The 72,089-nt window shown below is 40.6% G+C and overlaps 3 protein-coding genes across 3 annotated transcripts in view; all 3 read left to right on the plus strand.

The window, feature by feature from the left end:
* The window catches only part of LOC124595924, a 5,513-nt gene extending 3,580 nt beyond the window's left edge, over nucleotides 1-1,933 (plus strand). The window contains exon 3 of the mRNA XM_047134838.1: nucleotides 1,651-1,933. Within this exon, the coding sequence (XP_046990794.1) occupies nucleotides 1,651-1,712 (62 nt within the window). The 3' untranslated portion in view covers nucleotides 1,713-1,933. The remainder of the gene's footprint in view (nucleotides 1-1,650) is intronic.
* Nucleotides 1,934-29,173: 27,240 nt separating this feature from the next.
* On the plus strand, nucleotides 29,174-36,273 carry LOC124595923. Its single transcript, XM_047134837.1, has 3 exons — nucleotides 29,174-29,208; nucleotides 31,512-31,736; nucleotides 35,794-36,273. The coding sequence occupies exons 1-3, from the start codon at nucleotides 29,181-29,183 to the stop codon at nucleotides 35,853-35,855; spliced, it is 315 nt and encodes a 104-aa protein (XP_046990793.1). The 5' UTR covers nucleotides 29,174-29,180; the 3' UTR covers nucleotides 35,856-36,273.
* Nucleotides 36,274-57,175: 20,902 nt separating this feature from the next.
* On the plus strand, nucleotides 57,176-60,961 carry LOC124595710. The gene is made up of 3 exons (XM_047134575.1): nucleotides 57,176-57,220; nucleotides 59,813-60,037; nucleotides 60,697-60,961. The coding sequence occupies exons 1-3, from the start codon at nucleotides 57,193-57,195 to the stop codon at nucleotides 60,756-60,758; spliced, it is 315 nt and encodes a 104-aa protein (XP_046990531.1). The 5' UTR covers nucleotides 57,176-57,192; the 3' UTR covers nucleotides 60,759-60,961.
* Nucleotides 60,962-72,089: the final 11,128 nt, after the last annotated feature.

Here is a 72,089-nt window from a genome sequence, read left to right on the forward strand (position 1 = left end):
GCAAAAGAAAAAGGAGGTCTGAGTGTGTAAGTAGAACCATACAACGAGTTTATAGTCGTTAATGAAGTGAGGAACTTAGAAATGCCCAATTGGATCTACTAGAATGGCAGCAGTTATGTGAGAATCCAGCATTCACTGGAAGCAAGCTCAGCATAGAATGTCACCCACAGCTCCCGTGCACAACAGGTCGGAAGTACTGCCAGTATCTTGACAATTTCCGCTTCTTTAACATTTGGCCCTGCTGTTGCCAGACTTCTGTTAACATGGTGTTCAGTATGCGCTTCCAGCAAAGTCAGTGTAGATATATGTTGCCTGAAGAGACTGTCTTCAAATTGTGTGAAAGTTTTGTTGTTAATATGAGACTCATGGTCAAAGGTAATGCCAGTTATTACGTTCACCTTCGACAGCCTCATGGGGAATGGAATGCTAAAATGGTTTAGTCTAATTGCTCTAACGATCATGCCTGAAATCTCTTGACTATCTTAATACGCTTGTACTAGATGGGGAAGATCTACAGAGATCCAGAAGCGTCCAGTTAAACACTTTATGGCGAGGTTTGAGACTATGGAACTGAGACTGCTGGCCTGTAATAGAATCCACGTGAAAATAAATTCACCCCTTGAATAGCAGGGGCTGACGCATCAATAGTTCATAGAAAGAAGGATTGCTCTAGGCATAAATTTTTCCAGGTATATATTATTGGTTACAAATCTTTTTCGTCGGCCATGTTCCTTCTGTACGCATTTTGAATATAAAATATTTTTCGTCAATCCACAATGACTGATCTGTACTGGGTGGGCATGTGTGTGGCCGGGGGAATTCCGTGGTTGTGCTAAATGTGTAGAAGAGAATAACCGCTTTGTACCGCTTCACGTTGCTCATTCCAAGGTACAGCCGCAGGCCTCACCGGTCTCGTATCAGGTCGTTCACATAGGGAAAGTTGATACGGTTACAAGGGACCGGGGTGGTCATCACTCCCCAGCTCCCAAATTCGGGATTCTCCAAGGGTTGCGAAATTGAGGCCCAGGTTTGGTGATGATTTGGCACGTTGCAGAATAGACTTGTGGCTTATTGAATGCCGTGCACTTGGGGACCAAAACCCTCCTTGAAGAAGTTGGTTCTATGACATCCAAACTCTCTCGAAATGCACCAAACTTCAGGTTTACACGGAGGGCCCACCTACCAAATATCTGTCACTAAGGATAGGATGGCGGCTGCATAGGGCGTTTGTCAGCAGTTAGGACGCCTGCTCCAGCATTGCAGTACTCATTACAGCAGTCACAGCCTGTTAAAACATGTCTTCCTAAATATTTGGGTCCAGATCAGACAAGCTACTTCCCAGTCCACTGAAGGAAAACCTACTAAAAACGCATGAACGAAAAAAGATACTTTCCGTAATGGTGACGTCTAAACGAATACGAGACCCCAAGGAGCTGTCATTGGTACATGTGGAAACGACATTCTCTGTAGTGCATCTGTTACCAGAGGCCTTCCAAAATCTCACTGTTTTGCGACCATAACAGATGAACTTCATGCCATGTAAAAAGTTGATGACTTATCACTGTGTTGTCAATAGTAAATGTGAAATAGTAAATAATTCTATTAATAGTTTCTAACTCTGTTAAAATATATTTCTCCTGCTTATTGTAGTTTACGTGGTGAAACCAAAGAGTCTATGTAAACCAGTCCTGTCAGACTGTCCCAAGAACTAGTGTGTCGGCTCATCCTGGAGGAACTGACTCTTCTGGGACTGAGTGAAGACGAGATGGCTGTGCTTCTGACTGAAGACATCAACAATTTTCACGGAAAGCAGTAAATTCCTAGAGTGTAGAACTTACCTCTTTCACTAGCAACAAAAACCGGTGGAATCAACTTATATTTTTTTATGACAGTGTCTGATTGGTTCACGATATGCAATAAATCAGCTTCACAATCCGGCTAGAAACTGAGTGCAAAAATTATTATTTAAAACATGGTTTTACGTGTTTTTTTAATCTTTCTTTTGGCCTTGTAATAGTTTTATTCTGATACAATAAAACTGTACTTTCATGTCGTCAACTGTTATATTTCAATTGTAGAATGCATTTCCTAATCAGTTGCCTTTACATAAATACTGGCAAATTATAACTGCGAATTAATTGTACAAAATACACAACATCCACTCATGCTAACCTTGGACCACCCCAATGCCCGGTTCCTACCTTCACACGTTGACTGGACACGATGACACCGATGGACACAGCAGGGACTTATGACTGCCACAGTGGCTTGTCCATTCCTTGCCTTTATAACACATGAAATAGTTGAAAGCAAGAATAAATAGCGTCTTCTCTGGCTGGCCATTCGACTGCTCCTGCTCCTCACCGATGGCCAGACCTGCACTCTGGGCAACGCCATCGCCGTGCCACTGGAACGACGCCATCTTCAGCGTTACAGAACCCCTGGTTGCCACCCGTGGTAACAACACGGCCACACCCTGCCATCTGCAGTCGCCTCCCCAACCGCAGACGCCAGCGAAGTGCTCTGTGACCCGAACAACGCGTGCATGCCACCTGCCACACGTACACACCTGCAGTTGCGATGCCGCAGTATTTCTAGGGAACGCCGGACCGTGCCAGAAAATGGAGCGTATACAGAAGGATGTCTGCGCTGTGTGAATTAGTAAAAATCTAACAAAGAGTCGTTGTATCTTCACCAGGACCCGCCCCTGCTGTTGTCAACATCCCCCATCCTTGCTAGGGAACACGGTCCAGTTTGCATTTCTCTCTTTCACACTTCACATATGTTTAAATGCTACACTTATATGACAGTTTATGAAATTAACGAAAACTTAAATACTGTTGTATTTATAACGGATGTCTGTGAACTCTTTAGCTGGTATATAAATAAATGCCATTGGACAAATACGTAACCAATCGCAGCTGCATCACAATCTTCAATTGGCTGTCTAATGCATTTTATGACAACTGTATATGAAGAAATTGTAAGTACTTTTAGTGACACATCACTGAAAGCTGACAAAACTTAAGTAGACCTTAATTACAGGCTTAGAAAATAGAAATACATATCCAACAATTAGTGCCACAATCCATGAAGATAAGAAGATACTGATTGGCTAAACACGTTCTCAGGAAGTTATGAATCATGTGGGCAGTAATGTCATTAGAGATAAAATTTGAAAAGCTATAACACAGGCTATTAATGGTTTTGATATATTTAATGTGTAAAACAGAGACGAAACCCATACAAAGAAGACAGAATTCAATGACTGTATTAAAAGTGGCGATATAAATGGAAAAATGTATTTACGAAATTAAACCCACTAGTGCGGAGCATCTCAGACTGGTAAGTACTCCTTGGATGGAGAATAAATCTCAGCTACGAGGTCTTGTGGAAAAGTAATTCCTCAAAATTTTTTATTCTGTTGTGTACATTGGCTGAAGAAATACATGTCACAGATATTATTTAGTCGATTTTTCCACTTCGCTTACTCAAACTGCATCCTTCTGCCGGTAGAGAACATCGAATTTTGATGTGCGTCAGGGCGTTGTCTGACTTAACCTCTACGATTCCTGAGAGACGAAATCACAAATTCGAAGTATTGATCCACACACAGAGCATCCTCTCCTTCATCATGACAGTGCCAGACCAGACACGAGCGTAGCGACGTCTGCAACAAGCCGACGCCTCGGGTTCTGAGACATCAATCATCGTACATTCAGCTTCGGCTTTGTTCCATCCTGTCTTCATCTGCTTCGAAAGCCGAAGGAACACCTCTGTGGACTTCACTTTATTAGCAATGAAGTGGTGCAGGCAAGCTTGCAGTAACGTCGACAATGTCAGACATTCTACAGTGACAGCATCATCATACCGGTTTCTCGTTACGTGTAATGCGCTCGTCATCAGGGCGACCATGTTGAGGAGTAAACATTTAGATGTGAAGAACAAAGATGTAGAATGTTACTATAGTTTGTTTTAATGATAAAGTTTAACAGATTTCACATGAAAAATTCGGAGCCATTATTTTGCAACAAGCCCTCATACTAACACTTGAACTGATTACTGTAATGAAAAGACATGTAAGTAAAGTTATTGTGTTGTCTTTCTGCCTAACTAACGATATTCATCAACTTTTTATTATCGAACTGATAATAATGTCATTTTGTGAAAAAAGAAAAACGAGCTCCATATCACTACTGTTACTCCTGCTGGGTAATTAACTATAGTGATGGCAAGGTTTAGACGATACAGACTGTGCCATAAAGGATGCTCAGACATGAAAAATTAACAAGAATTACGATGCTTATTTCTCCTTGTGATTAACGTTCGTCAGAAGCAACAAGGGCTGAACGTAAACTCCAGTGGTCAGTAGCATAGACGAGCTGTGGAAAATGGTTTAATGAACCTGAAAGGCAACGCTCTTCAATAACATATTTTAAATGCAAATAATTTATTCAAACAACCTCTCTTACATCGAAAACGTCTATACTGTAGAGGATTTCAGTAGAGATAAATGGAAATATTGGTACGTCTGTCTAGCAGGAAAAGAACAGGTACTTAATGATCAAAATCATTAATACGATACAGGATGAACAATCCGCATAACAATTTTTGTATTTGACAGCTAGTGGAAGACATGCAAACTGGTTCAGTAACTAAGGCAGGGACGATGCTGAAATGCTCGTCCAGCCACGCGAATCCACGTTTTTCGTAGTTTCTCTACAGTGGTTATTTTGACTACGCTACGTTTAGTTCCTTTTCTTTATAACATAGATTGAAGTGATGCTCAGTTTCTAATGAGCAAACCATTGATGTGACGTTCCCTCCTTGTATGTCCACAACGAAGGCCCTAGTTGGTTATAACTGCGTTTGAAATATCTGTGGGGTCACTGAAAGCTCTTTTTATCCGTTCCATAGTAATTTCCTGTGTGAAAGCTGTAAGGTGGCGTGGTCTCCTGACCTTCATTTCGTATATATTCCGTCCTCACAATCGTATTCTGCACATCAAGACGCTTCATTCGAACCCAAACGCAATAAGGTAGAGTCAACTTTGTATGAATTCATGTAAGCGATATGCAAATCTAATAAGTAAATCGCAAGTGCGCACTGAAGTTGAATAAGTCGAGGGTTGCATACACAACATGACAGCCACAGGAATTTTCGTTCTAGGGAGGCAACCGACTCACTGGGAGGCCTGCCCCTTCATAAGGGTGGGTCAGCGCACTCCTACTTCGGCTGGAACGACCACCCACAGGAAGGACAGCTTTTGCCAGAGCGAAGGGATAACGACCCCCGCGTTTGACTTAAAAACAAGTTACGCTACATTGTGTGGGAGTGCCCAGAGGATGCATTTTTTTATGGACCGACTGCGTAATTATGGAGTTCTCACAGTAGGACAGTCTATGCCTAACGGAGGTGCTACATATTTCTGCATTGGTATACTTAAACGAAACATCATCCTCCCGCTTAAAAGAGCAATGCTGATTGGCGGAATATGTCTGACGCAAAGAGCCAGAGGAGTGAGGGAAGACAGCGAATGATATACCCTTGCAACTTTTCCAGAAAAAGGGGAGCCATTCCATTGTCGCTCTTGGAGCGGGAACACGTAATGAGAGCGTACATGTACGCAAAGAGCGGGAAACAAAGTCTTTCCTCAATACTTCACTGGGAGAGCACCTCTGTCGTTAGCAAATCGGAGTGATACTCTATATTGAGTCGCTCGCTATTAAGCATTGTTCACTGTGTTTGGCCACCACATTGTGCGGTGTGAACATGGACAGAGCACTAGTTAAACGCCTGTGAGCGAATACTGAGTGGCATTGCGGTGAATTGGTTATCTGACTGGTGTACCATGCCAACGGTTAGACTAGGGGTGGATAGGAGTCCTTGACTTCATCAAGGCATAGGGACAGTTTGATTGGCGAAGGTCAATCTAGATAGAAAGAGATAGTTGTGTTATTTGTCAGCAGCGAGTGACCCAGGCAGCAGTCATCGCAGCTCACGGTATTGTGCGCTAGAGCGTATGTGAGCTCCATATGTTCTCCATAACAGTGCACTTCATTACATTTCTCACGCAACAGCCTTGACTATACCTAGAAAAGTTATTGAAGTTGTGTAGGCGCAGCTCTCACCCATTCTGCCACGTAAATAACATTCTTAAAGAAAAGGGAGAAAGAACCATTCCATACTTTGTAAAATAATAGCATTCCTACCCATAAGAGGCAATCTACAGTTCCAAAAAGAACCCGGAAATTTATTGTTTTATAAGAAAAAGTTTCATTTGATTTCTCAGAACTTTTTTGGAATAAATAATATTTTTCTTTCATTTAATGTTTTTCTTACACTAACTAGCAATACTCCAGTGCCAAAGTATTCCACTAGTTACATAAGAATATAGAATATATTTGTGTCTTTTCCTTGCAGTGGACAACTCCAGAAGATACTTGTTGGTGAATGTTTTTCAAGCAGTTCTTGTTCGTAGATTAGGAGCGTGTGTCTGACTTCTGTAGTAGTGTGAGGTGGAAATTGTTTCTTGCAGGAGCCAAGGGTACTTTTTGGATCAATCCATTGTGTAACTTGACAAAATAAAACGCACACACTCACAGAAAACGGCGACCCTGCCAGGATAGGTAAAACTGCCAGGATGGGTAAAACTGCCAGGATAGGTAAAACTGCCAGGATAGGCAAAATTGTCAGGATAGGTAAAACTACCAGTATAGGAAAAATAGGTACGTTATCAAGATAGAAAAGTGTCATAACACATGATATATGGTAGTTAGGTACATCAGGTAGCAGCATTATCACTTTGAAAAAATTTTCTTTAATGTATTAAAGAGTTCCCAGAATGAGATTTTCACTCTGCAGCGGAGTGTGCGCTGATATGAAACTTCCTGGCAGAAGTGAAGCTGTGAGTACCGGGCGTGAGTCGTGCTTCGGTAGCTCAGATGGTAGAGCACTTGCCCGCGAAAGGCAAAGGTCCCGAGAGCGAGTCTCGGTCGGGCACACAGTTTTAATCTGCCAGGAAGTTTCTTATTAAAGAGTTGTTTGCAAAGATTATGGATTAGAACAGATACAAGTAGAATTGTAGGGATAAGATCTTGTGCTATTGTGTTGGAAAATTTTGGATTTTTACGATTTTTGAGTAGCTGTTAGGGCATAGGAATTTCAGGTGATAGACACAGATGCAGGGAGATGCAGAAACATAGAGAGACGCAGTATCAAATGAGTTACAATTAAGAAATAACATTTTTCTCCTTTTGCAAGCTCACAGGTGGAGATTGGAGACTGTAGCAGAGGAGACAGAACAACCGATAAGTCATGACGTTGTTGTTGTTGTTTCAACCAACTGGTAAGTGCTCGTACAGTTTTGTAGATAAGGTTGTGGTGTGTTGAAAGAACTTCCATGTTAACAAGAGCACAAGGGAAAAGGTTACGGGATAGACAGCAAGTAGACAGGATGGAGAAGAATCAGTCAGATAAACAGCAAATAAACGAGCTTGTTGAGAATAGGACAGGCGGTGAATCTGAGAATAGGACAGACGGTGAATCAGAGAATAGAACAGCCGGTGAGTATCAGAATCAGCAGGCTCAGTTAGATTGGGATATAATTGAGACAGATAAGACAGATGGGAATCTAAGGGATGAGAACATCGTATTTACAGAATACGAAATTCCGTGTAGGGCACATTCTGAGCCAGAAATACACTCCTGGAAATTGAAATAAGAACACCGTGAATTCATTGCCCCAGGAAGGGGAAACTTTATTGACACATTCATGGGGTCAGATACATCACATGATCACACTGACAGAACCACAGGCACATAGACACAGGCAACAGAGCATGCACAATGTCGGCACTAGTACAGTGTATATCCACCTTTCGCAGCAATGTAGGCTGCTATTTTCCCATGGAGACGATCGTAGAGATGCTGGATGTAGTCCTGTGGAACGGCTTGCCATGCCATTTCCACCTGGCGCCTCAGTTGGACCAGCGTTCGTGCTGGACGTGCAGACCGCGTGAGACGACACTTCATCCAGTCCCAAACATGCTCAATGGGGGACAGATCCGGAGATCTTGCTGGCCAGGGTAGTTGACTTACACCTTCTAGAGCACGTTGGGTGGCACGGGATACATGCGGACGTGCATTGTCCTGTTGGAACAGCAAGTTCCCTTGCCGGTCTAGGAATGGTAGAACGATGGGTTCGATGACGGTTTGGATGTACCGTGCACTATTCAGTGTCCCCTCGACGATCACCAGTGGTGTACGGCCAGTGTAGGAGATCGCTCCCCACACCATGATGCCGGGTGTTGGCTCTGTGTGCCTCGGTCGTATGCAGTCCTGATTGTGGCGCTCACCTGCACGGCGCCAAACACGCATACGACCATCATTGGCACCAAGGCAGAAGCGACTCTCATCGCTGAAGACGACACGTCTCCATTCGTCCCTCCATTCACGCCTGTCGCGACACCACTGGAGGCGGGCTGCACGATGTTGGGGCGTGAGCGGAAGACGGCCTAACGGTGTGCGGGACCGTAGCCCAGCTTCATGGAGACGGTTGCGAATGGTCGTCGCCGATACCCCAGGAGCAACAGTGTCCCTAATTTGCTGGGAAGTGGCGGTGCGGTCCCCTACGGCACTGCGTAGGATCCTACGGTCTTGGCGTGCATCCGTGCGTCGCTGCGGTCCGGTCCCAGGTCGACGGGCACGTGCACCTTCCGCCGACCACTGGCGACAACATCGATGTACTGTGGAGACCTCACGCCCCACGTGTTGAGCAATTCGGCGGTACGTCCACCCGGCCTCCCGCATGCCCACTATACGCCCTCGCTCAAAGTCCGTCAACTGCACATACGGTTCACGTCCACGCTGTCGCGGCATGCTACCAGTGTTAAAGACTGCGATGGAGCTCCGTATGCCACGGCAAACTGGCTGACACTGACGGCGGCGGTGCACAAATGCTGCGCAGCTAGCGCCATTCGACGGCCAACACCGCGGTTCCTGGTGTGTCCGCTGTGCCGTGCGTGTGATCATTGCTTGTACAGCCCTCTCGCAGTGTCCGGAGCAAGTATGGTGGGTCTGACACACCGGTGTCAATGTGTTCTTTTTTCCATTTCCAGGAGTGTAGATAGCCCACGCAAGAAATGGCAAAGATTAGCAGCGAAACGAACTAAAGAAACGCGTTTGTTCGGCGCATATTCAGAGACAGAACACGCGTCAATACAGCCAATAAATCGGCAGTTAGCTGACGTCCAAAGAGAAGTAGACAGTGAGGAAGAGGGGGAACATTTAGAATACGTCGAACCTCTTGTACACATTCTAAATATGCCTCAGCAACAGGCACAGAATTTTGTGGAATTGCGAGCGCCGCGAAAGGGCACCGTAACAGACACAACTGTTTCTGCAAGCACAAGACATACACAATAGAGAGGGCAGTGGGCGGAGTTGTTTGCGCCACCTAATGGTTCAGTGAAATACGCAACTAGTCCTCAACACGAAGAACAACACAGGGAGAAGCGAGGACAGCACGGATTGTTGCAGTTATCAAACTTAGAAACGCCACAGCATAGCTCAGTAAACGACGTAAATGACCGAGTAGAAAACAACAGACGAGAACGCACAGTGCAGCAGTTCAGCTGAAGGCAGTGTTACAGGACAGGACGCGATCATTTAGATGTTACAAAAAATGAACGATAGTATAACGAAACAGAATATACAGATGACGAAACAGAATCAGGGTATTAATACACAGATGACGAAACAGAATCAGCAATTGAAACAGGATAATCAGAACTTGAGACAAGAGATAAACATACAGATTCAACATGTTAAAATCCAGATGGAAGAAGGGATCGCTAGAATTGATAGTCAGATCGCACAGATAAACAAACTCGCGAAAGCTCTAGAGAAAGAATTCAGGTACTAACACAAAGTCAGCAGCAATTACGCACTGACGTGGACAAGGTCCAATTGGACATCGTAAATGTTGACAAAAAGGTGGAACGTTTTACGAAAAAAAAAACGACTCAAACAACAATAAAAATTTCGGAAGAACAAGCAATTCAAAGCAAGGTCGCAAAAGTTGCACTGAAAAAATATGATCAGCGGATCAATAAGGCAGATCTTAAAAACAAAGATTAGTTTGAAAAGCTGCGAACAGAGTTGTTACAAACTTTCGAAGAAACGATCGAGACCGATTACACGTGTAGCGAAACAACTGATACGTCAAGCATTAATTCAGTACACGAACACGCGCCGTCTAAGAAAGTTCAAGTAGAACCGAGGCCAGACGTAATACTCACACAGAAATCGAAACAGAAAACCCTAATTAAAGTAATACATGACATACCACAGAACCAGGCACAGTATCTAAAAAAACAGGACACATACAGTCACCTGATACCAATAGAAAGACAGGCGACTGAACCAGTAACACCATTGACACAATTTAACAGTATCATAGGTACAGTACCGCGAATAGCGAGAGTAGAGACAAACGAACAACACTTTTGTTCACCAAAGTTACGATATGATGCAATTATGAGGCAGGAAACTGAGGATATGCAGACAGGTAGTAGATTACCAGAGAATAGGCAAGATGACACAAGAAGTGGCAGATTATTTGAGTCCTGGAATTAGCCAAAAACCGGATTTATGAGTAGATATGATACAGACCACTTCCTAACAGTTAGAAAATTTCAACATTTCAAGGAAGAAGGTTGTAGCTTGCATGCACGCACATTCATCGATCAGTTCCAAGTACGCTTGACAAACCATTGGAGCGTGGCTCACAAACTTGACTTAATTTGTGCGCACATGTCAGGAACAATAGCGGAGGTGATGCAAAAGACCGCTGCTACCTGTACGCCTTACCTACAGTTCAGAACGGCAGATATTGGTCTAAGTTGGCGCAAAACAAAATTAAATACGAGTTACTTCAGATGACACCATATGAAAACTCATGGGAGAAAAGTATGGTAAAATTCTTTGAGACAATGGACAAAAAGAATCAATGCTTAGACAAACGATACAGTATCGGAGAGTTGATACGTCTATGTAGAATGAAGTTACCGGTAAAATATCAACAGGCGACAGTAGGAAAAAATGAAAATGGCTTGGAATGACGATAAAGAACAGGGAAAAGTAACGCAATTGCATTTAAGTCAAGATGGGGATGAAATAGAGGAGGAGAAACACCCTAGATATAAGTTTGAGGAAAACCCTGACCCACTCCCACCAGAAATAATAGAAGAAATTCATCAAGAGATTAGTAATAAGATAGAGGAAATAGATGATATTTCGCTCCAGGATAGGAAAAATTTGTAATGCATATTGAGCTCACATGCAGAGGTATTTGCACCAAAGACGGGTAGCATTAAAGATTTTCAATACAAATTTGAGGTCAAAGATCATGATTCCTTTTGTGTTCCACCTTATTCCATACCATATAGTTATCGAGAGCAAGTATTTCTTGAGATCAGAAACATGTTGGATGATGACATAATCGAACCAGCCAAGTCACCATATAATTCACCCTTACACATAGTAAGAAGGACGGGAGCATACGTTTGGTACTCGATTCGAGAAAAACAAATACAATCATAATTTCGGAAAAAGATAGACCGGAGAAATTGGAGGAGTTGATTCAGAAGTTTTATGGAGTACAGATCTTTTCAGCCATCGATTTGCGTTCAAGTTTTTGGCAAATAGAATTGGAAACTTTATGTCGAAAATACACGGCCTTTATTGTCTTTGGTCGTTGTTACCAATTCAAACGTTTACCATTTGATCTGAAAATTTCGTCAGCTGCCTTTATTCGCGGTATGAACTCTACACTGAATCTCGACATACTTCAGGAAATTACTTGCTATGTGGACGACGTTCTTGTGGAGGAGGCATCTTGGGCAGAACATAATTATATACTGGATAATTTCCTACAAATTGTGAAAAAACATGGGGTCACCGTTAACATTACCAAATCGCATTTTGGAAAGTCAAAAATTAAATTTTTAGGACATAACATATCTGCAGAAGGTATAACGCCAGACGAGTAGAAGATGAACGCTATTCGTAATACTCCTACTACCTACAACAAGAAAAGTTTAAGGGAATTCTTGGGGTTGATAAATTTTTGCAAAACATTTATATGGATAGACACTCTTGCAGCACCTAGACAATATACGCTGACGGGAAAAAATATACCCTGGATATGAGATAAACAGGCAGAAGAAGAAATTCGTAAGCTGAAGGAGGCACTGACTAATGCTCCGATTTTATCACACCCAGATTAAAGTCAGGAGTTCTGTCTAGTTACTGATAGTGCAAAGATCGGGCTGGCGACGGTATTATTTCAACAAATTGAAGAAAACGGTAAGAAAATACCTAAAACAATAGCCTTTGCAAGTAGAGTACTATCGGAAGCTGAAAAAAATTATTCTATAACGGAGTTAGAAGCTCTAGCCACAGTATGGGCATTTCAAAAATTTCGACATTTTCTGTTTGGCTGAAAGCATGAGAGTCTTTAATCTCTTCCAAATTAACCCACGGACATTTGGCAAGATGGACGCAAGTATTGCAGGAGTATGACTTTTCAATCACATACATACCAGGATATGAAAATATTCTGGCCAATGCATTGTCTCATTCACCGCAGAGAGTGGTAGAGGACCAGAAAATCAACATTGAAGATGAAGAACGAATAATCCATTATCTAAAAAACGTACTATTCGAAAATTATCACAAATGCTTTAAAATAAAAGGACGAAGAAGTGGTAGGACGTAATTAGAGTAATATGATATGTATCAATTAATAATTTTTGCCACTATCAGAAATTTTTTGCATTATATAAAATTGCATTATATAAAATAAAATTATATAAAATATATTATATAAAATATATTATTTAAAATAATTATAAATATAGATAAATTATTTAAAATATATTATATAAAATAAAATTGCATTATATAAAATCAGTTTTTTTGTAAATTACAATAACAAATACATGAAAACAAAAATTGTAAATACCTCTACGCATCAGAGGGACATCGCCACCAACATCAGTTGCCAGCTCCCTCAACACCAGATGCTTCGAGATAGCGACGGAGAGGGTACAGACATGTTGAGAAAGCACATTTTTTCAGTGCCTTCCTCAGAGTCAATCTTAACTCCTTCCAAATTAACAATGTAAGTGGAGACCAGATGTGGCTTGAATTTAAAGAAATAGTTTCGAGAGCAATTGAAAATTTCGTACCAAATAAATTTACAAACGACGGTGCTGATCCCACTTGGTATATAAAACGAATTAGAACCCTGTTGCAGAAACAACGAAAACAGCATGCCAAATTTAAACGAACACAAGATTCCAAGATTGGCTATCTTTCACAGAAGCTCCTAACTATCGGGCTCTGCAGCCAACAACTCGTGCATGTTCCAGAGTTAACACCCCTACATCATCGTCTTCGACTGAAATGGGCATGTGACCATCGGCACTGGTGCAGTGGCAGAGGTTTTGCATGATCTGATGAACTGCTATACCCTTCATCATGATGGAAGTACACGGATCTGTATTCTTCGAGAGGACCAGCTTCTTGACATTTGTACTGTGGGCTGGAGAGCAGCTGTGGCGACTACATTATGCTGGGGAATATTCACATGGCATCCATGAGTTCAGTAGAGCTCGTGCAAGGCACCATGATGGTCAAGAAGAAACGACACTGGTTGCAGACCATGTACAGTCCTTCATGACAATAATGTTTTACAACAGCGGTGGCACATTTCAACAAGATAACACGCCAAGTCACAGGGCTAGCAAGATTGATGGAGTGGTTTCAGGAACGCTGTCGCGAGTTCAAGCTGAAGTGCTGGCCTACCTACTCGTATGGTCTGAACCCAATCGAACACGTCTAGGATGCGATTGAACATTGCGTCATAGCTCACTGCCCCTATCGACAGAATTTACAAGAATTAGGTAACTTGTATGCGCAGATGTAGTTCCAACCCCGTCCAGTTACCTACAAACGCCTTACTGCTTCCATACCATGAAACATAACAATTGTTATCCATGGCAAAGTTGGACTTACCGGCTATTAGGTAGGTGGTCATAATATTCCGGCTGATCAGTGTATGGTGTGCGATACTATAGTTTTCATGAAAAAGTTTAATGGAAGCAGTGTGATACTGTTAGATACGTATTATGGAGTTACGCACCATTTGGGAAAAAGGTGACATTTCTCTCACGGAATACTACGCAGTCATCAAAGACTATGACACCCTTACACTTTCGTATCTCTAGCGTAGCAATCATAGAAATGTGAAAAAGGAGTGTAGGTCATGTGCAGGGAATATTTATAGACAATCATTCATTACCAAAGAAATTTTGATGCTATGTTCCTGAAATTTTTTGTGCACTGTTGTGAATATTATAACCCGAAGGTTTTTACAGAGAGGCAATCAGCAGCAGAAGTTCTTTTGCTTCCTTGACAAATAAGGGGTAACATTTTTCCATGAGGTTTATCTGCCTATAAGTGGTTAGACTGACATCTTAATAGGTAGGCTAAATTTACATCTATAACGGTATAGTTTGCAGTCCTTGGCAGAGGATATCCCTGTACCACTACTAGATATTTCCTTTCCTATTCCACTTGCAAATACAGCGAGAGAGAAAAAGACCGCTTTAACCTCTATAGGATCGTTAATATCTCGTAGCATGTTCTATGGTCGTTACGTGAGATAGGGACCTATATGTTGGTAGAAGTAGAATCCTTTTGTAGTCAGCTTCGAATATCAGTTGTCCATCGTGTTACCTGAAAAGAGCACCTCCTGGAGAGTCTGTTCCAGGGTGTAATTGCAAGACACACCTGCTTGTCACGCAGTGTGCCATGGGCAGAGGACAAGAGTTGTCATGACGCATTATGCGATCTGAAGTCGTGCTTAATCTCGTGCAACAGACAGGTGCAAGGAAAGAATCCAGCTAGTCGGCTCTTGGGCGCAATTTTGGGGTCAAATTCTGGTAGCGGGGCTCACAGCGCCCTCTGGATAGCTGAATAGCGATCTAGCAATTACTCTGATTGTGCAGCGACGGAAGCCGTTATGTGTGGTGTGTGTACTATCCGATTTTTACATGAAATGTTGAGAAGATTCAGTTTATTTATTTATTTATTTATTTATTTATTGTTCCGTGGGACCACATTTAGGAGAAGTCTCCATGGTCATGGAACGAGTCAATACATGAAATTATAACACGATTGTAGAAACAGATAAAATGAAATATAAGAAACATATTCAGGTGACAAGTCGTTAGTTTAAATAAAGAAAATCAAGAATGTAACACTGGAATTTGCTTAATTTTTTAGCTCTTCCAGGAGCGCCTCGACAGAATAGAAGGAGTGAGCCATGAGGAAACTCTTCAGTTTGGACTTAAAAGCGTTTGGGCTACTTCTAAGATTTTTGAGTTCTTGTGGTAGCATATTGAAAATTGATGCAGCAGAATACTGCACTCCTTTCTGCACAAGAGTCAAGGAAGTGCATTCCACATGCAGATTTGATTTCTGCCTAGTATTAACTGAGTGAAAGCTGCTAACTCTTGGGAATAAGCTAATATTGCTAACAACAAACGACATTAAAGAAAATACATACTGTGAGGGCAATGTCAAAATTCCCAGACTATTGAATAGGGGTCGACAAGAGGTTTTCGAACTTACACCATACATAGCTCGAATAGCCCGTTTTTGAGCCAAAAATACCCTTTTTGAATCAGAAGAATTACCCCAAAAAATAATACCATACGACATAAGCGTATGAAAATATGAGAAGTATACTACTTTTCGTGTTGAAATGTCACTTATTTCAGATACTGTTCTAATGGTAAATAAAGCGGCATTTAGTTTCTGAACAAGATCCTGAACATGGGCTTTCCACAACAGCTTACTATCTATCCGTACGCCTAGGAACTTGAACTGTTCCGTCTCGCTTATAACATGCCCATTCTGTCTGATTATAATGTCAGTTCTTGTTGAATTGTGGGTTAGAAACTGTAAAAACTGAGTCTTACTGTGATTTAGCATCAAATTATTTTCCACAAGCCACGAACTTATATCATGAACTACATTATTTGATAATGTTTCAATATTACACACAAGATCCTTCACTACCAAGGTGGTGTCATCAGCAAACAGAAATATTTTTGAATCACCTGTAATACTAGAAGGCATATCATTTACATAAATAAGAAACAGCAGTGGCCCCAGCACCGACCCTTGGGGAACGCCCCATTTAACAGTGCCCCATTGGGACTGAACATCATTACCACTCTCAATATTGCGGAGGATTACCTTCTGCTTTCTGTTCTTAAAGTAGGAGGCGAACCAATTGTAAGCTACTCCCCTTACTCCATAATGTTCCAACTTCTGCAGTAATATTTTGTGGTCAACACAGTCAAAAGCCTTCGTTAAATCAAAGAAAACACCTAACGTTCGCAACCTTTTATTTAATCCGTCCAAAACCTCACAGAGAAAAGAGACTATAGCATTTTCAGTTGTTAAGCCATTTCTAAAACCAAACTGTACATTTGACAGCAAATTATGTGAATTTAAATGCTGCAGTAACCTTGTATATACAACCCTCTCGATAACTTTAGCAAACACCGATGGCATAGAAATAGGTCTATAATTGTCAACATTATCCCTGTCTCCCTTTTTATAAAGTGGCTTCACTACCGAGTACTTTAATCGGTCAGGAAACCGACCACTCCTAAAGGAAAAGTTACAGATATGGCTAAGTACTGAGCTAACATATGTGGAACAATACTTCAGTATTCTGCTAGATACCCCATCATATCCATGAGAGTTCTTGGTCTTTAGTGATTTAATTATTAACTCAATCTCAATGATAAGTTTTTGCGTTAGACGATTGTTCCCCAGTGTACAGTGATGGCTTGCCTTCTGGGACTTCACAGTGACGGCCTCTCTGTCCTCATTGCACCCGCTGCAGCTGATGTGTGAATACCTTGGAGAGGCGGCTGCAACGTCTGGCACGGCTCGTGTGGCCGTGGCTCCTGACACTCCACCAGTCTGGTGACACTGCATTCGTCATTATCAGGAGTGTGCGTAAACACTTTTTTTTTTTTTTTTTTTTTTTTTTTTTGCAGGATACGTTAACTGGAAACGTTGTGGTAGGGGTGCACTTGGGTTTTCAAATGTCAATCCTTACAACACAATGAAAATATTTTGCATTTGTTCCTTTGTGGCCGATTGGCGTGCGAACCAGCAGTATTCGAGGGTGCTTGTGTATTCACACGTTACATATTTATAAAGAGTCACACCGCAACTTCTTCGTGTACCTTCAGCAACAGGGAAATTCTAGCACAGTCCTGGAACACCGTTACGTCTAGCTATCGGAGGAGGAGTTATTGGAAAAGGGGAAGTAAGGAAGGAGATAAAATTGTTTCTAACATGGTTGGATTGTATGCACACTTTTGGGTGATCACATGTGCAGCTAAATCGTCTCTGTCCTGGAGATATATTTTACTCTTAGTTATCGTAGTAGTTGTGTTATTACAATGATTTTTCATAAATATTAGCCCATATGTGGCATTATGACATTTTGTTCAAAAGTGATGGTTTTTTATTACAATTATATAAGTAATTGGAGTAGTGACGTATTTTCCAAGAGTTGTGGTAGTGTGTATTGGCCTTCTTACACTTCAATGACAATTTACTTTCTTACCACGTATTTTTGTACACTTTTCTGAGTAGCCCTACATTTGTAGATCGGTAGGAGGCTACTCTTCAGCACTTCAGTGGTTTTTTGATGTCCTGTCGATCTTACCACGTATGTATGGGCCTGTATACATCTTCCCCAGGCGATATACATTTGTAGATCGTTTGGAGGCAATTATTCTATGACTTCCCCGCTAATTTCGAGTAGTATTGTGGACTAGAGCTCACAGCAAAGTGACCATATACGTGCACTCAATTTGAAATGAGAGAAAATTCGTTTCAAGCTTCCTCAGTTGAGACCATACTCCAAGGTGAATATCTCAGCTTCATTCAGTTTGTGGTAGTTGAAAAGGACAAATCTGTCTTAAACACCCTAGACTGACTGGCCATTTAAAAAAAAAGAAAAAAATAGAAAAACATTAGCAGTTCTATTACAGGCAGTATTCTTTATGAGTAAAGTAATACATGCTCAGTCTATCGTCCTATATCCTCTTGAAAGGTATTCCCCCTATAATTATTCATTATCAGTTCCTTCCATCTGTTCTATAGAAGGCTGTAGAATGCAGTCCCCAGTTGTATGCTTACAGGTAATACACTTATTAAAATCTTCTGTATCCATCACCAACACCTTGTTAACCGAACACATTTTCCACCAAAAGTAAAGACAGTACCTTCCACTCCACCCAGTTTAGCGCCCATTCACAAGTGAAGGTGGAAGGGGGTTTTGTGTTCATATTTGAGGCAACGGCTACACACATGATGTAAAATGTGAGGGTGGGGTTGAGGGGCTGGGGATTGTGGAGGACACCCCCCCCCCAAAATAAAGTAAACAAATAAACAATCTATCTTACATACCTCTCTCAGCGAAAAGTGAGTTTTTCCAGCCAATATACTGATTGGAGACACGAGGCGCGTGTGAAAGTGTGTACAGTAAGCCTGGGGGATTTCCCAAGTGGAGGAAACGTGGAAGAGTGACTGTAAACTGGACTTTGGAGGAATGACAAGAGAAATGTGTCTCCTCCAGAGGTTGGGAGAGGAGGAGTGCGAGAGGCATGGGTGGGGCTTTCTCAGTAGGGTGGATAATCCCTCGAGATCACAATTCAACTCCAGGGGTCCATAAATAAATTAGACAAAGAATTGGTTAACAGGAAGAGGAGGCTGATAATTTAGCAATGTTTGTATACTTGATCCTAACTGTATGCATCATGCACATACAAAATCGGCCAGGTTTGCCTTATCAAATTGCCAGCACCAATCCCATCTTGCAGCGATGTACCGTAGGTCTCTAGAAGAACTTATCGTTCCAAAGGATTGGAAAGGGGACAGGTCATCCCTGTTTTCAAGAAGGGACGTCGAACAGATGTGCAGAACCTATATCTCAAACGTCGATCAGTTGTAGAATTTTGGAACACGTATTATGTTCGAGAAGTCTTCCGAAGTGAGAGTGATTTCAGGTGTGCCACAGGGGAGTGTCGTAGGACCGTTGCTATTCACAATATACATAAATGATCTTGTGGAGGACATCGGAAGTTCACTGAGGCTTTTTGCGGATGATGCTGTGGTATATCGAGAGGTTGTAACATTAGAAAATTGTACTGAAATGCAGGAGGATCTGCAGCGAATTGACGTATAGTGCAGGGAATGGCAATTGAATCTCAATGCAGACAAGTGTAATGTGTTGCGAATACATAGAAAGAAAGATCCCTTATCATTTAGCTACAATATAGCAGGTCAGCAACTGGAAGCAGTTAATTCCATAAATTATCTGGGAGTAGGCATTAGGAGTGATTTAAAATGGAATGATCATATAAAGTTGATCGTCGGTGAAGCAGATGCCAGACTGAGATTCATTGGAAGAATCCTAAAGAAATGCAATCCGAAAAAAAGGAAGTAGGTTACAGCACGCTTGTTCACCCACTGCATGAATAACGCTCACCGATGTCGGATCCGTACCAGATAGGGTTGATAGAAGAGACAGAGAAGATCCAACGCTGAGCAGCGCGCTTCGTTACAGGATCGTTTCGTAATCGCGAAAGCGTTACGGAGATGATAGATAAACTCCAGTGGAAGACTCTGCAGGAAAGACGCTCAGTAGCTCGGTACGGGCTTTTGTTGAAGTTTCGAGAACATACCTTCACCGAGGAGTCAAGCAGTATATTGCTCCCTCCTACGTATATCTCGCGAAGAGACCATGAGGATAAAATCAGAGAGATTAGAGCCCACACAGAGGCATACCGACAATCCTCCTTTCCACGAACAATACGAGACTGGAATAGAAGGGAGAACCGATAAAGGTACTCAAGGTACCCTCCGCCACACACTGTCAGCTGGCTTGCGGAGTATGGATGTAGATGTAAATGTGAATTGCTGTGTGTTTGTGGTGGTTATTGACTTAACTGTACTGGAAATGCAGAGAAAACAGAGAGACATTGTCTCACTGCATGTTGCTAACATTAAATTTACAATGCTGCTGTTGAGGTCATCTACTGATTCAAAGCGATGAACCTTTAGAAAAGCGTGTTATACTTTTGTTGCCATGTAACACATTTATTCATTGCCAATTTTGATAATGGATCATACTTACAGTGGAAAAATACCTATTGTATCAATTTCAAATGATATGCATGCTATGTAACCAGTTACGTTGTTACAGTGAGTATTTTTCCAATGTGAACGTGTTCCATCTTGGAAATGGGTAATAAACAAATCTAATGTAAGACATAAGTGTGTGTATAAAGCGTTATCCCACGTACATCGATGCAGTTGACTGTTGCCAGAAAAAGATTCTGATCGAAGTGAAAACATTAATTCATGGTGTACTGGACGCTACGCGGTGCAGTGAAGGAGTCAGCCCCAGATGACTGTGGACACTTTTTTTATTTAAAGGATTATTACTATATTTATTTGAAAGAATATTTGCGCTTTACCAATGCCATTCCTTTCAGCACAATCTATGTAAGTTGTGTTGTATTTTTCTGATTCCTTTGCACAACGGTTCCAAGTAAACTCATATCGATGGACAAGTAGGTGACGCCTGTTTCAGATGCAACCAAACTACGCTGAGGCATCGTACTCGTTTTTCGGGCGTCAACCTCACTGTCCAGATGCTGTCATTCACGATAGGCTCTGGAGCATCCGACAACCGTCTCGAGATTCGGTCCTTGGGTCGCTGTTACCTGGTCTTCGTCAGCAGAACCACCCATCAACCATCATAGTGCAACATCTCCTACCTTTTGATATCCATGTCATAAAATATGAACTGCAATCATTATAAATTCTTTACTTTACTTAACTTACACCATTCTACCTGTGTTATAAAACGATTTAAAAAATGAAGACAGTGTGTAAAGACCTATTTATTCATAAAGATTTTGTAAAACAAAAGCGTTTCAGACGAGTATAAATAGTGCACACCAGAAATATAATGCATTGAATGTCACCTATCAAATGATTCAATTGGCTCAGCACTATGGGACTTAACAGCTGAGGTCATCAGTCCCCTAGAACTTAGAACTACTTAAACTAACCTAAAGCCGGCAATGACACCTATCCCAAGCTCGTCATACTACAACAAGGCAGCAGGAATCACGTTTCTTTTTCAGTTGCAATCATGAGCTCTTCTGAAGTGGTCGTTCTTGTGGATTACCATTATTTAAAGCTCAATAAAGTGAAAAACTAAAGGAAATCCTGGGGTGCCCCCTGACAATGCTATAAATATCAAACATAGTTTGGCTATGGTTTCTCGTGAGGCCTCTCTACACAAAATTTCAACGAGTTTTACAATTTTGTGTCCTGACAGCTTCCAGTTTTGGGAACTATTAGTATCATGCACTCCTCCACAGATTTTCAGCTTCCTGTTTCTCCTGCCGAAAGTTATTCATTACTGTCTAGAAAGTTGTTAAAAATAAGTGTATTACGTTAAAAATGCCGCCATGAACAATTTCATTTTGTCAGACTATTTACTAAGGAATTTCATTCAGTGTGTTACATACATGTGTAATGGACACAATGCACTTGATAAGTAGTCCGAAGAAACGTTGCTGCAAGGTCTAGAATAAGGTGTCCTCTTTATTTTTGAGTTCTTATGATGGGGAAACTGCATACAGTACACTGACATTATGTTATCATGTGGAATACACAGATACAGTCTGTAGTCAAATGATAAGGGTGATGTGTGGTGACTGATAATTCACAAGGCAGCACAGCGACTCCACTTTTTGCTGTTCTACCTCAGAGTTATGCTTAGCATTAGGTTGCAAAGGGTTTGAAGTGTCTATCTGGTGGAAATATACACCGTAGTTCAAATGGTTCAAATGGCTCTGAGCACTATGCGACTTACTTCTGAGGTCATCAGTCACCTAGAGCCTAGAACTAATTAAACCTAACTAACCTAAGGACATCACACACATCCATGCCCGAGGCAGGATTTGAACCTGCGACCGTAGCGGTCGCTCGGTTCCAGACTGTATTGCCTAGAACCGCACGGCCACTACGGACGGCTACACCGTAGTCTCACTATCGATATCTCTGACTTTGGTCGTCTTTGGTGGCACTAGTGTTCAGTGTGTGTGTTATCTTTCCTGCACCAGTCCGAGAACAAGTGTTTTAAATTTGCATGTACGTCGTCTGTCCGTTGCATTTTGCCTTGAAAATGGCGGGGTGTTCTCCCGCCGAAATATCGGCGTCGCTGAAAGTGTTACCTGCCTGAATTCCCGGAAGTTATTTCAAAGTTGTATAAGCCAGGTGAAACTCGGGTCTCACATACACAGAAAGTTTTTGTATGTACTAGGACTTTTAATTTTTCTGTCTGAGCCGTTCAGTCATCCAAATGCCAGTTTAGTATGGGTGACACCCTTTTTCCCCTTCGTGATTGTAGTGAGTCTCCGGGAAGATTCGGAGATTGTTAATGGTTTTGATCAGCGGACTTCCACATTATTTAGACCCCAATTTAAATCTGACTGTAGCCCATCACTATTGTGACGATGGTGTTGGGGAGGGTTGAGGGGATTAGTTGGCGGGATAGGAAGGGGATGGGTAGAGCTGTAGCCGTGGACTCACGAATCTCGCAGTTCCCTACCTTAGCGTAGAGTTTTACCCGGATTTTTAACAGATGCAACCTGACGTTTGTATTTGTACAGATATGTGTTCGTGACAAGGTAACCCTCTTTGCTTGATTTGAAGCATTTGTGGCCATTGCAGATCTAATGAAGGTCGATGCTTATGACGTGTTGGAGGCGAGTTGTTATGTTACGCATATTCTACGCTACAGAATAATTTACTTTAAATTTTTGGATTTTCTTCTCTTAGGCATTCCTGGTTGTTCATGGACAGAGAGACTAGATGTTCCGCATTTCTAACAGCTTTGTGTTGTGAAACAGTACGCTAATTAAAACTTTCTAGAGGAGTTTGGAGACAAACACGTTTCTATCTGTCAAATGAAGTTTGCCTCAAGATGTAAAACGTCACAAAACATTTTTTTGAAATACGTTTTAATGCCAGTAGTGATTAACAGAATACTTTCAAAGTTCATTGCCAGTTGATTTGTTCCCGCTAAGCTAGAGACCAGCTCTTGGTCAGTTAACAAATTTAATTAAGTGCACTAGGAAGATCCTCAAAATCTTTGTTTGTATAGAACGGTGTAATAAACGATAAGAAGACCTTCAAAATCTTTGCTTCTATAGAACGGTGTAAGAAAAGATAATTTTCACGTGTTATTGCTGTTAACATTATATGAATTAAAGGACGTGTCCTATTGCCATCACTAAGAGAAGCTTGGTAAGGAGAACTGTATAGTGTAACTTTACGATTGTGTTGAATGTTTCTACTCACTGAGGTGTTCACATTCTGCTGGGAGTGTTGCTGATTGAGAAATCGAGACCCACATTATTTCCAAGAATACATATGAAAACACGGAGTACACATAGGCGGAGCCCAATGTACCTGGGTGTGTGTTATGCAACTGAAATGGACAAGTTCCACACTGTTGCTCACCAACGAATGTTTCGCTTCAACATTCACCTACCTCATCGACATATTTAAATCGACTTTTTGTATAGGTTTGTATTTACTTTGCTATCCATGCGGTTAAATAGCTGTCTGCTTAGTGTGTGGCATACAATGAAAGGTCTCTGTTGGATTCCTTTCATGTTTAATTTCTTAAATCTGTTGCCATTAACGGCATAAATACCTCTTCTAAATTTACTGTGGCGTTTCTGACTATCTGGGAGGAGACTGAGTAGTGGAACGTGTTACTTTTACGCATAAACAAGAACGATCTGTCACACTACTACACTTTAAAACAGAGTTTATATGTAATTCATGTCACACAGTCTCATACGGAACCTACATCCGCTTTCTTTTATATACTGTATATGATAAGATACTGTCATCCCCCTTTCCTTCTGTGTGAGAGGATGAATGAGCTAATGTATTTCTAGTTGGATGCTTGAGGGTAGCAGACAAGCCTGTCTGCTAGAGAACAGTAGGACCAACGTCGGAACAGGTAGCTACGCTTTCTTAAAACAGAGAGGTTTCTATTCTTAGTATGGTCCTGTCCGTCCGTTGTCATGTTGGTATAGGAAGCTGCCCCTCTGGCCACTTCCGTTTGTATTTGTGAGCCACCCCTCAGGAAGGGACCAAGCAGTCCGTCCGTGGCGAGCGTCTGAAGTGGTAAGATCTCCGGCTAAGCGCGTGTCTGCTAAGTCCGTAGGACAATGGATTTCTTAAGTTCAGCCTAACTGAAAATTTAATCACCTTTATTTCGGGTTTAGCTCTAAAATATCTAATGTTATCTTAAATTGCTGCGCAGTGTAATTCTCGTGTGAAGTTCAGATTATTTTCCGGTATTTGTCACTACTTTGTGCGTAAAGTGGAACCACGTGTTGATCAGTAACTCTAACTAAGATCAATCTTAAATGCGAATGCTTGTGTGATTATAACGTCTCGTCTTGACAATATTTTTCAATATAGCAACTTTTCTTTATGTTCAACCCACGTGGGGTGTACTTTGCGAGACCAGTACCACGTGCTTATATAACTGTTTGACCCATCAGGTTAATAGTAAGACGTTAGTAACCAGTTCGAGGTTTTTCTTTTGTAAATTGCTTTTCGATCTAATTTATTATAATTATCAAAGTTATTGTGGAGTTACACTCTTTGTGTAAACCAAGTTGACCACGTGAAGCATGTGGTGTAATCATCAAAGTACCCCTCAGCTATTCTTTTCGCGAAGATTTCACAAAGAGTTAATATGAATTTAGTATACCAGTGTGTGGTAATTACATGACGGACAGGATTGTGCTACGAACGTAATTTCTTTGGGTGAAAATTTGAATCTGTTGGTAGTGGTTAATTTTCTGTTGCATATGGTTCAATGTTCTTTGTGTGTTGTTTTATGAATGCAGTGTTGTATGCAGAATCCCAATCTTGGCTCTATATTTGATGTTTTCCGTAAGATTACAAACTCACATTTTCACAGTCCTAAACAAGGCACCAGCTCAGTTATAACTCACGTTTAATATGCTGAAATTTCAATGATCAATCTTAAAATAAATTTCCAAATATAAACTGAGTTCTTTCTTTTTATTTAAATTCTCTTTTATATATATATATATATATATATATATATATATATATATATATATATATATTACCGGTTGTTGTATGACTATTAAAAGATTAAAATTAATGTTAGTCTGTTTGGGAATTTGGTAAACCTAGACTAGATACCTGGTGAAACAGTTGCTTAGTAATGCCAGATTAACTTCCCCAGACAGCTCACAGCTTTTAACCCGCTATTATTGAATATCTGTACCCCTGTCATAGCAAATCAAAGTAACAACCTTACAACAACACTCGGCTGTCGAGCCAACGGAAGCTTGCCAGAGGTAACGGTAGTACTGCAAGGGCTCAGGTCGCGATGTTTGCATACCATTTTTTCACAAACGGGTTGTGAGCCCTCTTGGGAATGCAGTTCACAAAACGCAATTCTAGGCTACACACTTAATGGGCTATAAAATGAGTCTCTGATGTGCTATAAATATGTCAATAGTAGAACCTGTACGAATTTGAAGCGGGTCTGTCTCGTTGGCTCATTTCTGGAGTTTTAATTATTGGTCCATTGTTGTGTATGCTTTTGATTGCTCACAGAAATCTTGTACAATGTGTACTAAAATACCGCACAAGCTAGCAGAATTCATATCAGGTCGTCCTACCAGACGACGTCTAATCCATAGACTACATAAATGAAAGGTGGTGTAAATAGTCAATGAATTCCAAAAACCTCATCCATGAGTCTCCACTGGCAAATGTTCTGTCAATGACGCCAGATCTTCCGTGGAAACCTAGTCATTCCTATGCACGGATACAATATAATCTTTGAATGTCTGTCAACCCTTTATACATCGGTGTAGATACTTTGAGCATAAAATGAAGGTCATGCCTGCTGGCTGAGATGAATGAAATGGGAAAGACCTCTATATAAGCAATCAACAAAATCCGTGCTTATCCAAACTATATACAAAGTACTGATCTACTATTTGAGTAGCATCTAATATACACTGAGGAAAAAAGTCGCGACACCAGAAATTATTGACGTAGCGTATTGAAAAATCTGGAATACATTTGACTAAACAACGTACGCAAGTGACTGTCTTCGTACGATCACAGGTTAACGGAAACGCGAAATAAGCCATTGCTGATACGTTAGAAACCGGTGTAACAGCCAGAATGTTGAATGTGAATACGCAAGCGTGTATGCATTATGCTCTTGGTTCGTTTGTACAGGGACGGTTAATACTGGCTGTGAATGAATATGGAGTTGTCGTCTCATGGTGCTCGACTGGAGGCGGATCTGGTGGTGGACCAGGCCAAGGCAACATGTCGACACTCTGCAGAGCATGTTATGTTGCAATAGTGCTGTGTAGGCTAGTGTTATTCTGTTGGAAATCACCCATGGGATGCTATTCAGTAATAGCAGGGCAACAGGGCGAATCAACAGATCGGCATACAAATTTTGATTCAGGCTGCTTGGGATAACCGCGAGAGTGCTCCTGCCAACATACGAAATCGCACCCATGACCATGACTCCCGGTATAGGTCCAGGGTGTATAGCATTCACACAAATTGGTTGCAGGCCCTCAGCGGCCATCATTGTCAGTGATGCACAACCAACTTTCATCAGAAAACACAAAAGACATACTTCCTGACCTCCTGTTAGCTCTCGATTCATACCACTGAAATCGAAATGTCAGTGGTTTGGGGTGAGAGGGCGTTTAGCTCGGAGCTCGGGTTTCACTGACCTGTGAACACATTTCGTTAAAACGAATGTCGCACTTGATTAAATATGGGAAGGCTCTATCGATTCACCACTTAAAATGTGTATACAACTGATCTCCGAAGAGTCGTGAGGAGCATTTGCTCCAACTTTTATGCTGATATTTGCAATTAAGTTTTTGATTGTTTACTTGGAATCAGCCGAAAAAAGTAGTACTCGTCTCTACTTTCAAGCGACCCTTAGTGTCGCCAGAAAGCGTCTGTTTCATACCCGTTACAGGCAAAATGAGTGTGTAAAAGAATCTAACATGCCCCTCTGACAGAGCGCTCACAGATTTCATCTACTCATATATATATATTACAGTGGAGAGCCAAAGAATTGCCGAAGTCCATCGGAATGCACAATGGACATGAATGGATGCAGGTGATCTGACAGGATGCTTACGTACGTGGTACCCGTCAGAGTCGTTTCTAGACGTATCACGCCTCCCATATCACTCCAACTGCCCACGTCCCACACCATTACAGAGCCTCCATCAATTTGAACGTCCGCTGCTGTCATACTGGTTCCACTGATTCATGAGATTTTCTCCGTACCCGTACACGTCCATCCACTCCATAAAATGTAAAACGAGACTCGTCCGACCAGGCAACATATTTCCACTCATAAGCCTTCCACTGTCGGTGGTGACGGTCCCAGGCGAAGCGCAAAGCTTTGAGCCGTTTAGTCATAAGTGTACGCGAATGGGTCTTTGGCTCCGAAAGCCCAAGTCGATGAAGTTTCGTTGAATCACTCTCACACTGACTCTTGTTCATGGTCCTACACTGAAATCTGCAGCAATTTGCGGAGGTGTTGCACTTCTGTCACGCTGAAACATTCTCTTCAGTCATTGTTGTCCCAGTTCCCCAGCCGTCGCGATGTTGGTGATTTGATGTTTTATCGGATTCCTGAAATTCACTGTACGATCGTGAAATGGTCGCACGGGATAAACCTCACTTCATCGCTACCTCGGAGATGCAGTGGCCCACCGCATAAGCGCCGGCTATATAACACCGCTTTAAAATTCATTTAAATCTTGATAACCTGCCATTTCAACAGTAGTAACCGATCTAACAACTGCATTAGACACTTGTTGTCTTATATAGGCGTTGCTGTCCGCAACGCCGCATTCTCCCTCCTAAGATATCTCTGTGTTTTAACACGCATGCCTACGTCAGTTTCTTTGGCGCTTCAGTGCATATATTTATAACCGCAACGCACTTATTTCGTAGGTGTACTATCCTCTAGGCACAGGGCTCTCATCTTCAAAATGGAAAGCTGTTTGGATCGCAAAGTACATAGCATGAACGATCGGTGGCATCTATACATTTCATTTCTTCAGGATTTGAGCCTTACTGCATTATCAGAGGCTTCGTTGATAGAAAAAGAATCTTCATTTAGAGCCTGTGGGTAAACTGTCTTGTATTAATTTTAAAAAAAGCGTTATGAGGTGATTTAGGAATTAACTTTTTTACTAGAGCTTTCTCTTCTCAATCCACATTTAACGGGGACTGCCCACAAGACGTGTGTGACATATCAACTTAGCTGTGGTGATGCTCTGTGGCACTTAACTTACGTGGAAACACGTCTTTTTGTTTTCTCGGTTTTACTGCAATGACACCGAATTGAGAGAGAAGTGACAGATACCCGTCTTCTTCCAATGACATCGAATGAAACTAGGAAATTTGTGGTAACGTCTTATGGGACCAAACTACTGAGGTCATCTGTCCCTAAGCCTACACGGTACTTAAACTAACTTACGCTATGGACAACACATACACCCATGCCCGAGGGAGAACTCGTACCTCCGACGGGGGGATCCGCAGGGACCGTGACAAGGAGACTCAGACAGCGCGGCTACCCCGCGCGGCTACGTCGAATGAGAAGGAAGTGAACGGTGCAGTATGATAACCCGTCTTTTTTATCCCGGTTGTTGAAATAGCGTTGGTAATAAATAAGGCAGAGCGAACGATAATGCAGCTTGCCAAAAACAAGGAAAGTCAATCTGCTGCTTGTTGCTGCACCACAGTTCCCGGAACGGAAAATCAGAAAGGAACGGTACGATAACATTCGATTATGCCATTGGGTGTTTAATCATATATAAACGAAAATCTAAGACTGGCAGCAGTAGTATTTCTTATCGAGTGCAATGAAGGCTGCTCTGTTCTTTGTTGCTGGTAAGTATTGGCAGAAAATATAAATTTTCTTTCACGATACAATTTTTTTTTCTACCTTCTTCTTACATGATTTCTGAGACAGCAATTCGCTTGAAAATCTATTTACACACTCGGAGAAGAATTGGTCACTGCCACAATATTGAGAGATGCTTGTATGGACGGAAACAAGAAAAATTCCTTTGCACATGGACTATGAAATGCACACCTTAATGGGCATGAGCACTTGTCCATCTTGACTACTTTGAAACACATCATGTCTACATAAGTTGTTTGCTATCTCGAATCATCCACAGAATGTAATAAAGTAATGAGTAATCAAATGAGATGGCGTTATTTTGTTGTTTTGTAGCAGCATGTACTATTCATATTGTCTCTGAACTAGAAAAATATTTTTTGTGACAGGTGTACCTACTGTTCCATAGTAAATGGAAACAAGGCACCTAATTCGAATATCAATGTTTGCTGATAGATCGTAGTGAGTTACTACCTGATCGTTAACACTGGAGTAATTACTGAGTGCAACAACGATATAAATTAAAAGAATGGGAATAAATAAAGTTTTGCTTTAGTTAGCCGTAACTGGGTATGCCAATGTCGTCTGTACGAATTTAGATTGCTGAGTAGAAAGGAAGTCAGCAACAAAAAGGGGCAAAAGTTAAATTTGATAAATAGCTAATCACGAAAGTACCGGGCAAGAAAGGTAATGGGGCAAAAAGATGAAGTGAACTCGCATGAGCTTAGATGCGAAGACACGTGTAACATGAACACTGAAATCTAACATGCAATAATGTTAATTATAATTCTGCAACGACTAGCAACGGTCCATAGAACCTATGCTGTATTACGTAATTCGTGATAATGCTGTCTGTTTTAAAATATGTTAAATCGTGGCCAAAACAGAGTACAGTTCTTTACCGGTTACTCCGAAAATGATGCCATAGAAACCGTCATTTATGCCAACTGTTATTTGCTAATGCTAATGCTACGTGCACATATGCAATAAAGTCATTTACAGAACACAACATAAACTCGTAAACTTTCTTTGACTGTCAGTTAGCCAGCATACTTTTGTCAATAAAATATGAATTGAATTTGAATCACTTCCAGTTTGATCTTATTGTCAGATAGTTTGATCGACCTGGGTCTGTAACACCATTTCGATAACAATCTCCATTTGGCATTTGCGGACCGTCACACATGTCTCCACCGCACCATAGACGCTTCGCATCTCATCTCTGCCCTCTGTTCTAGGACTGCGTGCGTTCGCGACAATGATGTTATTTTTCCGTGAAATATATTCTTTGCGTTAGTTGAACATAATTTTTTTGTCTCTGGCAGCTTATTTATTACAACGATCTATGTAATTATTTCTTATTTATTCATGCAGCATACATTATATTTCGATGAAATTTAATTAATGACAAAATTCATAAGTAGATGTAGTTACGAGAAATATAAACTCATGAAAGGAAGTAGCTGAAAAATACATGAGACTTCGGGTATTACATATGACCTGCATTTGTGAGTCGTCGCTAAAGGTCATGCTCAATATAGTGTTTGGTACTGGCCTTTGTAATAAGAGGCTACCATTATTATGGCAAAAGTAGAGAAAAAACCACAATGTAAATGGTTTTCACAAGCTGTTCACAACACATACTGGTTCAGTTAGAATTAATGTATGTGCTGCACCTACCCAGAACTATCAATACGGTTTACAGTTTCCCAAACTGCTCATAGCTCTTACGGAAAGCGTTTTGAGCCCATTTGTACTGGACATTTCTAATGGCTTGATCCAAACTACCTCTCTAAGTATGCAGCACTTCTTTTATACCGAGTGTATTGTGATCAGTAGTGGGCATGTGACACTTCCTCATCGTACCCTTGACATTATCTTTCCCAGTATCCGTTTTGTTCTGTTAAGAGCAACATGTTGAGTTATATCAGCAATTAGGTACCAAAACAGTCTCGTGTTGTGGTACAAAACATCTTTTAGCATTCTACACAAGTGTCACAAATAAGCCGTAATCTGCTGCTACAGCTTTCCTAATAACAGTTACTTAGGATATATGTACAACTTAGAGTCTACCAGACAACAGAGTACCATTACCATCCAGAGGAGATAGATTTGCAAGTGGCAGAATTGTGGCACTAGTCATTTGAGTTGCACCTTATCTCCGTATATTCAAGCTAGCACATGGCAGTCAGATTACCTGACAGTAGTATCAGAGCGCTAGATGGTAAAGTTGCACCAACAGCCAGTAGACAAAGCTGCAATCTGTAATAATGTTCATTGTTTTCTATAGCATTGGTTGCAGTTGCGGCGGTATACGGACGACCAGAAGAGTCGACCACTGCCGCCATCCAGGGTGAGGAACAGCCGTCCGCCACCATCCCGTCTGTGAGAACATTGGTGGCGGCGTCGTACGCGGAAGAAGACGACGATACCATTTGTGTCCAGGCAGACAACAAGTTATACTTGTATGCCAATTCACTGAAGCTGTATTCTTGCTACAACCTACTACCGAAGGGTAAGTTACTTTCCATAGCACGATTTTGTATCCATTGTTGACAAGATAACCACAAACTGTTGGCTATAAAATTTTTGAAGTGTTCCAAAGTGAATGTGAGAATATGAGTTAAATCAAACTATCAAGGGAAAATGTTTATCCTTACGTTACACTTTAACGGTAAAATGTTACCTCACCGTGAACAATGAAAGATCTACATCTACATCTACATCTACATTGATACTCCGCAAGCCACCCAACGGTGTGTGGCGGAGGGCACTTTACGTGCCACTGTCATTACCTTCCTTTCCTGTTCCAGTCGCGTATGGTTCGCGGGAAGAACGACTGTCTGAAAGCCTCCGTGCGCGCTCTAATCTCTCTAATTTTACATTCGTGATCTCCTCGGGAGGTATAAGTAGGGGGAAGCAATATATTCGATACCTTATCCAGAAACGCACCCTCTCGAAACCTGGCGAGCAAGCTACACCGCGATGCAGAGCGCCTCTCTTGCAGAGTCTGCCACTTGAGTTTATTAAACATCTCCGTAACGCTATCACGGTTACCAAATAACGCTGTGACGAAACGCGCCGCTCTTCTTTGGATCTTCTCTATCTCCTCCGTCAGACCTATCTGGTACGGATCCCACACTGATGAGCAATACTCAAGTATAGGTCGAACGAGTGTTTTGTAAGCCACCTCCTTTGTTGATGGACAACATTTTCTAAGCACTCTCCCAATGAATCTCAACCTGGTACCCGCCTTACCAACAATTAATTTTATATGATCATTCCACTTCAAATCGTTCCGCACGCATACTCCCAGATATTTTACAGAAGTAACTGCTACCAGTGTTTGTTCCGCTATCATATAATCATACAATAAAGGATCCTTCTTTCTATGTATTCGCAATACATTACATTTGTCTATGTTAAGGGTCAGTTGCCACTCCCTGCACCAAGTGCCTATCCGTTGCAGATCTTCCTGCATTTCGCTACAATTTTCTAATGCTGCAGCTTCTCTGTATACTACAGCATCATCCGCGAAAAGCCGCATGGAACTTCCGACACTATCTACTAAGTCATTTATATATATTGTGAAAAGCAATGGTCCTATAACACTCCCCTGTGGCACGCCAGAGGTTACTTTAACGTCTGTAGACGTCTCTTCATTGATAACAACATGCTGTGTTCTGTTTGCTAAAAACTCTTCAATCCAGCCACACAGCTGGTCTGATATTCCGTAGGCTCTTACTTTGTTTATCAGGCGACAGTGCGGAACTGTATCGAACGCCTTCCGGAAGTCAAGAAAAATAGCATCTACCTGGGAGCCTGTATCTAATATTTTCTGGGTCTCATGAACAAATAAGGCGAGTTGGGTCTCACACGATTGCTGTTTCCGGAATCCATGTTGATTCCTACATAGTAGATTCTGGGTTTCCAGAAATGGCATGATACGCGAGCAAAAAACATGTTCTAAAATTCTACAAGAGATCGACGTAAGAGATATAGGTCTATAGTTTTGCGCATCTGCTCGACGACCCTTCTTGAAGACTGGGACTACCTGTGCTCTTTTCCAATCATTTGGAACCTTCCGTTCCTCTAGAGACTTGCGGTACACGACTGTTAGAAGGGGGGCAAGTTCTTTCGCGTACTCTGTGTAGAATCGAATTGGTATCCCGTCAGGTCCAGTGGACTTTCCTCTATTGAGTGATTCCAGTTGCTTTTCTATTCCTTGGACACTTATTTCGATGTCAGCCATTTTTTCGTTTGTGCGAGGATTTAGAGAAGGAACTGCAGTGCGGTCTTCCTCTGTGAAACAGCTTTGGATAAAGGTGTTTAGTATTTCAGCTTTACGCGTGTCATCCTCTGTTTCAATGCCATCATCATCCCGAAGTGTCTGGATATGCTGTTTCGAGCCACTTACTGATTTAACGTAAGACCAGAACTTCCTAGGATTTTCTGTCAAGTCGGTAGACACAATTTTACTTTCGAATTCAATGAACGCTTCACGCATAGCCCTCCTTACGCTAACTTTGACATCGTTTAGCTTCTGTTTGTCTGAGAGGTTTTGGCTGCGTTTAAACTTGGAGTGAAGCTCTCTTTGCTTTCGCAGTAGTTTCCTAACTTTTTTGTTGTACCACGGTGGGTTTTTCCCGTCCCTCACAGTTTTACTCGGCACGTACCTGTCTAAAACGCATTTTACGATTGCCTTGAACTTTTTCCATAAACACTCAACATTGTCAGTGTCGGAACAGAAATTTTCGTTTTGATCTGTTAGGTAGTCTGATATCTGCCTTCTATTACTCTTGCTAAACAGATAAACCTTCCTCCCTTTTTTTATATTCCTATTAACTTCCATATTCAGGGATGCTGCAACGGCCTTATGATCACTGATTCCCTGTTCTGTAAATACAGAGACGAAAAGTTCGGGTCTGTTTGTTATCAGTAGGTTCAAGATGTTATCTCCACGAGTCGGTTCTCTGTTTAATTGCTCGAGGTAATTTTCGGATAGTGCACTCAGTATAATGTCACTCGATGCTCTGTCCCTACCACCCGTCCTAAACATCTGAGTGTCCCAGTCTGTATCTGGTAAGTTGAAATCTCCACCTAAGACTATAACATGCTGAGAAAATTTATGTGAAATGTATTCCAAATTTTCTCTCAGTTGTTCTGCCACTAATGCTGCTGAGTCGGGAGGTCGGTAAAAGGAGCCAATTATTAACCTAGTTCGGTTGTTGAGTGTAACCTCCACCCATAATAATTCACAGGAACTATCCACTTCTACTTCACTACAGGATAAACTACTACTAACAGCGACGAACACTCCACTACCGGTTGCATGCAATCTATCCTTTCTAAACACCGTCTGTACCTTTGTAAAAATTTCGGCAGAATTTATCTCTAGTTTAAGCCAGCTTTCTGTACCTATAACGATTTCAGCTTCGGTGCTTCCTATCAGCGCTTGAAGTTCCGGTACTTTACCAACGCAGCTTCGACAGTTGACAATTACAATACCGATTGCTGTTTGGTCCCCGCATGTCCTGACTTTGCCCCGCACCCGTTGAGGCTGTTGCCCTTTCTGTACTTGCCCAAGGCCATCTAACCTAAAAAACCGCCCAGCCCACGCCACACAACCCCTGCTACCCGTGTAGCCGCTTGTTGCGTGTAGTGGACTCCTGACCTATCCAGCGGAACCCGAAACCCCACCACCCTATGGCTCAAGTCGAGGAATCTGCAGCCCACACGGTCGCAGAACCGTCTCAGCCTCTGATTCAGACCCTCCACTCGGCTCTGTACCAAAGGTCCGCAGTCAGTCCTGTCGACGATGCTGCTTTCATCCCGCTAGCGAGACTGGCAGTCTTCACCAAATCAGATAGCCGCCGGAAGCCAGAGAGGATTTCCTCCGATCCACAGCGACACACATCATTGGTGCCGACATGAGAGACCACCTGCAGATGGGTGCACCCTGTACCCTTCATGGCAATCGGAAGGACCCTTTCCACATCTGGAATGACTCCCCCCGGTATGCACACGGAGTGCACATTGGTTTTCTTCCCCTCTCTTGCTGCCATTTTGTTTTGTGATACTTTCTGATTGCTTCAAGATACGGCACTTTACGAAAAGGCAACTCATTAACATTCTTCACCAAAACTATTCAGAGCAATTTCCAGCACATATTTAATCCTTTTTTCCAGTTATTTGTTAGATTCTCAAATGTGATGCATTTTTTATGTTTCTACGATGTAGAATCTGAGTTCTACTATCCGAATTATATTACATAAAGCTACATGAAGTTCTCCATGGGCTTTGGTCTTAACTTTTAGCGAAGTGATATTTTAATAGGCAATAGATATTCGTGCTGTGGGGTTTATTTTGACAGTACTGTGTTGCCTGTTAGGTACCTAGAGGTCTTCCACAATCTCACTGTTATGGCACCATAAGAGAGCGAAAAATGAAATTCATGCCATGTAAATAGTTGATGACTTATCATTGTGTTATCAGTAGTAAATGTATAATGGTATATATTTCTATTCATAGTTTCTAACTCTATTAAAATATATTTCTTCTATTTATTGTAGTTTACGTGGTGAAACCAAAGAGTCTGTGTAAACCAGTCCTGTCTGACTGTCCCAAGAACTAGGAGTATTGCAAGTGTGTCGGCTCATCCTGGAGGAGCTGACTCGTCTAGGATTGAGTGAAGACGAGATGGCTGATCTGTTGACTGAAGACATCAACAATTTTCACAGAAAGAAGTAAATTCCAAGAGTGTAGAACTTACCTCTTTCACTAGCAAGAAAAACTGGTGGAATCAACATATCTTGTTTTGTGATACTTTCTGATTGCTTCAAGATATGCAATAAATCAGCTTTACAACCAGGCTACAAACTGAGTGGAAGAATTATTTTTTAAACATGGTTTAGCCTGTTGTATCTTTCTGTTGGACTTTTAATAGTTTTATTCTGACACAATAAAACTGTTCTTTCATGTCCTCAACTGTTATATATCAATTGTAGAACACATTTCCTAATCTGTAGCTTTACATAAATAGTGGCAAAGTATAACTGCGTATTAATTATACAAAATACACAACATCCATTCATGCTAACCATGGACCATCCAAATACCCTGTTCCTGCCTTAACACTTTAACTGGAACGATGACACCGATGGACACTACGGAGACTTATGACTGACACAGTGGCTTGTCCTTGCCTTTCCTGGATAACACATGAAATAGTTAAAAGCCAGAAAAAATGGTGGCTTCTCTGGCCGGCCATCCGACTGCTCCTGCTCCTCACCGATGGCCAGACCTGCACTCTGGGCAACGCCATCGCCGTGCCACTGGAACGACGCCATCTGCAGCGTTACAGAACCCCTGGTTGCCACCCGTGGTAGCAACGCGGCCACATCCTGCCATCTGAAGTCGCCTCGCAAACTAAAGACGTATACACCTGCAGTTGCGATGCCGTAATATTTGTAGGGGACGCTGTATCGTGCCAGAAAATTGAGGGTATATATATAAGAATGTCTGCGCTCTATGAATTAGTAAAAATCTAACAAACAGTCGTTGTATCTTCACCAGGACCCTCCCCTGCTGTTGTCCACATCCCCCATCCTTGGCAGGGACCGCGGTCCAGTTTACATTTCTCTCTTTAGATTTCACATATATGTAAGTACTATACTTAATTGACTGTTTATGAAATTAACGAAAACTTAATGCTGTTGTATTTATAAGGGATTTATGTGAACTATTCAGCTGTTGTATAAATAAATGCCATTGGACAAATACGGAAACAATCACAGCTGCATCACAATCTTCAGTTGGCTGTCTCTTGGAAGGCATTTTATGACAACTGTAAATGTATATGAACAAATTGTAAGTAATTTCAGTGACACTTAACTGAAAGCTGACAAAAATGAAGTAGACCTTAATTACAGGCTTAGAATATAGAAATACACATCTGATAGCCCATGAATATCACGAGATATAGACTGCTTAAACGCATGCTCAGGTAGTTCTGAACCACGTGGGCAGTAATGTTGTTGGAGATAAAAACCGAAAAAAAATATAACGCAGACTATTGGCGGTTGTGATATAGTCGGTATATCAAGCAGACAAGAAACCCATGCAAAGTAGACAAAATGCTAAGACTTTATTGAATATGGCGATGTAAATGATAAAAAAAAATGAATTTACGAAATTCATCGCGAGTAGTGCGGAACATTTCAGAATGGTAACCGTTCCCTAGATGCAGAATAATTTTCTGCTACGAGGGCTTGCTGAAAAGAAATTCTTCACAATTCTTTATTCTATTGTCTACATCGGCTGAAGAAATACATATCACGGATTTAGTCGACTTTTCCTGATCGATCACTCAAACTGCCGGTAAAAGACATCGAATTGTGAAGTGTAATATGGCGTTGTCTGACGTAATTTCGTCGGTGCCTGAGAAAAAACTCAGAAAACTAAAATCACGAATTCGAAGTGTTCGTCCACACGCAGAGCACCCTCCCCTTCAGCGTGACAGAGCCAGACCAGAAACGAACGTAGCGGCGTCTGCAACAAGCAGACGCCTCGGGTTCATCGTCATCCATCATCATACATTCAATTCCGACTTTGTCCCAGTCTGCTATCATCTGCTTCCATAGCCGAAGCAACACCTTTGAGGACTTCACTTTGATAGCAATGAAGTGGTGCAGGCAAGGTAGTACTAACGTCGACAATGTCAGACATTCTACAGTGATAGTATTAGCATACTGGTTTCTCGTTGCGAGAACTGTGTTCGTCTTTAGGGCGACTATGTTGAGGAGTAAACGTGTGTATATGAAGAATAATGATGTAGAATGTTAATAAAGTCTGGTAGATTCGAGCGACAAGCGTCAGAGGCGATGAAGCTATGGAAAACATCAAAACACTTGAAAGACTGAGGTCTGAATGCAAAATTAATAAACCATGTTTTAGACAATGTGGAGAACCCTCTCATAGCGTCTGTTGAGTGTTCAGTTGTCTGTGCCGACCAATAGTATAAACAACTTCAGATCGATATAAACAACAACTAACTTCAGATCGATATAAACAACAACTGACGTTGTGCAATTGGTGGCATCTCGGCTTAATTACAAAAACCTGAAGGGAAACGTAATGGTAAAAAATATGCCCTACCATATTATAAAGTCTAGGCTCAGGCATCTTAGTCTTGTTTTTGTACCATAATTTCTATATATGAAATGGAATGCGCATGTGAAGCCTGTCGTATAAAATACGAACGGATGTCTTTGATTTCCTGGCAGTCTATACCGAGGATATGCAGATACCCAGGACGCTTGAGGATCTCAGTGGTATACTCATAAACTGCTGTTGGTTAACTCATAGCGATGTCCTGATCCATAAAATTGTCTTAAGCACAACATGGTGTACTTGGCAGTAGGCAGGCCAATGTCATAATATGGTTTCTAACTACTCCACGTAACTGATTTATAATTTTTTGTTCTAATATCTAACGTAGACAATGAAGTACGTCTGGCCCCCATCATATAAGCTGTGTAGGATCCATAACGGCAAAATAAAACAGGCGATGCCTATAAGGGAATATTCTCATTTCTCCCTAGCTTGTAATAGGAAACCACAGACACGATAACAGTTGGAACTACCCCTTTTCATGTATTGTACAGCGGTTAACGAGACACATATTTTTGTGGTTATCAGCCTTAGAACCGGTTTGATGCACACCTTCTATAGCCCATGCCAAAATCTTTATTGAGGAGTACTACTTGCACACAAAGTTCTCAATTAGATTTTGTGTACTTTACAATTTCTGTCTTCCCCTAAAGGTTTTACCCTCTGTATTTAGATCGGTGGGATTTATTTCCTGATGTAATAGCAGACCTCGTATCGTCCATCATGTCAGCGTCCTCCACACATTCCTTTCCTTGCTGATTCTGGGTAGAACATCCTCATTCGTTATCTTACCAGCCCACCTAATTTTCTATATGCTTCTACAGCACCAGGTCTCAAATGATTCTTTTTCGGTTCCCTCAACTTCCATGATTCACTTCCATAAACTGCTGTTATCCAGATATACATTCTTTAAAATTTTTTCTCCAAGTAATGCCACTGTATCGTACTGGTAGACTTCTTTTGGACAGGAATGCCCTCCTTACCTGTACTATTCAATTTTGTGTCCTAATTGCTTTATCTGTCGTTTGTTATATCCTTCCACATAGCAGACTTAATTCAGGTTGTTTCCATTGTAGTCTGCAAATTTGATGTGAAGATTGTCGCAAATCTCATTTCTACCACTCCTTATTACTTTAGTCTTTCGTCGGTTTACTCTCAATCCATATTCTACACGCAGTAGACTGTGCATTCCATTCAACTGATCTTGTGAATCTCCTGCTCTTTCACTCATGATAGCAATGAAATTAGTGAGTATTGGCATTGATTTCCTTTCATCTTAAATTTCAATCCTCCTATTGAACTTTGCTTCTATTTCTGTCATTGTATCTTTGATGTATAGACTGAACAGTAGGAGAGAAAGAATGCACCCCTTCCTTATATCGTTTCTAATGGTGCCATTACCTTCCATACACCCAAACTGGTTGTCGTCTAACAGTTCCTCAATTTTTATCTCCGTTCTTTAGTTCATTAGTCTAGCAAGTAACTTTGTTTTCGTCTCCCATTTCGACTACCCTCTCTTCTTTTATGACATCAGACAATTCTGGCTCGAATTACTGGCTTTAACCCTCGTGGCATGCTGTATTTCATTAGACAAAGGGGTGCTTGGCTAACTTTGTACACATGTGTAGAATATCTGTTTTATGTTATTCAGGTTAACAAGTATGAACAGAAACACTTTTTAATTTTAGTTCACTGAACAAAGATAAAATAAACATATGAGATAAATCGCTGTTAAGCCTAACGATACTAAAAGGAACTATCATTTTATAATTGTGTTGCTGTGTACATGTATTACCCCACATTAATAAACCACTCTGAGCATTAAACAATGCTATTGCATCAGATCTCAGCCAAACGCCTAATCAGTTACTATCTCATATTTCTTGCAGACATTTCTCCGCAGTTCCCCCGCACTTGCCATTTCTTTCATTGCTAAATCAGTAATTTTGCTACAGTGTGGCCATTCCCAGATCATTTATGTACTTCGTTGTTCCTTGATCAGAAGAAGTTTTTTTTGTCTTACCTACGGTCTCTTTACAGTTCCCTTGTTTGTATCTATGTTGGTGCTACTTCCGCGTTTGCCAATTTTAGAACTATGCATTGCTCACTGACTCCAAACCCACACCATTCCTCACTACCGGTACTTCAGTAGCCCACTTGTTTCAACCTCGATTTCTGCTACCAATACGCTCAAAGTACAATGCACTATCCACCATTATTAAATTACGGCCTGAATGTATATCTGCTCCTGTGTACACTTCGAATCTAATACCTGATTTCTGGAGCTTCTCAGCGTACCATGAGTAATTCAACTAGAGTCAATCCACTTGTGATTCTTGAGCGGGTATTAGCTATTACAAACTGATATTGATTGCAGAAGTCAGACGGGCTTTCACTTGACACGTTCCTACTACCACACCCATATTCTCCTTTAACTCTTTCTTGTCTTTCCTTACCTACTACAGCGGTGCTGCCCTCCATGACTATTACATTTTAATTTCCCTTTACATACTGGATTACCTGTTCAAAGCCCTCATATACTTTTACTGTCTCTCCTTCTTCTTCTTGCGATGTCGTCTTATATACCTGAAATATTTTTGTTGACACTGAATTACTATTGATTGTGATGAGAATAGTCCTTTCTGTTCATGATGAAACCTATTACCTTGATAACATTTTCTGCTGCCGCTGAAATGTCACTGTTCTCGTGTTTGCAATTCTCTTCACTTATCCTCACTGTAACTAGAATTAGGCTTCCTATTCACAATGTTCAAACTTCTGATATTCCACGCTCCGACTCATAAGCGACTGCTCTAGAATATCTTGCCGATGGAGAGATTATCATGACACTCTTTGAATTACAGGCGACGTGTTTGTGGACGTACATAACGTAGTGGTTTCTATTGGCTTCTCCATTCTTACGCCGTTGTTCATCGCTGATTCTTCAGCCTTTTAGGGACAGCTTCCACCCAAAACACAAGAGGTTGCCCAGATCTCACTTTTCTTCTCCGCCCACTTTTTATAATGCTGTTGGCAGAACTAGGCTGACTTTTACACTGGAAATCTGTGGCCGTCTCTGCTAATGATTTTCATCAAAATTTTACTCGCTGACTGGGTTCGAAACCAGAACCAAAGATATTTTGATTTCTAGCGAAAATCTCTACCCCTAGGCCTTAGTGATCTAGAACGACGGAAGACATATTTTAAAAAGAAAGCCTCATTCACTCCCAGGAAGAGTAGTTTTGTTCCTTTGGTTTTTATTCTCTGCAATGTAGTGTGGGCAGTTTGTAAGACATCCAACACACAGTGGAGCAGAGTTGACTTAGAACAAATATCACGAGACGACAAAGTGTACCAAAGCGTTGTCCAGTAGTGAAAAACGCAAACCTTCTGAACACCCGGTCGGTCAGAAGCAAAGTATTGGAGTTATTTTCATTCTCATTTATGGAAAATACAGTCTGGGCAAAATGTTCATTGCCTAGGGCTTGTTTGATTATCTCATATGAGAGATAAGTCGATGACTTGCTAAACAGTATAAGTTTCGTCTTCTAAAACCCTTATAGAAAGCTTAGACCCACGAATTTATGTGCTAGCGTGGCCTCAATTAATCATCAATTAAACATGACCTGATACGAGAGGGACTCACTTTGCGCAACGCATTTATAATGGACACGGTAACGAATTAATTGATATGCACAGAACCGACTAGTTGCAATAAACACCTGAATTTACTTGAAGTACATGTATATAACTGCGGCTATAGCTCAGCTTTGTGCACGAGGCAGGTTTTATTCAGATTGTTATCGTAGTTTACAATACAAGACTTTATATGAAAACATAAAGCGGTGCCTCACCTACATTAACAACAACTGACTTATATTGTGCCCTGGTGTGGTGAGAAGAACAGAGATGATTGCTTACAGTACAATTAGCGTCTTGTGGATCGTAGAAAGAACTCAGCGACATGAACATCATTTCTGAATCAAAGTGGAATGAATTGCTACCAGTAACAAAGATCAGCTCGGTATAAAATGGTTAACACTGGAACATAAAAGCAAGGAAATTCCAATGATTTGAAAATATTTTATTATATAACCTTACAGTCGCACCGAAAACGTAATTGTGCTCATTGAATGGGCATGTGATGTACACAAACGCACAAATATTCCAATGGGTAAAAGACTGATTCTGTACCGTGCACTGTAGACCACTGAATTCACAAAGCCACGAGCGTAACATTTCAGGAAGAAAAATTCGTTGTAAAGTTCTCAAACTGTTTTGAAATTCACGACTACAAAGGCTTGCTGCTCAAAACATTAAAATAGACTCTCGTGATCCTTACACCGTTTCCGAATGTTGAGGGGACCCTGATATCAATTGTACTTGATGTTTGTACAACCATTTGGCATCTTAACACAACACAAAGTTACTGACCTACTTTACGAAACAGACCCGCAAGGCTAACTATCCAGGAGACAACACTGTCTCACTCAGACACGCAGTCCACCAGTTGGGAACGGTGAAAATACATGTGTCGTTGTGTGCAACATCGAATATTATAGTGGGATTTGTGACAGGATGCTAACAGAATTTGTAATACGTCTTTGGAATGAATATGTACTGTATCTAAAATGTGTGAAATGTAAACTGACACTTGATATCATTTCTTACTATATAACGCTACTTCTGTTGTCCATTCATTTGCTAGCATACTTCTTTCTGTTTGTATTGGCACAAAGACAGGAATATCTTCTTACTGTAACAAAGCATCCACATATACTCTTACAAATAGCATATAGCCTATATTACTGCAATTGAACTGTCCTGATATTTATTGGTTTCCACGCAGGATACATTAACTACGATAGCACAGTTATCAGTTACAAAGTCGAAAATTGGCAATTTGTAGTAAGGTCTTATGGAACCAAACTGCTGAGGTCATCGGTCCCTAAGCCCACACACTACTAACTTAAACTAACTTACGCTATGGGCAACACACACACCCATGCCTGATGGAGGACTCGAACCTCCGACGGGTGGAGCCGCATGGACCGTGACAAGGCTCCCAAGACAGCGCGACAATCCTTCGCTACAAGAACAGCACAAGTTATGCTGCGATTTCGAACTTTGTGTTCGTGTTCTACATCTGCGACACAGTGTGCCCTAGGATGTATGGTTGTAGAAGTCTGCATTTTGGCTGTTCATGAAACGGTAACACCTCGAAAATCCTCTCGTCGTGTCTCTGGAAATGCCTGCAGCAAAACGGTTTCTTCATCCGAACGAAGAGAAATATGACACTGCTTACCATATCAGGATTTTACCAGAGGAGTATTAACTAAAAGAAGATACCTATGTAAATCCACCCTGCGAAGTTTTGTCTTGAGAATGTCCTGCAATGTCGTCAGTTAATTTCGGTAGTAAGCTCTTGTGAGGGTTTGTCCCTTGATTTTTTTTTTCTGCTAGCATCTGCAGCAAATTATTTAACCTAACAGTGAAATCGGTGATGATAAACGTCATCTTTTTACACACTTTGCCTGAGAAAAACATTCTGATATTTTGTTTTGCTAAAGTAATAGATTATAGTGGTTTCCTTCTTCCTTGCTGCCAGAGGGTTGTGTCATTCCTGTAACTTGAGTTATACTGTGACACAGTAATTCTACTTGATTTATTTCCTATTTACTTTGCAGTATAGTGCATAGTCCTGCATTCTGTTCAGACTGAAGCAGCCTGTTTAGTAACATGACGATCGGACCCAGTAAGCGCTCTATCGTGTTCTGAACTCAACATAGTAAGTTGAAACTGCAATCTATGTTTGTAAACGAAGTTTCGTTATTATTACAAAAACTATCAGTTTACTTTGTCAGTTAACACCAAGACGATATGTTGTCATCAAACTCTTTTCATTCCAACGACTACTTCTTGGTCTGCTGCTAATTGTTCATGAACATGAAATCAAACTCGCAATATATTACAGGATCTATTAGACAGCAAGAAAAAAGTGAAAGAATCAACGTCATCTTCCTAAATTTTATAATTGCATGTTCTCTTTTCTTCTTCGCAGTGTGATATATGCTATTCTTAATAACATTTAGGTCTAATGAACAATCTTAAAATAACAAAACCAAGGGGGGAGGGGGGGGGAGAGGTGATATATTACACTGTCGACCGTCTTACGAACTTTTATTGCCATTACGTTATTAAAACTTGTTTTTCTCTGTTTCTTGTACTGAACGAAAACTAAAATACTGGCGGAAACGGACTGAAATCGAAGAAAAAGATGTTATAATTTTTTGAAATTATGTGTTTTTCTTTACGTCAAAACGTTCGAGGTAAGGACAACATTACTTATTTACTTAATTTATGCATATTATTAATTATATAATTAATCATTGACAGCCCATTTTCAATCAAACTTGCATTATTTGAGTTATTTGTGAATTAATTGCCACTGTTACATAGTTATGTTGTGCAAGTTAGCTGACTATGTGTAGCGAATATGCAACATGGTACAGTGCTGTTACATTGTTTGAAATTCTTAGTGAAAGGTGCCCATTTTTAATTAACATTGCTTGTGTGCTGTTATTACACTAATATATGTAATTTGCCCATGTAATTATAGCCATCTCCGTATTATGGTAAAAATAAAAAAGAAATAAAAATTTAATCTGAAAAACATAATCACGTAGAATCATACCCTGAATGTAGTGAATTCGTTGATGCGACCGGCAAAAATATTGTCTCGTGAGGGGCGTGAATTGGAGTCAAAGGCTGAGAGTGAACAAATTGGCTACCCATACTCAGTACCCATTTACGGCAATATGTCGAAGTTTGAAGGCAATGGTGAAAACGATTTTTGAATACCATGGCAATACCAAGGCCATACGAAAATTAATAGGTGGAATAAGTTATATAAAAGGATATGTTCAGGAGGTAAATGGAAAAGCCGATAAGTTCACTTCTGGAAAAGACGTTATGTTAAAGAAACAGTTAGAACAGTAGAGGGAAAGTTATGAGTTAAAGAAACAGTTTCACATGCAGAGGGAAAAATTATTCACAGTACTTTTAAAAGTTGATTTTGCATATAGGCACTCAGATGAATGAAAAACTATATTAAGAATTACAGCTTGTTGGGCAAAGGTCCTCTTCTGATCTGTTATCTGAGAGAGGAACTTCAGATGAACCACTCAGGTCAAAGTTAAATGAAATCAAAGCTAATTTAAGTAAAGAGTTGCCTGAATGGCTTTTCAATACCACTTCTCAAATTAGTGATAAAAGCTAGTATCGTCTGCTGTCAAAGAAATGGTTCATGACATGCCGCCATCAGATAGTAGGGCGTGGTGACTATATTAGTCCGGCGCTGCCTGAAATGTGTCACATAACTGTGTTCCATACAGGGTGGGAGTTGCCGTTTTGTTAGAGGAATGTCTATTGAAGCAGCGACAGTTCGAGGTTATCACAACCCATGAAAAAATCATCCTGCTGTGTTTGTAAAACCTATTAAGGAAGTATTGCCTAAGTCTTCGTCAGATCAATAGAAACCAATGGAAATATATTGTCTCCTATTTATCAAGAATACAAAAGACAGAACATCTGCTCCAGATCGTCTCTCAATGAAAACGTCATGCGAACCTCCAGTTTTCTCGCTGCAGTCTGTTCATGAGACGTATGTCAGAGGCTGTAATTAGTTTACTCACAAACCTCGAATAAAGCGGTATAGAGCTCAAGTTTCTTCTTGTCTTTGATATATAACGTTTGAATCCACCTGATTTCAACGAGTAAACGAGTAAGAGTTATTCAAAGTTCTAGGAGACTGAAGACCTCAGAAGTTAAGTCCCACATTGCTCAGAGCCATTTGAACCATTTCAGCAGGCTGTCTAGTCCTCTGCCCATCACTGACTATGTAGAAAGCTACCACAACTAGAAAACTACTGCGCTGTCTTATAGGATGATAGTCACAGCCATGTAAAGGAATTCAGGTACATAGCACCTACAGTTCATCGATATCGAATGAGTGCCTACAAATGTCACCCTGTACGTGGCCTAATCTCCTTTATTATGTTTCTATGGTTACTACGCCAGAAATATGACAGTGTAATGGTGACAGAGTTTTCATTGACAGCACAGTGCCTCGTGAGAAATATGTCACCTTTTTTCAATGCCTTCCTCAGAGTCGATCTTCACTTGTTCCAAATTAACATTGTAAGTGTAGACCAGACGTGTCTTGAATTCAAAGAAATAGTTCGAGAGAAATTTAAAAATTTGTGCCAAATAATTTAACAAAGGACGGTGCTGATAACGCTTGGTACATAAAACGAATTAGAACCCTGTTGCAGAAACAACGAAAAAAGCATGCTAAAGTTAAAGGAACACGAGATCTCCTAGATTGGCGATCTTGTACACAAGCTCCTAACTGTGGACCTCTGCAGCCAACAACTCATGCATGTTCCAGAGTTAACACCACTACATCAGCGTCTACGACTGAAATGGGCATGTGACCATCGGCACTTGACGCTGGTGCAGTGGCAGGGGGTTGCTTGGTCTGATGAATCCCGATAACCTTCATCATGTTGATGGAAGTACACGAATCAGTCGTCTTCGAGAGTACCAGCTCGTTGACATTTGTACTGTGGGCTGGAGACCAGCCGTGTCGGCTCCATTATGCTGGGAAACATTCACGTGGGCATCCATGGGTTCAGTAGAGCTCGTGCAAGGCACCATGATGGCCTAGGAGTAGCCACACTGGTTGCTGTCCATGTACAGTCCTTCATGACGATCATGTTTTACAACTGCATTGGCACACTTCAACAAGATAAAACGCCATGTCACAATGCTAGGAGTGTGATGGAGTGGTTTCAGGAACGCTGTGGCGAGATCAAGTTGAAGTGCTGGCCCACCGACGTGCCAGGTCTGAAACCAATCTTACAAGCTCATTGCCCCCATCACCCGAATTTGCAGGAATTAGGTGACTTGTATGGGCAGAAGTTGTGCCAACTCTATCCATTTACCTACAAACGCCTTACTGCTTTCATGCCATGAAACGTAACAATTGTTATCCATGATAACGTTGGCTATTAACTAGGTGGTCATAATGTTCTGGCTGATCAGTGTATGATGTGTGATACTGTAGTTTTCGTGCAACAGTTTAATGGAAGCTCTGTGTTACTGATAGATTCGTATTATGGAGTTATGCACAAATTGAAGAAAAGTGACATTTCTCTCACAGAACACTACGCAGTCATAAATGATTCTGACACCCTTATACTTTCGTATCTCTAGCACAGTAATCGTAGAACTGTGATAAAGCAGTGTAGGACAAGTGCAGGGAATACGTATAGACAATCATTAGATAGCAATCAAATTTAGGTGCTTGTTTCTGTATTGTTATGAATATTATAACCCAAAGGTTTTTATAGAGAGACAATCAGCAGGAGAAGTTCTTTTGCTTCCTTGACAAATAACGGGCAACATGAGGTTTGTCTGTCTATAAATGGTGGGACCGACATCTTAATAAGTAGGCTAAATTTACATCTATATCGGTATACTTCGCAAGCCTTGGCAGATGATGTGCTTGTATCACTACTAGGCATTTCCTTTCCGATTCCACTTGCAAAAACGGCGAGAGAGAAAAAGACTGCTATAAACCTCTATGGGAGCGTTAGTATCTTGTAGCTGGTCTTTGTGGTCGTTACGTGAAATATGTGTTGGTACAAGTAGAATCATTTAGTAGTCATCTTGAAATATCAGTTCTCCATAGTGTTCCTTGAAAAGAGCATCTCCTGGAGGGTCTGTCCCAGGGTGTAACTGCATGACACACCTGCTTGTCATGCAGTGTGCCATGGCCAGAGGACCAAAGTCGTCTTCACGTATTATGCGACCGGAAGTTGTGCTTAATGTCGTGCAACAGACGGGTACAAGGAGAGAATCCAGCTAGTCGGCTGTTGGGTGCAATTTTGGTGTCAAATCCTCTCGGCTGTGCTCACAGAGACCTCTGGATAGCTGAATAGCGATCTAGCAAGTATGCTGATTGTGCAGCGACAGAAGCTCGTATGTGTGGTGTGTGTACTGCGCTTCAATTCTCAAATGTCAATCCTTACAACATCATGAATATATTTAGCACTTGGTGCTTTGCGGTCGATTGACGTTCGAAATGAGAGTGTTGGATTGTGCTTGGGTATTCACACATTACGTATTTATAAAGAGTCTCACTGCAACAGCTTCGTGTACCTTCAGCAACAGGGAAATTGTAACACAGGCTTGAAAACCATTACATCTAGCTATCGGAGGAGTAGTTGATGGGAGAGGGGAGGTAAGGAAGGAGATAAAATTTTTTTCTAAGGTGGTTGGATTGTATGAACACTTCCGGGTGAACACATGTGCAGCTAAACCGTCTCTGTCCTGGCGATATATTTTACGCTCAGTTATTATAGTAGCTGTGTTATTGCAACGATTTTACTCAACAATTAGCGCATATGTTGCACTATGACATATTGTTCACAAGTGACGGTTTTTTTCTTACAATTTCTGTAAGTAATTTGAGAAGTGAACTATTTTTAAGAGTTGTGGTAGTGTGTATTGGCGTTCTTACACTTCAATGATAGTCAGCTATTCTATCCCTTCTTAACATGTGTCTGTGTACAAGTTTCTGAGTAGCTATACAATTGTAGATCGGTAGGAGGCTACTCTCCTACACTTTAGTGGCTTTTTGATGTCCTGTCCTATCTTACCACGTATGTATGGGTCTGTATACAACTTCCCTAGGCGATATACATTTTTAGATCGTTTGGAGATAATTATTCTGACTTCTCCGCCAATTTCGACTAGTATTGTGGATTAGAGTCCACAGCAAAGTGAACGTATATTCACACGAAATTGAGAGAAAATCCGTTTCAAGCGTCCCCAGTTGAGCCCATACTCCAAGGTGAGCACCCGAGCTTCATTCAGTCTGTGGTAGTGGAAAAGGACAAATCTGTCTTAAACACTGTGAACTGACCGGCCATTTTAGAAAACACGAGCAGTTCTAGCACAGTCTGTATTCTTCATGAGTTGCGAAATACATTCTCAGTCTATCGTCCTATATCCTCTTGAAAGGTATTCCCACTCTATTCATTCATTATCAGTTCCTTCCATCCGTTCCGTAGAAGACTTTAGAATGCAGTCCTCAGCAGTATGCTTACTGGTAATACACGTATTAAAATCCACTCTGTCCATCACCAACATCTTAACTGAAATCATTTCCCACCAAAAGTAAAGACAGTACCTTCCACTCCATCCAATTTACCGCCTATTCACATGTGGTGGTGGAAGGGGGTGTTGCATTCATATCTGAGGTTCCGGATACACAAATGATTGGAATATGTGAGGATGGGGTTGAGGGGCTGAGGATTGTGGAGGACAACCAAACACCCCTAAAATAAAGCAAACAAATAAACACGCTATCTTACATCCCTCTCTCAGGACAAAGTGAGTCTTTTTCACACTAATATCCCGATTGGAGACAAGAGGGGTATGTGAAGGGGTGTACAGGAAGTCTGCGGGATTCCCCAAGTGGAGGAAATGGGGAAAAGAATTGGTCATTGCCACATATTTGAGAGATGGTTATATGGAAGGAAACAATAATAAAATTCCTTTGGACATGGATTATGAAATGCACGCCTTAATAAGCATGAGCACTTGTTCATATCAGGTCGTCCTACCAGACGACGTCTAACCTAACGTTTTTGTTGTGGTCTTCAGCTCTGAAACTGGTTTGATGCAGCTCTCAATGCTACTCTATCCTGTGCAAGCTCCTTCATCTCCCAGTACTTACTGCAACCTACATCCTTCTGAATCTGCTTAGTGTATTCATCTCTTAGTCTCCCTCTACGATTTTTACCCTCTACGCTGTCCCCAATGCTAAATTGGTGATCCCTTGATGCCACAGGACATGTCCTACCAATCGGTCCCTTCTTCTTGTCAATTTGTGCCACAAACTCCTCTTCTCCCCAATTCTGTTCAATACCTCCTCATTAGTTATGTGATGTACCTATCTAATCTTCAGCATTCTTCTGTAGCACCACATTCCGAAAGCTTCTATTCTCTTACTGTGCAAACTATTTATCGAAATGTTTCACTTCGATCCATGGCTACACTCCATGAAATACTTTCAGAAACGACTTCCTGACACTTAATTCTATACTCGGTGTTAACAAATTTCTCTTCTTAAAAAACGCTTTCCTTGCCATTGCCAGTCTACATTTTATATCCTCTCTACTTCGACCATCATCAGGTATTGTGACGATGGTGTTGGGGAGGGTTGAGGGGAATAGTTGGCGGGATAGGAAGGGGATGGGTAGAGCTGTAGGCGTGGACTCACGAATCTCGCAGTTCCCTGCCTTAGCGTAGAGTTTTACCCGGATTTTTAACAGATGCAACCTGACGTTTGTATTTGTCCAGATATGTGTTCGTGGCAAGGTAACCCTCTTTGCTTGATTTGATGCATTTGTGGCCATTGCAGATATAATGAAGGTCGATGCTTATGACGTGTTGGAGGCGAGTTGTTATGTTACGCATATTCTACGCTACAGAATAATTTACTTTAAATTTTTGGATTTTCTTCTCTTAGGCATTCCTGGTTGTTCATGGACAGAGAGACTAGATGTTCCGCATTTCTAACAGCTTTGTGTTGTGAAACAGCACGCAAATTAAAACTTTCTAGAGGAGTTTGGAAACTAACACGTTTCTATCTGTCAAATGAAGTTTGCCTGAAAATGTAAAACGTCACAAAACATTTTTTTGAAATACGTTTTAATGCCAGTAGTGATTAACAGAATACTTTCAAAGTTCATTGCCAGTTGATTTGTTCCCGCTAAGCTAGAGACCAGCTCTTGGTCAGTTAACAAATTTAATTAAGTACACTAGGAAGATCCTCAAAATCTTTGCTTTTATAGAACGGTGTAATAAACGATAAAAAGACCTTCAAAATCTTTGCTTCTATAGAACGGTGTAAGAAAAGATAATTTTCACGTGTTATTGCTGTTAACATTATATGAATTATAGGACGTGTCCTGTTGCCATCACTAAGAGAAGCTTGGTAAGGACAACTGTATAGTGTAACTTTACGATTGTGTTGAATGTTTCTACTCACTGAGGTGTTCACATTCTGCTGGGAGTGTTGCTGATTGAGAAATCGAGACCCACATTGTTTCCAAGAATACATATGAAAACACGGAGTACACATAGGCAGAGCCCAATGTACCTGGGTGTGTGTTATGCAACTGAAATGGACAAGTTCCACACTGTTGCTCACCAACGAATGTTTCGCTTCAACGTTCGCCTACCTCATCGACATATTTAAATCGACTTTTTGTATAGGTTTGTATTTACTTTGCTATCCATGCGGTTAAATAGCAGTCTGCTTTGTGTGTGGCATACAATGAAAGGTCTCTGTTGAATTCCTTTCATGTTTAATTTCTTAAATCTGTTGCCATTTACGGCATAAATACCTCTTCTAAATTTACTGTGGCGTTTCTGACTATCTGGGAGGAGACTGAGTAGTGGAACGTGTTACTTTTACGCATAAACAAGAACGATCTGTCACACTACTACACTTTAAAACAGAGTTTATATGTAATTCATGTCACACAGTCTCATACGGAACCTACATCCGCTTTCTTTTATACACTGTATGTGATAAGATACTGTCATCCCCCTTTCCTTCTGTGTGAGAGGATGAATGAGCAAATGTATTTCTAGTTGCATGCTTGAGGGTAGCAGACAAGCCTGACTGCTAGAGAACAGAAGGACCAACGTCGGAACAGGTAGCTACGCTTTCATAAAGCAGAGAGGTTTCTATTCTTAGTATGGTCCTGTCCGTCCGTTGTCATGTTGGTATAGGAAGCTGCCCCTCTGGCCACTTCCGTTTGTATTTGTGAGCCACCCCTCAGGAAGGGACCAAGCAGTCCGTCCGTGGCGAGCGTCTGAAGTGGTAAGATCTCTGGCTAAGCGCGTGTCTGCTAAGTCCGTAGGACAATGGATTTCTTAAGTTCAGCCTAACTGAAAATTTAATCACCTTTATTTCAGGTTTAGCTCTAAAATATCTAATGTTATCTTAAATTGCTGCGCAGTGTAATTCTCGTGTGAAGTTCAGATTATTTTCCGGTAGTTGCTTTGTCACTACTTTGTGCGTAAAGTGGAACCACGTGTTGATCAGTAACTCTAACTAAGATCAATCTTAAATGCGAATGCTTGTGTGATTATAACGTCTCGTCTTGACAATATTTTTCAATATAGCAACATTTCTTTATGTTCAACGCACGTGGGGTGTACTTTGCGAGACCAGTACCACGTGCTTATATAACTGTTTGACCCATCAGGTTAATAGTAAGACGTTAGTAACCAGTTCGAGGTTTTTCTTTTGTAAATTGCTTTTCGATCTAATTTATTATAATTATCAAAGTTATTGTGGAGTTACACTCTTTGTGTAAACCAAGTTGACCAAGTGAAGCATGTGGTGTAATCATCAAAGTACCCCTCAGCTATTTTTTCGCGAAGATTTCACAAAGAGTTAATATGAATTTAGTATACCAGTGTGTGGTAATTACATGACGGACAGGATTGTGCTACAAACGTAATATCTTTGGGTGAAAATTTGAATCTGTTGGTAGTGGTTAATTTTCTGTTGCATATGTTTCAATGTTCTTTGTGTGTTGTTTTATGAATGCAGTGTTGTATGCAGACTCCCAATCTTGGCTCTATATTTGATGTGTTCCATAAGATTACAAACTCACATTTTCACAGTCCTAAACAAGGCACCAGCTCAGTTATAAACTCACGTTTAATATGCTGAAATTTCAATGATCAATCTTAAAATAAATTTCCAAATATAATCTGATTTCTTTCTTTTTATTTATATTCTCTTTTATATATATATATATATATATATATATATATATATATATATATATATATATATATATATATATATATTACCGGTTGTTGTATGACTATTAAAAGATTATAATTAATGTTAGTCTGTTTGGGAATTTGGTAAACCCAGACTAGATACCTGGTGAAACAGTTGCTTAGTAATGCAAGATTAACGTCCCCAGACAGCTCACAGCTTTTAACCCGCTATTATTGAATATCTGTACTCCTGTCATAGCAAATCAAAGTAACAACCTTACAACAACACTCGGCTGTCGAGCAAACGGAAGCTTGCCAGAGGTAACGGTAGTACTGCAAGGGCTGAGGTCGCGATGTTTGCATATCATTTTTTCACGAAAGGGTTGTGATCCCTCTTGGGATTGCAGTTCATAAAACGCAATTCTAGACTACACACTTAATGGGCTATAAAATGAGTCTCTGATGTGCTATAAATATGTCAATAGTAGAACCTGTACGAATTTGAAGCGGGTCTGTCTCGTTGGCTCATTTCTGGAGTTTTAATTATTGGTCCATTGTTGTGTATGCTTTTGATTGCTCACAGAAATCTTTTACAATGTGTACTAAAATACCGCACAAGCCAGCAGAATTCATATCAGGTCGTCCTACCAGACGACGTCTAATCCATAGACTACATAAATGAAAGGTGGTGTAAATAGTCAGTGAATTCCAAAAACCTCATTCACGAGTCTCCACTGGCAGATGATCTGTCAATGACGCCAGATCTTCCGTGGAAACCTAGTCATTCCTATGCACGGATACAATATAGTCTGTAAATATCTGTCATCCCTTAATATATCGGCGTAGATACTTTGAGCATAAAATGAAGGTCATGCCTGCTGGCTGAGATACATACGACCAATAATCCACCTACACTCCATAGATGAATGAAATGGGAAAGACCTCTATATAAGCAATCAACAAAATCCGTGCTTATCCAAACTATATACAAAGTACTGATCTACTATTTGAGTAGCATCTAATATACACTGAGGAAAAAAGTCGCGACACCAGAAATTATTGACGTAGAGGATTGACAATTCTGGAATACATTTGACTAGACAACGTACGCAAGTGACGGTCTTCGTACGATCAGAGGTTAACGGAAACGCGAAGTAAGCAATTGCTGATACGTTAGAAACCGGTGTAACAGCCAGAATGTTGAATGTGAATACGCAAGCGTGTATGCATTATGCTCTTGGTTCGTTTGTACAGAGACGGTTAATACTGGCTGTGAATGAATCCGTAGTTGTCGTCTCATGGTGCTTGACTGGAGACGGATCTGGTGGTGGACCAGGCCAAAGCAACAGGTCGACACTCTGTAGAGCATGTTATATAGCAATAGTGCTGTGTAGGCTAGCGTTATTCTGTTGGAAATCACCCATGGGATGCTATTCAGTAATAGCAAGACAACAGGGCGAATCAACAGATCGGCATACAAATTTTGATTCAGGCTGCTTGGGATAACCGCGAGAGTGCTCCTGCCAACATACGAAATCGCACCCATGACCATGACTCCCGGTATAGGTCCAGGGTGTATAGCATTCACACAAATTGGTTGCAGGCCCTCAGCGGCCATCATTGTCAGTGATGCACAACCAACTTTCATCAGTAAACATAAAAGACATACTTCCTGACCTCCTATTAGCCCTCGATTCATACCACTGAAATCGAAATGTCAGTGGTTTGGGGTGAGAGGGCGTTTAGCTCGGAGCTCGGGTTTCACTGACCTGTTAACACATTTCGTTAAAACGAATGTCGCACTTGATTAAATATGGGAACGCTCTATCGATTCACCACTTAAAATGTGTATACAACTGATCTCCGAAGAGTCGTGAGGAGCATTTGCTCCGACTTTTATGCTGATATTTGCAATTAAGTTTTTGATTGTTTACTTGGAATTAGCCGAAACAAGTAGTACTTGTCTCTACTTTCAAGCGACCCTTAGTGCCGCCAGAAAGCGTCTGTTTCATACCCGTTACAGGCGAAATGAGTGTGTAAAAGAATCTAACATGCCCCTCTGACAGAGCGCTCACAGATTTCACCTAGTCATATATATATTACAGTGGAGAGCCAAAGAATTGCCGAAGTCCATCGGAATGCACAATGGACATGAATGGATGCAGGTGATCTGACAGGATGCTTACGTACGTGGTACCCGTCAGAGTCGTTTCTAGACGTATCACGCCTCCCATATCACTCCAACGCCCACGTCCCACACCTTTACAGAGCCTCCATCAATTTGAACGTACGATGCTGTCATACTAGTTCCATTGATTCATGAGATTTTCTCCGTACCCGTACACGTCCATCCACTCCATAAAATGTAAAACGAGACTCGTCCGACCAGGCAACATATTTCCACTCATAAGCCTTCCACTGTCGGTGGTGACGGTCCCAGGCGAAGCGCAAAGCTTTGAGCCGTTTAGTCATAAGTGTACGCGAATGGGTCTTTGGCCTCGAAAGCCCAAGTCGATGAAGTTTCGTTGAATCACTCTCACACTGACTCTTGTTCATGGCCCTACACTGAAATCTGCAGCAATTTGCGGAGGTGTTGCACTTCTGTCACGCTGAAACATTCTCTTCAGTCATTGTTGTCCCAGTTCCCCAGCCGTCGCGATGTTGGTGATTTGATGTTTTATCGGATTCCTGAAATTCACTGTACGATCGTGAAATGGTCGCACGGTACAATCCTCACTTCATCGCTACCTCGGAGATGCAGCGGCCCACCGCATAAGCGCCGGCTATATAACACCGCTTTAAAATTCATTTAAATCTTGATAACCTGCCATTTCAACAGTAGTAACCGATCTAACCACTGCATTAGACACTTGTTGTCTTATACAGGCGTTGCTGTCCGGCGCGCCGCATTCTCCCTCCTAAGATATATCTGTGTTTTAACACGCATGCCTACGTCAGTTTCTTTGGCGCTTCAGTGCATATATTTATAACCGCACCGCACTTATTTCGTAGGTGTACTATCCTCTAGGCACAGGGCTCTTATCTTCAAAATGGAAAGCTGTTTGGATCGCAAAGTACATAGCATGAACGATCGGTGGCATCTATACATTTCATTTCTTCAGGATTTGAGCCTTACTGCATTATCAGAGGCTTCGTTGATAGAAAAAGAATCTTCATTTAGAGCCTGTGGGTAAACTGTCTTGTATTAATTTAAAAAAAAAAGCGTTATGAGCTGATTTAGGAATTAGCTTTTTTACTAGAGCTTTCTCTTCTCAATCCACATTTAACGGGGACTGCCCACAAGACGTGTGTGACATATCAACTCAGCTGTGTTGATGCTCTGTGGCACTTAACTTACGTGGAAACACGTCTTTTTGTTTTCTCGATTTTACTACAATGACACCGAATTGAGAGAGAAGTGACAGATACCCGTCTTCTTCCAATGACATCGAATGAAACTAGGAAATTTGTGGTAACGTCTTATGGGACCAAACTACTGAGGTCATCTGTCCCTAAGCCTACACGGTACTTAAACTAACTTACGCTATGGACAACACATACACCCATGCCCGAGGGAGAACTCGTACCTCCAACGGGGGGATCCGCAGGGACCGTGACAAGGAGACTCAGACAGGGCGGCTACCCCGCGTGGCTACGTCGAATGAGAAGGAAGTGAACGGTGCAGTATGATAACCCGTCTTTTTTATCCCGGTTGTTGAAATGGCGTCGGTAATAAATAAGGCAGAGCGAACGATAATGCAGCTTGCCAAAAACAAGGAAAGTCAATCTGCTGCTTGTTGCTGCACCACAGTTCCCGGAACGGAAAATCAGAAAGGAACATTCGATGATGCCATTGGGTGTTTAAACATATATAAACGAAAATCTAAGACCGGCAGCAGTAGTATTTCTTATCGAGTGCAATGAGGGCTGCTCTGTTCTTTGTTGCTGGTAAGTAGGCAGAATATATACATTTTCTTTCACGATACACATTTTTTTTCTACCTTCTTTTTACATGATTTCTGAGACAACAATTCGCTTGAAAATCTATTTACACACTCGGAGAAGAATTGGTCACTGCCACAATTTTGAGAGATGCTTGTATGGAAGGAAACAAGAAAAAATTCCTTTGCACATGGACTATGAAATGCACACCTTAATGGGCATGTGCACTTGTCCATCTTGACTACTTTGAAACACATCATGTCTACATAAGTTGTTTGCTATCTCGAATCATCCACAGAATGCAATAAAGTAACGAGTAATCAAATGAGATGGCGTTATTTTGTTGTTTTGTAGCAGCATGTACTATTCATATTGTCCCTGAACTAGAAAAATATTTTTTGTGACAGGTGTACCTACTGTTCCATAGTAAATGGAAACAAGGCATCTAATTCGAATATCAATGTTTGCTGATAGATCGTAGTGAGTTACTACCTGATCGTTAACACTGGAGTGATTACTGAGTGCAACAACGATATAAATTAAAAGAATGGGGAATAAATAAAGTTTTGCTTTAGTTAGCCGTAACTGGGTATGCCAATGTCGTCTGCACGAATTTAGATTGCTGAGTAGAAAGGACGTCAGCAACAAAAAGGGGCAAAAGTGAAATTTGATAAATAGCTAATCACGAAAGTACCGGGCAAGAAAGGTAATGGGGCAAAAAGATGAAGTGAACTCGCGTGAGCTTAGATGCGAAGACACGTGTAACATGAACACTGAAATCTAACATGCAATAATGTTAATTATAATTCTGCAACGACTAGCAACGGTCCATAGAACCTATGCTGTATTACGTAATTCGTGATAATGCTGTCTGTTTTAAAATATGTTAAATCGTGGCCAAAACAGAGTACAGTTCTTTACCGGTTACTCCGAAAATGATGCCATAGAAACCGTCATTTATGCCAACTGTTATTTGCTAATGCTAATGCTACGTACACATATGCAATAAAGTCATTTACAGAACACAACATAAACTCGTAAACTTTCTTTGACTGTCAGTTAGCCAGCATACTTTTGTCAATAAAATATGAATTGAATTTGAATCACTTCCAGTTTGAACTAATTGTCAGATAGTTTGATCGACCTGGGTCTGTAAAGTTTGCTTTGAAGAATGTCCCAAAAGGATACTATTGCGCTGGCATGCCTGTTATGGAGCTATAAAAATACTGGCTATATCTTACTTTGTGATGCGTTGCTTCTGATGTAATGCTTATTACGAAATTCATTATTGGCGTTAGGCTCCTCTTGATTAGTCAGCAGCCTGAATAAAATTTATGCGTACAGCAGTCTTCATTAATTCCAACATCTTCTTGCGATCATGTTGTGTGTCCATACACGTCCTGACTTAATTATATTTTGCCTGCCCACATACATATTGTAACACCATTTCGATAACAATCTCCATTTGGCATTTGCGGACCGTCACACATGTCTCCACCGCACCATAGACGCTTCGCAACTCATCTCTGCCCTCTGTTCTAGGACTGCGTTCGTTCGCGACAACGATGTTATTTTTCCGTGAAATATATTCTTTGCGTTAGTTGAACATAATTTTTTTGTCTCTGGCAGCTTATTTATTACAACGATCTATGTAATTATTTCTTATTTATTCATACAGCATACATTATATTTCGATGAAATTTAATTAATGACAAAATTCATAAGTAGATGTAGTTACGAGAAATGGTTATAAACTCATGAAAGGAAGTAGCTGAAAAATACATGAGACTTCGGGTATTACATATGACCTGCATTTGTGAGTCGTCGCTAAAGGTCATGCTCAATATGGTGTTTGGTACTGGCCTTTGTAATAAGAGGCTACCATTATTATGGCAAAAGTAGAGAAAAAACCACAATGTAAATGGTTTTCACAAGCTGTTCACAACACATACTGGTTCAGTTAGAATTAATGTATGTGCTGCACCTACCCAGAACTATCAATACGGTTTACAGTTTCCCAAACTGCTCATAGCTCTTACGGAAAGCGTTTTGAGCCCATTTGTACTGGACATTTCTAATGGCTTGATCCAAACTACCTCTCTAAGTATGCAGCACTTCTTTTATACCGAGTGTATTGTGATCAGTAGTGGGCATGTGACACTTCCTCATCGTACCCTTGACATTATCTTTCCCAGTATCCGTTTTGTTCTGTTAAGAGCAACATGTTGAGTTATATCAGCAATTAGGTACCAAAACAGTCTCGTGTTGTGGTACAAAACATCTTTTAGCATTCTACACAAGTGTCACAAATAAGCCGTAATCTGCTGCTACAGCTTTCCTAATAACAGTTACTTAGGATATATGTACAACTTAGAGTCTACCAGACAACAGAGTACCATTACCATCCAGAGGAGATAGATTTGCAAGTGGCAGAATTGTGGCACTAGTCATTTGAGTTGCACCTTATCTCCGTATATTCAAGCTAGCACATGGCAATCAGATTACCTGACAATAGTATCAGAGCGCTAGATGGTAAAGTTGCACCAACAGCCAGTAGACAAAGCTGCAATCTGTAATAATGTTCATTGTTTTCTATAGCATTGGTCGCAGTTGCGGCGGTATACGGACGACCAGAAGAGTCGACCACTGCCGCCATCCAGGGTGAGGAACAGCCGTCCGCCACCATCCCGTCTGTGAGAACATTGGTGGCGGCGTCGTACGCGGAAGAAGACGACGATACCATTTGTGTCCAGGCAGACAACAAGTTCTACTTGTATGCCAATTCACTAAAGCTGTATTCTTGCTACAACCTACTACCGAAGGGTAAGTTACTTTCCATAGCACGATTTTGTATCCATTGTTGACAAGATAACCACAAACTGTTGATTATAAAATTTTTGAAGGGTTCCAAAGTGAATGTGAGAATATGAGTTAAATCAAACTATCAAGGGAAAATGTTTATCCTTACGTTACACTTTAACGGTAAAATGTTACCTCTCCGTGAACAATGAAAGATACGCCACTTTACGAAAATGCAACTCATTAACATTCTTCACCAAAACTATTCAGAGCAATTTCCAGCACATATTTAATCCATTTTTCCAGTTATTTGTTAGACTCTTAAATGTGATGCATTTTTCATCTTTCTACGATGTAGAATCTACTATCCGAATTATATTACATAAAGCTACATGAAATTCTCCATGGGCTTTGGTCTCAACATTTAGCGAAGAGATATTTTAATAGGCAATAGATATTCGTGCTGTGGGGTTTATTTTGACAGTACTGTGTTGCCTGTTTGGTACCTAGAGGTCTTCCACAATCTCAAAGTTATTGCACCATAAGAGAGCGAAAAATGAAATTCATGCCATGTAAATAGTTGATGACGTATCATTGTGTTATCAGTAGTAAATGTATAATGGTATATATTTCTATTCATAGTTTCTAACTCTATTAAAATACATTTCTTCTATTTATTGTAGTTTACGTGGTGAAACCAAAGAGTCTGTGTAAACCAGTCCTGTCCGACTGTCCCAAGAACTAGGAGTATTGCAAGTGTGTCGGCTCATCCTGGAGGAGCTGACTCATCTAGGATTGAGTGAAGACGAGATGGCTGAGCTGTTGACTGAAGACATCAACAATTTTCACAGAAAGAAGTAAATTCCAAGAGTGCAGAACTTACCTCTTTCACTAGCAAGAAAAACTGGTGGAATCAACATATCTTGTTTTGTGATACTTTCTGATTGCTTCAAGATAGCTTTACAACCAGGCTACAAACTGAGTGGAAGAATTATTTTTTACACATGGTTTAGACTGTTGTATCTTTCTGTTGGACTTTTAATAGTTTTATTCTGACACAATAAAACTGTTCTTTCATGTCCTCATCTGTTATATATCAATTGTAGAACACATTTCCTAATCTGTAGCTTTACATAAATAGTGGCAAAGTATAACTGCGTATTAATTATACAAAATACACAACATCCATTCATGCTAACCATGGACCATCCAAATACCCTGTTCCTGCCTTAACACTTTAACTGGAACGATGACACCGATGGACACTGCGGAGACTTATGACTGACACAGTGGCTTGTCCTTGCCTTTCCTGGATAACACCTGAAATAGTTAAAAGCCAGAAAAAATGGTGTCTTCTCTGGCCGGCCATCCGACTGATCCTGCTCCTCACCGATGGCCAGACCTGCACTCTGGGCAACGCCATCGCCGTGCCACTGGAACGACGCCATCTGCAGCGTTACAGAACCCCTGGTTGCCACCCGTGGTAGCAACGCGGCCACATCCTGCCATCTGAAGTCGCCTCGCAAACTAAAGACGTATACACCTGCAGTTGCGATGCCGTAATATTTGTAGGGGACGCTGCATCGTGCCAGAAAATTGAGGGTATATATATAAGAATGTCTGCGCTCTATGAATTAGTAAAAATCTAACAAACAGTCGTTGTATCTTCACCAGGACCCTCCCCTGCTGTTGTCCACATCCCCCATCCTTGGCAGGGACCGCGGTCCAGTTTACATTTCTCTCTTTAGATTTCACATATATGTAAGTACTATACTTAAATGACTGTTTATGAAATTAACGAAAACTTAATGCTGTTGTATTTATAAGGGATTTATGTGAACTCTTCAGCTGTTATATAAATAAATGCCATTGGACAAATACGGAAGCAATCACAGCTGCATCACAATCTTCAGTTGGCTGTCTCTTGGAAGGCATTTTATGACAACTGTAACTGTATATGAACAAATTGTAAGTAATTTCAGTGACACTTAACTGAAAGCTGACAAAAATGAAGTAGACCTTAATTACAGGCTTAGAATATAGAAATACACATCTGATAGCCCATGAATATCAGGAGATATAGACTGCTTAAACGCATGCTCAGGTAGTTCTGAACCACGTGGGCAGTAATGTTATTGGAGATAAAAACCGAAAAGAAATATAGCGCAGACTATTGGTGGTTGTGATATAGTCGGTATATCAAGCAGACAAGAAACCCATGCAAAGTAGACAAAATGCTAAGACTTTATTGAATATGGCGATGTAAATGATAAAAATAATGAATTTACGAAATTCATCGCGAGTAGTGCGGAACATTTCAGAATGGTAACCGTTCCCTAGATGCAGAATAATTTTCTGCTACGAGGGCTTGCTGAAAAGAAATTCTTCACAATTCTTTATTCTATTGTCTACATCGGCTGAAGAAATACATATCACGCATTTAGTCGACTTTTCCGGATCGATCACTCAAACTGCCGGTAAAAGACATCGAATTGTGAAGTGTAACATAGCGTTGTCTGACGTAATTTCGTCGGTGCCTGAGAAAAAACTCAGAAAACTGAAATCACGAATTCGAAGTGTTCGTCCACACGCAGAGCACCCTCCCCTTCAGCGTGACAGAGCCAGACCAGAAACGAACGTAGCGGCGTCTGCAACAAGCAGACGCCTCGGGTTCATCGTCATCCATCATCATACATTCAATTCCGACTTTGTCCCAGTCTGCTATCATCTGCTTCCATAGCCGAAGCAACACCTTTGAGGACTTCACTTTGATAGCAATGAAGTGGTGCAGGCAAGGTAGTACTAACGTCGACAATGTCAGACATTCTACAGTGATAGTATTAGCATACTGGTTTCTCGTTGCGAGAACTGTGTTCGTCTTTAGGGCGACTATGTTGAGGAGTAAACGTGTATATATGAAGAATAATGATGTAGAATGTTAATAAAGTCTGGTAGATTCGAGCGACAAGCGTCAGAGGCGATGAAGCTATGGAAAACATCAAAACACTTGAAAGACTGAGGTCTGAATGCAAAATTAATAAACCATGTTTTAGACAATGTGGAGAACCCTCTCATAGCGTCTGTTGAGTGTTCAGTTGTCTGTGCCGACCAATAGTATAAACAACTTCAGATCGATATAAACAACAACTACCTTCAGATCGATATAAACAACAACTGACATTGTGCAATTGGTGGCATCTCGGCTTAATTATAAATACCTGAAGGGAAACGTAATGGTAAAAAATATGCCCTATCGTATTATAAAGTCTAGGCTCAGGCATCTTAGTCTTGTTTTTGTGCCATAATTTCTATATATGAAATGGAATGCGCATGTGAAGCCTGTCGTATAAAATACGAACGGATGTCTTTGATTTCCTGGCAGTCTATACCGAGGATATGCAGATACCCAGGACGCTTGAGGATCTCAGTGGTATACTCATAAACTGCTGTTGGTTAACTCATAGCGATGTCCTGATCCTGCTCCATAAAATTGTCTTAAGCACAACATGGTGTACTTGGCAGTAGGCAGGCCAATGTCATAATATGGTTTCTAACTACTCCACGTAACTGATTTATAATTTTTTGTTCTAATATCTAACGTAGACAATGAAGTACGTCTGGCCCCCATCATATAAGCTGTGTAGGATCCATAACGGCAAAATAAAACAGGCGATGCCTATAAGGGAATATTCTCATTTCTCCCTAGCTTGTAATAGGAAACCACAGACACGATAACAGTTGGAACTACCCCTTTTCATGTATTGTACAGCGGTTAACGAGACACATATTTTTGTGGTTATCAGCCTTAGAACCGGTTTGATGCACACCTTCTATAGCCCATGCCAAAATCTTTATTGAGGAGTACTACTTGCACACAAAGTTCTCAATTAGATTTTGTGTATTTTACAATTTCTGTCTTCCCCTAAAGGTTTTACCCTCTGTATTTAGATCTGTGGAATTTATTTCCTGATGTAATAGCAGACCTCGTATCGTCCATCATGTCAGCGTCCTCCACACATTCCTTTCCTTGCTGATTCTGGGTAGAACATCCTCATTCGTTATCTTACCAGCCCACCTAATTTTCTATATGCTTCTACAGCACCAGGTCTCAAATGATTCTTTTTCGGTTCCCCCAACTTCCATGATTCACTTCCATAAACTGCTGTTATCCAGATATACATTCTTTAAAATTTTTTCTCCAAGTAATGCCACTGTATCGTACTGGTAGACTTCTTTTGGACAGGAATGCCCTCCTTACATGTACTATTCAACTTTGTGTCCTAATTGCTTTATCTGTCGTTTGTTATATCCTTCCACATAGCAGACTTAATTCAGGTTGTTCCATTGTAGTCTGCAATTTTGATGTGAAGATTGTCGCAAATCTCATTTCTACCACTCCTTATTACTTTAGTCTTTCGTCGGTTTACTCTCAATCCGTATTCTACACGCAGTAGACTGTGCATTCCATTCAACTGATCTTGTGAATCTCCTGTTCTTTCACTCATGATAGCAATGAAATTAGTGAGTATTGGCATTGATTTCCTTTCATCTTAAATTTCAATCCTCCTGTTGAACTTTGCTTCTATTTTTGTCATTGTATCTTTGATGTATAGACTGAACAGTAGGAGAGAAAGAACGCACCCTTTCCTTATATCGTTTCTAATGGTGCCATTGCCTTCCCTACACCCAAACTGGTTGTCGTCTAACAGTTCCTCAATTTTTATCTTCGTTCTTTAGTTCATTAGTGTAGCAAGTAACTTTGTTTTCGTCTCCCATTTCGACTACCCTCTCTTCTTTTATGACATCAGACAATCCTGCCTCGAATTACTGGCCTTAACCCTCGTGCTGGCATGCTGTATTTCATTAGACAAAGGGGTGCTTGGCTAACTTTGTACACATGTGTAGAATATATGTTTCATGTTATTCAGGTTAACAAGTTTGAACAGAAACACTTTTTAATTTTAGTTCACTGAACAAAGATAAAATAAACATATGAGATAAATCGCTGTTAAGCCTAACGATACTAAAAGGAACTATCATTTTATAATTGTGTTGCTGTGTACATGTATTACCCCACATTAATAAACCACTCTGAGCATTAAACAATGCTATTGCATCAGATCTCAGCCAAACGCCTAATCAGTTACTATCTCATAGAAAATTGTCTCATTATTGTATTGTGATGTTAGCTGTGTATCTGGCACATTTCCTTGCACGGACCGTAAATTTTTTCTCGCCTAGCTCGCTGTTATTTTATATTAATACTCCTCACTTGGTTGTAGGACAACATTGTTTATCACTGTGTTACGTGAAGCAATAATGAAGGAAGAAGTATTGGCTCTCAATTATAAAACAACAATGGGTCATACAAAACAATATTATTTGTTCTTGGCACACTTTATACACTGGCGCACCTGCTCGAGGGATAAATGTAGTCTTTCGACCTACCTGCACTTCTCTCTGTGTTTAAGTTAGAATTTCCATTTCATGTTATTGTTACTGGTATTGTATTTAATTACAACAAGGGGTGTTATGACTTTTTTGAATGTGACAGCTGTCCTTCTGACGACATTTTCTTTTCCAATTTCTCCACATATTTCTTGCAGACATTTCTCCGCAGTTCCCCCGCACTTGCCATTTCTTTAATTGCTAAATCAGTAATTTTGCTACAGTGTGGCCATTCCCAGATCATTTATGTACTTTGTTGTTCCGTTGATCAGAAGAAGTTTTTTTTGTCTTACCTACGGTCTCTTTACAGTTCCCTTGTTTGTATCTATGTTGGTGCTACTTCCGCGTTTGCCAATTTTAGAACTATACATTGCTCACTGACTCCAAACCCACACCATTCCTCACTACCGGTACTTCAGTAGCCCGCTTGTTTCAACCTCGATTTCTGCGACCAATACACTCAAAGTACAATGCGCTATCCACCATTATTAAATTACGGCCTGAATGTATATCTGCTCCTGTGTACACTTCGAATCTAATACCTGATTTCTGGAGCTTCTCAACGTACCATGAGTAATTCAACTAGAGTCAATCCACTTGTGATTCTTGAGCGGGGTATTAGCTATTACAAACTGATATTGATTGCAGAAGTCAGACGGGCTTTCACTTGACACGTTCCTACTACCACACCCATATTCTCCTTTAACTCTTTCTTGTCTTTACTTACCTACTACAGCGGTGCTGCCCTCCATGACTATTACATTTTAATTTCCCTTTACATACTGGATTACCTGTTCAAAGTCCTCATATACTTTTACTGTCTCTCCTTCTTCTTCTTGCGATGTCGTCTTATATACTTGAAATATTTTTGTTGACAGTGAATTACTACTGACTCTGATGAGAATAGTCCTTTCTGTTCATGATGAAACCTATTACCTTGATAACATTTTCTGCTGCCGCTGAAATGACACTGTTCTTGTGTTTGCAATTCTCTTCACTTATCCTCACTGTAACTAGAATTAGGCTTCCTATTCACAATGTTCAAACTTCTGATATTCCACGCTCCGACTCATAAGCGAGTGCTCTAGAATATCTTGCCGATGGAGAGATTATCATGACACTGTTTGAATTACAGGCGACGTGTTTGTGGACGTACATAACGTAGTGGTTTCTATTGGCTTCTCCATTCTTATGCCGTTGTTCATCGCTGATTCTTCAGCCTTTTAGGGACAGCTTCCACCCAAAACACAAGAGGTTGCCCAGATCTCACTTTTCTTCTCCGCCCACTTTTTATAATGCTGTTGGCAGAACTAGGCTGACTTTTACACTGGAAATCTGTGGCCATCTCTGCTAATGATTTTCATCAAAATTTTACTCGCTGACTGGGTTCGAAACCAGAACCAAAGATACTTTGATTTCTAGCGAAAATCTCTACCCCTAGGCCTTAGTGATCTAAAACGACGGAAGACATATTTTAAAAAGAAAGCCTCATTCACTCCCAGGAAGGGTAGTTTTTTTCCTTTGGTTTTTATTCTCTGCAATGTAGTGTGGGCAGTTTGTAAGACATCCAACACACAGTGGAGCAGAGTTGACTTAGAACAAATATCACGAGACGACAAAGTGTACCAAAGCATTGTCCAGTAGTGAAAAATGCAAACCTTCTGAACACCCGGTCGGTCAGAAGCAAAGTATTGGAGTTATTTTCATTCTCATTTATGGAAAATACAGTCTGGGCAAAATGTTCATTGCCTAGGGCTAGTTTGATTATCTCATATGAGAGATAAGTCGATGACTTGCTAAACAGTATAAGTTTCGTCTTCTAAAACTCTTATAGAAAGCTTAGACGCACGAATTTATGTGCTAGCGTGGCCTCAATTAATCATCAATTAAACATGACCTGATACGAGAGGGACTCACTTTGCGCAACGCATTTATAATGGACACGGTAACGAATTAATTGATATGCACAGAACCGACAAGTTGCAATAAACACCTGAATTTACTTGAAGTACATGTATATAACTGCGGCTATAGCTCAGCTTTGTGCACGAGGCAGGTTTTATTCAGATTGTTATCGTAGTTTACAATACAAGACTTTATATGAAAACATAAAGCGGTGCCTCACCTACATTAACAACAACTGACTTATATTGTGCCCTGGTGTGCTGAGAAGAACAGAGATGATTGCTTACAGTACAATTAGCGTCTTGTGGATCGTAGAAAGAACTCAGCGACATGAACATCATTTCTGAATCAAAGTGGAATGAATTGCTACCAGTAACAAAGAACAGCTCAGTGTAAAATGGTTAACACTGGAACATAAAAGCAAGGAAATTCCAATGATTTGAAAATATTTTATTATATAACCTTACAGTCGCACCGAAAACGTAATTGTGCTCATTGAATGGGCATGTGATGTACACAAACGCACAAATATTCCAATGGGTAAAAGACTGATTCTGTACCGTGCACTGTAGACCACTGAATTCACAAAGCCACGAGCGTAACATTTGAGAAAGAAAAATTCGTTGTAAAGTTCTCAAACTGTTTTGAAATTCACGGCTACAAAGCCTTGCAGCTCAAAACATTAAAATAGACTCTCGTGATCCTTACACCGTTTCCGAATGTTGAGGAGACCCTGATATCAATTGTACTTGATGTTTGTACAACCATTTGGCATCTTAATACAACACAAAGTCACTGACCTACTTTACGAAAAGACCCGCAAGGCTAACTATCCAGGAGACAACACTGTCTCACTCAGACACGCAGTCCACCAGTTGGGAACGGTGAAAATACATGTGTCGTTGTGTGCAACATCGAATATTATAGTGGGATTTGTGACAGGATGCTAACAGAACTTGTAATTCGTCTTTGGAATGAATATGTACTGTATCTAAAATGTGTGAAATGTAAACTGACACTTGATATCATTTCTTACTATATAACGCTACTTCTGTTGTCCATTCATTTTCTAGCATACTTCTTTCTGTTTGTATTGGCACAGAGACAGGAATATTTTCTTACTGTAACAAAGCATCCACATATACTCTTACAAATAGCATATAGCCTATATTACAGCAATTGAACTGTCCTGATATTTATTGGTTTCCACGCAGGATACAGCAACTACGATAGTACAGTTATCAGTTACAAAGTCGAAAATTGGCAATTTGTTGTAAGGTCTTATGGGACCAAACTGCTGAGGTCATCGGTCCCTAAGCCCACACACTACTAACTTAAACTAAATTACGCTATGGGCAACACACACACCCATGTCTGATGGAGGACTCGAACCTCCGACGGGTGGAGCCGCATGGACCGTGACAAGGCTCCCAAGACAGCGCGACAATCCTTCGCTACAAGAAGAGCACAAGTTATGCTGCGATTTCGAACTTTGTGTTCGTCTTCTACATCTGCGACACAGTGTGCCCTAGGATGTATGGTTGTAGAAGTCTGCATTTTGGCTGTTCATGAAACGATAACACCTCGAAAATCCTCTCTTCGTGTCTCTGGAAATGCCTGCAGCAAAACGGTTTCTTCATCCGAACGAAGAGAAACATGACACTGCTTACCATATCAGGATTTTACCAGAGGAGTATTAACTAAAAGAAGATACCTATGTAAATCCACCCTGCGAAGTTTTGTCTTGAGAATGTCCTCCAATGTCGTCAGTTAATTTCGGTAGTAAGCTCTTGTGAGGGTTTGTCCCTTGATTTTTTTTCTGTTAGCATCTGCAGCAAATTATTTAACCTAACAGGGAAATCGGTGATGATAAACGTCATCTTTGTACACACTTTGCCTGAGAAAAACATTCTGATATTTTGTTTTGCTAAAGTAATAGTTTATAGTGGTTTCTTTCTTCCTTGCTGCCAGAGGGTTGTGTCATTCCTGTAACTTGAGTTATACTGTGACACAGTAATTCTACTTGATTTATTTCCTATTTACTTTGCAGTATAGTGCATAGTCCTGCATTCTGTTCAGATTGAAGCAGCCTGTTTAGTAACATGACGATCGGACCCAGTAAGCGCTCTATCGTATTCTGAACTCAACATAGTAAGTTGAAACTGCAATCAATGTTTGTAAACGAAGTTTCGTTATTATTACAAAAACTATCAGTTTACTTTGTTAGTTAACACCAAGACGATATGTTGTCATCAAACTCTTTTCATTCCAACGACTACTTCTTGGTCTGCTGCTAATTGTTCATGAAAATGAAATCAAACTCGCAATATCTTACAGGATCTATTAGACAGTAAGAAAAAAGTGAAAGAATCAACGTCATCTTCCTAAATTTTATAATTGCATTTTCTCTTTTCTTCTTCGCAGTGTGATGTATGCTATTCTTAATAACATTTAGGTCTAATGAACAATCTTAAAATAACAAAACCCGGGGGGGGGGGGGGGGGGGAAGAGAGGTGATATATTACACTGTCGACCGTCTTACGAATTTTTATTGCCATTACGTTATTAAAACTAGTTTTTCTCTGTTTCTTGTACTGAACGAAAACTCTAAAATATTGGCGGAAACGGACTGAAGTCGAAGAAAAAGATGTTATAATTTTTTGAAATTATGTGTTTTTCTTTACGTCAAAACGTTCGAGGTAAGAACAACATTATTTATTTACTTAATTTATGCATATAATTAATTATATAATTAATCATTGACAGCCCATTTTCAATCAAACTTGCATTATTTGAGTTATTTGTGAATTAATTGCCACTGTTACATAGTTATGTTGTGCAAGTTAGCTGACTATGTGTAGCGAATGTGCAACATGGTACAGTGCTGTTACATTGTTTGAAATTCTTAGTGAAAGGTGCCCATTTTTAATTAACATCGCTTGTGTGCTGTTATTACACTAATATATGTAATTTGCCATGTAATTATAGCCATGTCCGTATTATGGTAAAAATAGAAAAAAAAATAAAAATTTAATCTGAAAAACATAATCACGTAGAATCATACCCTGAAGGTAGTGAATTCGTTGATGCGATCGGCAAAAATATTGTCTCGTGAGGGGCGTGAATTGGAGTAAAAGGCTGAGAGAGAACAAATTGGCTAGCCATACTCAGTACCCATTTACGGCAATATGTCGAAGTTTAAAGGCACTGGTGAAAACGATTTTTGAATACCATGGCAATACCAAGGCCATACGAAAATTAATAGGTGGAATAAGTTATATAAAAGGATATGTTCAGGAGGTAAATGGAAAATCCGATAAGTTCACTTCTGGAAAAGACGTTATGTTAAAGAAACAGTTAGAACAGTAGAGGGAAAGTTATAAGTTAAAGAAACAGTTTCACATGCAGGGGGAAAAATTATTCACAGTACTTTTAAAAGCTGATTTTGCATATAGGCACTCAGATGAATGAAAAACTATATTAAGAATTACAGCTTGTTGGGCAAAGGTCCTCTTCTGATCTGTTATCTGAGAGAGGAACTTCAGATGAACCACTCACGTCAAAGTTAAATGAAATCAAAGGTATTTTAAGTAAAGAGTTGCCTGAATGGCTTTTCAATACCACTTCTCAAATTAGTGATATAAGCTAGTATTGTCAAAGAAATGGTTCATGACATGCCGCCATCAGTTAATAGGGAGAATGGTGACTATATTAGTCTGGCGCTGTCTGAAAGAATGCAAAGTGGTGAAATAAATGTGTCACATAACTGTGTTCCATACATGGTGGGAGTTGCCGTTTTGTTAGAAGAATGTCTATTGAAGCAGCGACAGTTCGAGGTTATCACAACCCATGAAAAAATCATCCTGCTGTGTTTGTAAAACCTATTAAGGAAGTATTGCCTAAGTCTTCGTCAGATCAATAGAAACCAATGGAAATATATTGTCTCCTATTTATCAAGAATACAAAAGACAGAACACCTGCTGCAGATCGTCTCTCAATGAAAACGTTATGTGAACCTCCAGTTTTCTCGCGGTATAGAGCTCAAGTTTCTTCTTGTCTTTGATATATAACGTTTGAATCCACCTGATTTCAACGAGTAAACGAGTAAGAGTTATTCCAAGTTCTAGGAGACTGAAGACCTCAGAAGTTAAGTCCCATATTGCTCAGAGCCATTTGAATTATTTCAGCAAGCTGTCTAGTCCTCTGCCCATCACTGACTATGTAGAAAGCTACCACAACTAGAAAACTACTGCACTGTCTTATGGGATGATAGTCACAGCCATGTAAATTATATGTGGACTCCACAAAGGAATTCAGACACATAGTACCTACAATTCATCGATATCGAATGAGTGCCTACAAATGTCACCCTGTACGTGGCCTAATCTCCTTTATTATGTTTCTATGGTTACTACGCCAGAAATATGACAGTGTAATGGTGACAGAGTTTTCATTGACAGCACAGTGTCTCGTGAGAAATATGTCACCTTTTTTCAATGCCTTCCTCAGAGTCGATCTTCACTTGTTCCAAATTAACATTGTAAGTGTAGACCAGATGTGTCTTGAATTCAAAGAAATAGTTCGAGAGAAATTTAAAAATTCGTGGCCTAGGGGTAACCACACTGGTTGCTGACCATGTACAGTCCTTCATGACGATCATGTTTTACAACTGCATTGGCACACTCCAACAAGATAAAACGCCATGTCACAATGCTAGGAGTGT

Source organism: Schistocerca americana, chromosome 2 (assembly GCF_021461395.2).
Source record: "Schistocerca americana isolate TAMUIC-IGC-003095 chromosome 2, iqSchAmer2.1, whole genome shotgun sequence".
Classification (NCBI taxonomy): domain Eukaryota; kingdom Metazoa; phylum Arthropoda; class Insecta; order Orthoptera; family Acrididae; genus Schistocerca; species Schistocerca americana.

Bases quoted from the DNA above. Each gene is read 5' to 3' on its own strand.
- LOC124595923 (XM_047134837.1), top strand. From the start codon at position 29,181: ATGAAGGCTGCTCTGTTCTTTGTTGCTG. The intron at 29,209-31,511 runs GTAAGTATTGGC...TGTTTTCTATAG, and splicing joins TGCTCTGTTCTTTGTTGCTG to CATTGGTTGCAGTTGCGGCG. The intron at 31,737-35,793 runs GTAAGTTACTTT...TATTTATTGTAG, and splicing joins CTACAACCTACTACCGAAGG to TTTACGTGGTGAAACCAAAG.
- LOC124595710 (XM_047134575.1), top strand. From the start codon at position 57,193: ATGAGGGCTGCTCTGTTCTTTGTTGCTG. The intron at 57,221-59,812 runs GTAAGTAGGCAG...TGTTTTCTATAG, and splicing joins TGCTCTGTTCTTTGTTGCTG to CATTGGTCGCAGTTGCGGCG. The intron at 60,038-60,696 runs GTAAGTTACTTT...TATTTATTGTAG, and splicing joins CTACAACCTACTACCGAAGG to TTTACGTGGTGAAACCAAAG.